General features: G+C 40.3%; 7 protein-coding genes, 1 long non-coding RNA gene and 1 other non-coding gene across 12 annotated transcripts in view; 4 read left to right on the plus strand and 5 right to left on the minus strand.

Moving 5' to 3' along the window:
* Window positions 1-5,509, minus strand: part of LOC142994621 (uncharacterized) — a 45,576-nt gene extending 40,067 nt beyond the window's left edge. For all 3 annotated transcript variants that reach the window (XM_076145380.1, XM_076145381.1, XM_076145379.1), the window contains exon 1: window positions 5,259-5,509. The gene's annotated coding sequence lies outside the window, so the exon portion shown is untranslated. The remainder of the gene's footprint in view (window positions 1-5,258) is intronic.
* Window positions 5,510-11,284: 5,775 nt separating this feature from the next.
* On the plus strand, window positions 11,285-23,259 carry LOC142994616 (phosphatidylinositol-3-phosphate phosphatase MTMR7-like). The gene is made up of 14 exons (XM_076145374.1): window positions 11,285-11,539; window positions 12,626-12,751; window positions 13,391-13,553; window positions 14,035-14,192; window positions 14,791-14,919; window positions 15,074-15,208; window positions 15,309-15,441; window positions 15,569-15,678; window positions 16,364-16,489; window positions 16,788-16,837; window positions 17,887-18,087; window positions 18,338-18,472; window positions 18,797-18,923; window positions 19,584-23,259. Exons 1-14 carry the CDS (start codon window positions 11,507-11,509, stop codon window positions 19,956-19,958), a joined length of 2,001 nt encoding a protein of 666 aa, XP_076001489.1. The 5' UTR covers window positions 11,285-11,506; the 3' UTR covers window positions 19,959-23,259.
* A 297-nt stretch (window positions 23,260-23,556) lies between these two features.
* pmm2 (phosphomannomutase 2) lies at window positions 23,557-30,347 on the minus strand. Its single transcript, XM_076145375.1, has 8 exons — window positions 30,075-30,347; window positions 28,269-28,380; window positions 27,389-27,465; window positions 26,861-26,952; window positions 26,605-26,704; window positions 26,171-26,246; window positions 25,420-25,535; window positions 23,557-25,108 (listed from the first exon to the last, which is right to left on the minus strand). The coding sequence occupies exons 1-8, from the start codon at window positions 30,147-30,149 to the stop codon at window positions 25,007-25,009; spliced, it is 750 nt and encodes a 249-aa protein (XP_076001490.1). The 5' UTR covers window positions 30,150-30,347; the 3' UTR covers window positions 23,557-25,006.
* On the plus strand, window positions 29,116-32,456 carry LOC142994618 (uncharacterized). The gene is made up of 3 exons (XR_012961418.1): window positions 29,116-29,170; window positions 29,251-29,437; window positions 31,204-32,456. It is a non-coding gene; the product is annotated as an uncharacterized LOC142994618 (long non-coding RNA).
* Window positions 29,314-29,405, minus strand: trnar-ucu (transfer RNA arginine (anticodon UCU)). Its single transcript is given in 2 exon segments — window positions 29,314-29,349; window positions 29,369-29,405. It is a non-coding gene; the product is annotated as a tRNA-Arg (tRNA).
* Window positions 32,457-33,029: 573 nt separating the features above from the next.
* Window positions 33,030-35,482, plus strand: hmgb2a (high mobility group box 2a). The gene is made up of 5 exons (XM_076145538.1): window positions 33,030-33,163; window positions 33,951-34,110; window positions 34,259-34,407; window positions 34,495-34,669; window positions 34,785-35,482. The coding sequence occupies exons 2-5, from the start codon at window positions 33,964-33,966 to the stop codon at window positions 34,947-34,949; spliced, it is 636 nt and encodes a 211-aa protein (XP_076001653.1). The 5' UTR covers window positions 33,030-33,163; window positions 33,951-33,963; the 3' UTR covers window positions 34,950-35,482.
* Window positions 35,483-38,242: 2,760 nt separating this feature from the next.
* wdr17 (WD repeat domain 17) lies at window positions 38,243-54,300 on the plus strand. The gene is made up of 31 exons (XM_076145301.1): window positions 38,243-38,365; window positions 39,335-39,518; window positions 39,698-39,928; window positions 40,037-40,147; window positions 40,238-40,378; window positions 40,722-40,844; window positions 40,926-41,113; window positions 41,525-41,693; window positions 41,853-41,944; window positions 42,244-42,326; window positions 42,431-42,517; window positions 42,788-42,952; window positions 43,352-43,467; window positions 43,802-43,888; window positions 44,431-44,580; window positions 44,742-44,872; window positions 45,165-45,290; window positions 45,481-45,636; window positions 45,908-45,972; window positions 46,454-46,586; window positions 46,758-46,846; window positions 47,434-47,533; window positions 48,094-48,233; window positions 48,600-48,711; window positions 48,857-48,998; window positions 49,367-49,469; window positions 49,595-49,696; window positions 50,094-50,192; window positions 52,099-52,166; window positions 52,322-52,419; window positions 53,305-54,300. Exons 1-31 carry the CDS (start codon window positions 38,243-38,245, stop codon window positions 53,422-53,424), a joined length of 3,834 nt encoding a protein of 1,277 aa, XP_076001416.1. The 3' UTR covers window positions 53,425-54,300.
* A 1,132-nt stretch (window positions 54,301-55,432) lies between these two features.
* Window positions 55,433-66,215, minus strand: hpgd (15-hydroxyprostaglandin dehydrogenase). The gene is made up of 7 exons (XM_076145302.1): window positions 65,891-66,215; window positions 64,394-64,517; window positions 63,141-63,247; window positions 62,781-62,877; window positions 58,243-58,319; window positions 57,870-58,033; window positions 55,433-56,282 (listed from the first exon to the last, which is right to left on the minus strand). Exons 1-7 carry the CDS (start codon window positions 65,981-65,983, stop codon window positions 56,159-56,161), a joined length of 786 nt encoding a protein of 261 aa, XP_076001417.1. The 5' UTR covers window positions 65,984-66,215; the 3' UTR covers window positions 55,433-56,158.
* A 2,545-nt stretch (window positions 66,216-68,760) lies between these two features.
* glra3 (glycine receptor, alpha 3) overlaps window positions 68,761-70,467 on the minus strand; it is a 23,277-nt gene continuing 21,570 nt past the window's right edge. For both annotated transcript variants that reach the window (XM_076145617.1, XM_076145616.1), the window contains exon 10: window positions 68,761-70,467. This exon is cut by the window's right edge. The gene's annotated coding sequence lies outside the window, so the exon portion shown is untranslated.

Here is a 70,467-nt window from a genome sequence, read left to right on the forward strand (position 1 = left end):
GCTATGCATTAAGGCACACTTGTCAAGCAGGTTCTGCCCACAGCAAGATGGAATGAAGGAGTAAAAAAGAGAGAGAGAGAAAGAGTGACACAAGTGAACACAGGATTAAGGAGACCCTATCAAAGGTTACTATGAGATAACAAATCACCAGCAAGTGTATCAGGATATTTACATGCACATTAAAACGTACTACAACTAGTGTGGAAGAACACATTTAAATATTCTATAAGACAAAATAAGAAATACATTAGGGGAATTTGCTATTATGGTTTGGTTTTGAGGGACAAGAGGCAGGTATAAATTAAAGGACATGTAAAACCAACATTAAGACCAAAGGAAATGACCCATGCGTGCACACTGTTTCAGTATATTAAGTACAATACACCAAATGTATGTGTGTGATGATTAAACCACCATTACATATCTACATGAGCTCAAAACTTATTTTTCCATCTATAGAGTGTTATGTAGCCACTCCCCCCATAGAGCCAAAATGACTTCATGTGGCTGTGAATGTTTTGTTCAGACAGGAGGAACAGCTCTTGGCATGGCTTTGAGAATGGATGATGATGTAATGATATTTTAAAAGGCTCTAATCAGACTGGACACAGGCCATTTTAACAGCACAATCACAGGATAAACAAAGTGAAACCACAGCCAAAGGCAGATCTGGCTTTGAACTTGACTGGCCGCCTCTTGGCCGCTGCAGTGCTGAGGTTTTGGTTAACTCATCATTTATTGCATAAGTTACATAAGAACACACACGCAGATGAGGGAATGGAAAACAATTTGAGAGCCTGCAGAGGCCAATATCACAATAAATATTTGAAGATGTGAATGCAAACCTCCTTCATCATTTCCTGACTTCTTCACAATTTGTATTCTTCTCTTATCTATGCAGGAACAGTCCACTGGTTCTTACAAAGAGAGGGCAGTTAGTTACTTAATATAGCTCATTGGTTCCATCATATTTTGTAAAGAAGTGACTCTCAAATTCAAGCTACTCCTTTTCTTTTCTCTTTAGCCATCTCTCTTCCTTCTGTCGCACTTCATTTATGTCGGGCTATTTCCTGACCTCTTCAAACCTTCCATTGTTTTCCTCTCATGTTTCAACTGTTTCATGGTTCATGTCAATATACCATCCTATTAGTAATAAACTAAACAAAAAAGAGAGAGACAGTCTGACAGTTATGTTAGACAATACAACTAGTCCACGTGCTTCAGGTTAGCCTTCACCAACAAACGTGGACCCTAAAACTAAACCAATGTTGTGCATTGTGGTGCGGTGTGTGTGTGGTTGATAATCAGCTTCACATTGGTCCGTGCCAGCCGCAGCTGACTGCACTACAAGCTATTTGAGGGGACCAACAGTCAACACCATTGTTTTCACCTAATCATTATGGGGTTTATGACAAGGCTGGGAGTTAGGTTGTACCTACAAAAATGTGTATCATGTGACTTACTGAAAATACAAATCTATACTAATCTTTAAAAACTAAGCCAACAGGATTACATATTCCGTGCCAGTTAGTCAACCAAATACCCGACAATGGCCTCTTTGCTTTATACACATTATACAAAAAAAACTCACACAGAATTGTTTTATGTGGCCCTAAAAACATTTCATTATCGTTTTATATAGAAACCAGACACCAGTTCTGTTTGATAAATTACAGCTGTTTGAAAGCAATTACTACTACTACTGCTTACTATAAAAAGTAAGTATTTCAGAAGGACAGAAGCTTCACCGTCTATTAAATCATTCTATGAAATGGGATGGAGAGGCCCCACCCTTTTCTCCGGAACAGACTAGATTAATCTGTACAGGTGTTATAATTAAAACTAATATAATACAATAGAACCTGGTCATTTTATGAGGTAGTGTGGAAGTGGCAGTTCATTCCCATTTTCCATTCACATGTTTCTATGGTAAAGAATGTAGGCTCTGCACTAATGGCGAGTTTGTTTCAGGCAAGCAGAGAGATATCAAGGGAGCTTGTTAACAAGCAGAAGACAGCAGGCTCACCTTTCCCTCATATGGAAACACTTGGCAAGCTTTATCACTGCTGCATCACATTACAGCAGTGCATGCGAGCAGGCTCGTGCACACACACACACACACACACACACACACACACACACACACACACACACACACACACACACACACACACACACACACACACACACACACACACACACACACACACACACACACACACACACACACACACACACACACACACACACACACACACACACACTTACGCAGTGCTGATGCACAAATGAGCTGGCTGCACATTTCTCTGCAGTTCCACAAAGCATTGAAAGACATGAAAAAAATGTCCTACCTAATAACGACAGCATGGGCAATTGTAATGGAGTGTAAGATAGGACATAGAAGTTAGACTCTGTCCTTCTCTCAAAGCACAGCCACGATGCAGCAAAATAGTTGCCATAGAAATAAAGAGATTGCTGACTCATTCTGAGGGAAGGTGTGTGAGCAAATAACCGGCTTGTGGCATTTTTCTTTTTCCACCATACCTCAGAGGTGCAGTATATGTGTGCACTAGAATGTTTATATGCATCCGCTATTTCAATTAATGTATGTAACACAAACACTGCATGTGAGGTCATAGCTGGAAATGTGACAGTCATGCTGACAATGTGTGTGTTAAGGTGACATAAATCATACACAAGTGGTTCTCCCTTTCCACAGAGAGGACAGCTGATGAAATGAGATGGTGACAGACTACCAGAGGGACTCCTCATAACAATGAAGTAATGCTTTTGCAGCATAAATGCTTAAAAACAGCACTACAGAGATACAATATTAAGTCTTGTTTCTGTCAGGGAAACCAATACTAGACACGGGGTGAGCTATTAAGCAGAAAGTGGCTGCATTAGAGTAATGAGAGCGTTCATCACTCTCTGCACTGCACTCCCTGTATGTTATGAAGATGAGAGCTGACCAGCTAGCTGCCAGTCCCATCAGGACCGCTCCAGAGGTTATACTGTACAGTTTGTGTAGAATTACATAACCTACTGGACGTCACTCTGGGGAATCTTAATAGATCAATGCAATACAGTGAATGATTCATTTAGACTATAGCCTTATTAGCTGGGATGTAGTGGTGAATAACAACACAAGCAGACCATATGACCAGCATCATTATCGAAACCCCCCCTCCATTGGAGACATGAGAAATAAGAACCTGTATAGATGTCTTGATGGAAGCTACTCATAATGCATGAGGTTACACCTTTTTGGAGGCCAAACAGAATCAACTTGTGCATCAAAATATACTAAAATGGTCATAGATTTGCGGGGTGTTACAGCTGCCCAGAGCTTTGGAACAGGCCTGTGACTACAGATACAGAGAAAGTGGACTGAAGTAATGTTAGAAGCAGTTATCTTGTATTATCTAATGTCAATATGTGAAAGGAGGTTGCTTTAAAAAGGAAAGAATGTTTTGTGGGTTTTTTTATTGCTCTTTGGCTTGATTGACTGTTTGTTTTGTGTGTGTGTGTGTGTGTGTGTGTGTGTGTGTGTGTGTGTGTGTGTGTGTGTGTGTGTGTGTGTGTGTGTGTGTGTGTGTGTGTGTGTGTGTGTGTGTGTGTGTGTGTGTGTGTGTGTGTGTGTGTGTGTGTGTGTGTGTGTGTGTGTGTGTGTGTGTGTGTGTGTGTGTGTGTGTGTGTGTGTGTGTGTAACTCCAGACATGGCAGAATATCTGCAGAAAATTAAATGAAAAACGAAAGAAGAACTGACTCTATAAACTCTACATTCTTCACTCCCAAATACTTAACACAACACTAGAATAATGCCCAAGGAACTGTTTCCCAAAACTGAGATGCAGGACCAGAACATGTGATCCATTTCTTCATGGTCAGAAGTGTTTACACAGTCTGAGCCATACTGTAGTTTCACCGCATGAACAAAATTCCTCAAACCAGCAGCAATGCATTGGAGACAGTTGGAATTCATTCACCCATATCCCAATGATGGCTTTGTTCATTTTGGTTTTATTGGCACAGTTTTTTACAGGGAATAATTCAAATAACCCACAAAATATTTCCTTTTCAAATCACCATAAATCTAAAAAGAAAAGAAAAACCTTGGGGGAAGTCTCTCTACCTATTCCCGACCAATTTGATATAGTGCTGTTCTCTAACCGCTGTTTGATCCTGTTTACACAGACTGGGACTCCTCTGGGAACACGGATGCCACAGCTCTGCCTGTTGAACTTCATCGCTAGCGGGTTATGTCATCTTCGTCTGGTATTAGTTCCTTACTTGTTAGAGAGCTTCAGTTGATGCAGAAATGCATGATTTAACTCGCGTAAACACCCAAAACATAAATGCAGGGCCCGAACTTATTAGATGATGAACTCTAAAAGCAATGTGCTTCTGACAGAAACTACTTCTTTAAAACCACATACAGGGAGTGACTGTTAAATGACTTACTTGTTGACTTATCTATAGATCAATACAATGTGTATGTGTTCATCAGGCAAATATAATGTAAATATAGGATTGCACCGAGCTTAACGTTAAACCACATCCACACAATGACAACTGCAACAACACCTCACAGTCAGCTCAGTGAAACAAAGCTTGGACTGTATGTACATTGTGAGGGGATTTTGTTACATGGACAATCATTCGAACAGAACATCTGGAAACCATCTACCAACCACCTCCAGTACTGCACAGACAGCAGGGACCAGCGACGGTCTTCACTTTTGGTGCAGCGCCATTATACTTCTATTCTGTTCATCTGAGTCCCAATCACTCTTTTATTTTTGCCAATAAAGGTATGTGTTCTATTCTGATTTGTCACAATCTCAGTACCATGACAGATTTCAGTAGAATTAGGCAAACCTTTAGGATACATACGTATCTCACAAGACATCACAGAACAACACAGAAACACAAAGAAACAACAGCAACAGACAAACAGAGGAAAAAAAAAACACAATTTGACATGAAGTCATATTCTACAATTAAATCTCTATATTCACTGTCAAATAAATTAGCTGATCATTCCTAGCCAGTTGGCTCCAATGATTGACTATGGCCCAAGTTAACGTTAGATGATTGACTTTTGCCTGCACAAGCCGAGAACTCAAAGTTCATGAAATATGTGCTTTCTAACAGACCTATGCCCCGCCATGCATACACACACTTTAAAGGTAGAGACCACCACCTACACACATGGACTTACTGCAAACAGAACTCTTTTCACAGCCATTACTTACTCTAATGTGTCCTCCTTCTTTCTTAAGCTGCAATGCCAAAAAAAATGAATCCAGAAAAATAATGGAAGCTCCTTTTGCTACCTCACACTCACCACTTTGGATATACCATGTGCCTGTCCCTCTTCATTCACACACAGTTTTCTACACACTTACACACACATCCACATACAACCCTCACTCTGCAGCATTGGGATGTTTGTGTGTGTCGTATCCCATCAGTGCTGGGTGTAAACATGTGCGCAGGCAGGGAAGACTACGCAGGCTGTGACGGTGGGCAAGAGAATGAGGGAGGGAGAGAGTGAGAGAGAAAGGGAGGGCGGGAGGGATACATCCCCCTTTTGGCTCTGAAACACAAGCATGCTGCTCAGTGCTGCAGTAACAAGAACCAGTGTGTGTGTGTGTGTGTGTGTGTGTGTGTGTGTGTGTGTGTGTGTGTGTGTGTGTGTGTGTGTGTGTGTGTGTGTGTGTGTGTGTGTGTGTGTGTGTGTGTGTGTGTGTGTGTGACCCAGACTGACTCAATGCAAACTACCGTTTCTGGCACAGGAGTATGGTAAAAGTGAAAATGCATTCCTTTGCTAAGACACACACACACAAAAACACACCTTCCTGAATGTCTAGTGTGGGAGGGGAAACTTCAGCCTCATGCCTGTGTTTACAGAGAGCTGCTGTGTGTCTGTGTGTGCGTGTGTGTGTGTGTGTGCATGACAGGTAACCTTACCCTGTTCAGGCTACATCTCCCACCAATCCACCCCCAATAAGGAGGAGGGCCCAGTCGTGACAGGTTTGAAACTGCGATTGGTTGTTGCTAAGCAGCACTGGGCCCCACCGTTACTGGTTGCAGTACTCTGAGGGAGAACGTGAGAAAAGAGTCTTCGAAAAGAGCGACATAATCTAATAAAGAGGAAGGTAGGAGGAGAGGGGCAGAGAGAAAAGTGTAAAAGGCCTCAGTGAGCCAATAACAATAAGATTCCAGATTGGTCATGTACTGTATGTTCTGCCAATACACTGAATAATTATCCTGCAAGTTCAAGAATCAAATCTCAGCACAGGTTTCTTGGCCAAGAGGCTCGCTTTAAGTTTTAGTGGTCAGTCAGTACACATCCACCCAGTGTGAGTGTTACTGTGCTTAAAGGGGAAAATAGGAGAGTAAAAAATTGATTTTGGTTGGTGGAGTACTTTGATGAGGAGAGGAAAATATACTGTTAAATCCAAAGTAATAAATGTGTATATTATTCAACAGCTTTAGTGTGTGGAAGCAATGAGTGATGTGGCAACAGCTGAACACGTGGACATGTTGGACTGGAAATCAATTCAAATGGAATTCAAACATATGGATATCATTAGAATATGTATCAACTTGCACACTCATACACTCCTGCAACTCTGTAGCACACATTCACCCTCTGAGAAGCTTTCAGAAGTATCAGGCTCATGCTGAAGCTTAGTGAAGAAAACGCTCGACACGTTTCTAGCACTTTACAAAAGACCTTGGGTTAATTACACTACATACACTCCACAAAACATGTACTAGGGTTTGTCTAATGTTGCATGAGATTTCTTGCAAGTCTCATGCTGAAACACCTCAACTGTCTCCATCTCTCTCTCTGTCTGTCTCGCCCTGTCTCTTTGGAAGATAAGGCTACAAAAGGAAAACACTCAAGTGGATGATATCCTATAGCAGTGGTCTGCTATTTTTCACAATGACAGATGGAGGACATTAATAGAATGTGTATTCTCACTGTGTGTGTGTGTGTGTGTGTGTGTGTGTGTGTGTGTGTGTGTGTGTGTGTGTGTGTGTGTGTGTGTGTGTGTGTGTGTGTGTGTGTGTGTGTGTGTGTGTGTGAGAGACTAGTGCAATAAAGACTGCATGTGTGCATTTCTCAAGACCTGGGTAATACAATAATGTCTCTCAAATTGATTAAATTAAGATGTATGAAGATAGGCTTGTGAACACAATATCATTTTGAATCGATAGCTACCACAGTCAACTGCACAAATCTTGAGGTGTGTTTAGAATTTTATGTGGAAAAAACAATGGATTTTCTTCTAATTTCTGTATCCATGGTTTGATAGAGGAAACCCCACTATTCTACGTATTTTTGCCCAATATTGGGTAATAACAAAGCCATTTATGGTTTGTATCCAAATTATTTTAATGCTAGGAGTTATGTGAGAGTTATGAGACTTATGTGGACTGACTTTTTGCAAAAACAACCCTACAAGAACATACAGTATCCTTCACTGACTATATGTACATGCTTTACAATTGTGACTGGTTGAGATTTTAAAATTCAAAGAAGAAGAAAAAAAGCACCATTCCTGCTCTTTTTCATCTCAAGCCAATTACTGAAATAATCTGCTATGGTGTTCGGTTTGAAAGAAAAGCTGTTGACCCTGTGTGGCACTGACTGAAGACAGCTGTGACTACACATAGTGAATTAAATGTACAGGCACTTGTATTTGTCCCTTTTCATTGTTGTAATCATATTTTCAGTCAAACAATGGAAGACAACTACAATGTAATGTAGTGATGTAATGCAATGTACTAATGTGGCAATAGGAGATAATGCAATCTCTTCGACAGAGTTCCTTGAGGAAAACTCCACTGACTAAAATAGTTGTTCTTATCAACTCCTGCTTGTCTGACGGAACACAAAGGAAGTGTGAAGGAAGTGAGTGTGCATGTTTGTGAGGACAGAGCTAGAGAGGATGAAAAACTAAATATTACGGCACTGCCTCCACTGGATGCTTTCATAACACAGTGTTTGTTTTCTCAGGTGGCTCAGGAGTCAGAACATTTGTTAGACTGCTGCACTTTTTGCTTAACACTGAAATCTGATGAGGGAATCCACAGAAACATGAATTCAAGGGGTTGCCAACAAAATGAGCTCTTGGTGTTTTGGTCACTCTACTAAAATACACACAGTGATTCATTCATTCTCATGCAGGTCCATCCACCAACCTCCATCAACTGCCCACGAGGGGCACAAGTGCAACGGGATGACTCAGGAAGGTAGAGCAGTAGTTTAGTGAGTGGAAGGTTCCTGGTTAGATTCTAGGGTCTTTCTAGGGAGCATGCCAAAGTGCTGCTGAGCAAGACACTGAAACTCTTAACTGTTCCTGATGTGTATGAATGGATGAATGTGAGTCATTTTAAAGCACAGTCCATGCAGTTCCACATATTGACTGCAGGTGGTAGTAACGCTCAATAACACAGAGTACCAAGAAATAAGGAGAGAAGAGGATGCAGGTCTGAAAATTCTCCCAAAAAATATTTCATTGGGTACAAAAGGCTTTGAATATCTTTGTTGGACCTTACACACAATGTCTATTGGAATGAATCACTGGCCTTAAGATTACAGTTTGTATCTGTAACTGTGCCAAGTTGATCAAAGGAGTCCCACAGAGTTGGTTCTCTACTTTTTCTTCAATTCTCTACAGCTCTAACTGCTTGGACTATCCAGCTACAACTTGACTCTTAGTGGTAATTGCGGTAAAATTACAACCTGCAGAGGTTTAGGGTTGGTTTAGAGACTAAATAGCGACACAAAGAGAGACATGTTTTGTTAATCTGTTCTTGTGGATAATAGAACCATCAATCACCAACAGTAACTGTAATTTTAACGACAAGTCTGGGCAGCGGAGAGCCTGAACAACCTCATACACAAACAAACATTCTAATCACAACACACACACATACAAAGAAGAACATGCACAACCTTGTTTGAGCACACAATCACACTTTAACAGGGAGCCACTTGACTGGACTGGCAGTAACATTTAATGTAGCATTTAATGTAGCATCTCAGGCACCACATTTGAAACATTTGATGTTTTATAGTTATAGGCCTTGCACTAGCACTTGATGAAGTAATAGTTTAATCATTTAGCAGCATTTGCTTTGCTGGAGATAAAATCTTTAAAGACAGTGTTTGGTGAATTGCTGTGAGAAAGGGATAGTGGGCTTCTATCACATACACACATGAACCATCAAAGCACTGTAGCAGTCCCATAACCTGTCCCATTATGTAACACTGGAGATGCTGCTGCTGCAGAAATGTCCATTAATCACACAAACACGTGGGCACACACAATATCATAAGGATGGAGGCTTCCACATAGTATTGTCATTCATAGAGGTGAGGAATTTGTGCTATAGTCTTAACCACACACACACACACACACACACACACACACACACACACACACACAATATGCATTCTACCTACCTTTGTAGACTCAATCGGTTTTAACAAACTAGGTTTAACTCTCGGCTTCCTGGGACTTGAAAGCGGCAGTTTTAAGCTTTTGTAACTTTTTTAAACTCCTCTGCAAGATCAAAAATATTTTTTAAAAATGCCTAAGGTTTGTTGAGAGGAGGCCGACGTTACATAGTTAGCATTTTAGTAGAGTTTGGTAAACAAACGTTACACTTCATGTTACTCGCCCACACGATCTGCTGTTGGTATGAAACACCGAAAGCTCCTGTCAGTTTACGACCAGGCCACACTGATGACAGGAGAAGTTAACTAGCCAGTAATTCGTACTTACCTTGGTCCAGTAGTCACTTTGGGGGTTTGGTTTTAGCAAGCTGCTCTCCGTAGTTGAACACCTGGATACAAAATTATCCTCCTCCCCCTCCTACATTTCTTATGCAGCATATTTCCAATTTTTTAGCGGTGAAGTGCTTTGAAGTCAAAGATACAACGGTGGATAATTCAGATTTTGGAATGCTTATGCTAACGGGTTAAGTCTGTCACGTGAGCCAGGGCAGAGCCCGGATGACACACCTGTGGCCTCATAACAGGTCCTAATTAAAGAAATCACGCCGCTGCTTAGTCATTCGCTTGAGGACTATATTGTTTGGCGGAGGAGGATGATATGGGGAAACGTTTTCTTGGAGGAATTTTTATGTAAACGCTGCTAAATATGAGCAATACGGCACTCAGTGTCATCATTAATTGAACCAATTAATTACTCTACAGTTGTTTTTAATATTATGTCCTATAATGTTTGACGATATATTATCAACGTATTTACTTCTTTATTTCTAGTTTTTTGTACTTGAAGAATGAAAAACTTAGATGTTATACCAAACACTGTACAATGTCGATGTGGTGCAGGGCACCTACTTTCGCCAGTTCTTTCCTTACTCTGCCATCTAGCGACAAAAAAAATCGTAGTCTCATTAATCATAGTCTCATAAATCATAGTCTCATTTTATAAAATCAAAATGTAGACAGACAGGCAGAATGGCAGCATGATGTTTACACAGCGCAATTCAATTCAATCCATATATCAATCCAGTGACAAATCAATACAGAGTTCCTGTATTGCTTCAGTAACATGTTGAGACATGGCATGAGTGTGTGTCACGCTGCAATGTGAGCAATAATAGTCCCATGGGAGTCTCATGCAAATTTATAACTTTTCTTGAATCTCCAGTCAGACAACTAAGTTGGTGTGATTGATTCTATTATGAAGTTTGATTAACATCTTGCTCATATATGTGTACCATCCAATATTGTTTATCTCCACAGCATATATTTCACACATCCATACATTACTTGCTGACACCAATCATTTTCACACTCTCCTGTAATGTCACAATTAAAAATTTTAATAAATTACTTTGTTTGATTATATCTTAATATAATTAAACAATAATAATAATTGTTATTGAGACAGACATGACATGACTGTGTCATTTTTAATATTGATCACTGTATATACATGCTGCAATGTGAACTACAATATATGTCTTGTTTTATAAAAGACAAAGAAAGAAGTTATGAGAAAATGGAATTGGGCTTTACATTGAAAATGTAATTTGAAAATGACTTTTATTTTGAAACTATGGACCGGATAACACAGTGAAGTTTAGTAGAGAGAGAGAGAGAGAGAGAGAGAGAGAGAGAGAGAGAGAGAGAGAGAGAGAGAGAGAGAGAGAGAGAGAGAGAGAGAGAGAGAGAGAGAGAGAGAGAGAGAGAGAGAGAGAGAGAGAGAGAGAGAGAGAGACCACAGAGTACCACATCGGGCAATAAGGACGAAGGACCGCTTCTCTGCCGGTTAAACCCAGGTTGACACTCGCAGAGGGAAAATGGAAAATATTCTCGCACATCGAGTGAACTGCCACGGAGAACACAGCTCGTATATCGACGTGCTAACGAGACGGGAATTATAACCGGTACCGACCAAGATATACACAAACCTGTCGGGCTGTTCTTTCCCCATCTCCACCATTTTGGATGTCAGTGATGGAGCACATCCGGACGCCCAAGGTAATATTCGGCATTTCACCACTTTGTAATCGCCTTAATGTGTTTTTAAACGACCAGAGTGGACGTCCTATTTCCGGTTCATCACTGTTATTCAACCCGACCTGTTCCCTGTCCACCCAAACTCTGTATGCTTTTACAAGTGTGAGGCGTTCATGACCGACCTCTATTATCGGACTGCCTGCAGGGAAGCGTCCATCCAGGCTAGCAGCGCACTCTGTGGCTCTGCTTAGTTTTCACACTTTCACTTGCTGTACAGCCTCCATTCTGTGTTGCAGTTTTGTTATCGGTTATCGTCTGATTAGTGGTTAGTCAGCGTTCTCGTAGCAATACCAGCACCATGTCCGATAATGGACACTGATACTCTGTATTGACCCACCGTTGATGTGATGGTGCTCCTGTGATGCTGCTGTCATATGTAGATTTTGTTATGCACATCTACTCTGTTGTCATACATTTTACTCTTGATTTGCTCCTATATTGCTCCTCTCTTATGTCCAAACTCCAGATTGTACAGCTTACTAGGAATGGTCTATATCAGTAAGACATATTTTCAAATTAGAATTGAACCATGACGTTGCACAGTGCTGTCAACCACCATTTTCTTCCCGTCTACAGTTCTGGCAAAGGCACACATGCTAGAGCTGGAGCCATCCTTCCTATTGTCACACCATCACAGTCTAGCAGAGTTTACATGGCTCATGTGGCACAGAGAGCACACAAAGGCCTATACTAATGATATGTGTACAGCACACCTATACCTACTACACCTTTAAGCAGGGATTTGCTTAAACTTGATAGATGTCTTGTGTAATATGTTGAGTAATTGCAGAGATACTAGAGAGTATATTGTTTAAATGTGTTGTTTTCATAAATGTGCCTTGGCAATTGGCCGATATTATGCTTATTTTTAACTTTGTAATGTCAAATCAGAATCTATTTTCTAAAATTGAGGATTATTTGAGCTCTTTAGAATAAATGGTCATCAATCGGCACTGTCTCTCTTGAACTCTTTCCTGTTTGATTAGAGTGCTTTTCGGAATGTGTTTAATTTTTACTGTTTGCTGTGTGTGTCACTACTTCAATTAGGTGGAGAACGTACGCCTCCTGGACCGGTCATCCGGCCAGAAAAAGCCCAGTGTTGGAACTCTGTACCTCTCCGCTACGCACACAATTTTTGTAGAGAACAACCCTGAGACACGCAGAGAGACATGGGTAAGTTGGACGAAGGGTACAGCACGATCTACCTGTTTGCAGTGAGCACACATATTTAGGTCTAGGTTCTGATAAACAGCTCTTGTTCCATTATTTCTCACTTTTAATTGTAGTTGTTGGCTCCTACCCATGTTTTTGTCTTTGAATCTCTTTGCATCATTGGCAGAAGTGTAACAAGTGAGGTGATTACGTGTGGATGCTGAGTAGTGTTAGGTTTGTGCATGGGTGCGGAGTTTTTAGTTAAAGGGTAAGAGGACACCACCCTTCCCCCACCAAACAGGCCTCATCATCCATCTCCTGTGGATGTTGAGGCTGTTGATCCCTGTGGAAATGACTAGATAAAAAAAAAGGGCATTTAGGGGTTTCAAATTTCACCAAACAGACTGTGACTGTTTACAAAATCAGCAGCAACCAGAAACCCAGACAGATTTCGCCCCCACAGCTTGGGAAATATATTGCTAAAGCAGGTCACACACTTCCTGCAACAAAAGCCACAAAACTGATTTTGCCATTCCTTCCTGAATATTGTACCTCACAAGATGCAGAGTGTTACACAAGAATGATACTTGTGATGAGCATATCGGTAGGATATGAAGTAAGAACTAACGCGTTGTGTGTCTGTGCATGTGTGTTTGTCAGGTGTTGCACAGCATGGTGAGCAGTGTGGATCGGCTACCCACCACGCCGACAGGAAGTCAGCTGATCTTGCGTTGTAAGGATTTCCAGGTCTTCCAGCTTCTCATCCCACAAGAGCGAGACTGTTTCGACGTCCACGCCTCCTTGGTCAGAATGTCACGACCAGGTGTGTGTGTACATGTGGTGGTAGTGGTTAAACTTGTTTTTGAGTGATAACATGGGCACACACACTTTCCTAACAACAGTGTGATGAACAGGTGTGTTCTTTGTCACGTTAGCAACATGGTTGAGGGGATCCTGGAGCTTTTCTCTCTGAGCATGTTTTTTGGGGGCATACATGAACACAACAATGGCACTTCAGCCCTGAACAGAGCTTGGGTTATTTTTTAATTTGTGGTGTGTGAACATAACCCAATCTAGTCCTGAACTCAAGTACTTGATGATCTATTGTTCCAGAATGATTGACCTAAAACCAGAGAGGGCTTGGTGTGTGTGGTTAACATTAAGTAAACGACACCTTTGATTCCACATAGCAAATCCAACATGAGCTGATCTATCAAAACAAAACCATAGTTACTTACGCACATAATGTGAAACAATATGTTGTTTTCAACACGTTCTCCTCTCCTCTCCTCTCCTCTCCTCAGAGAGGTACAGTGAGCTGTACTGCATGTCCTTTAATCCCAATGCGAATAAAGCAGAGAGAGAAGAGTCATGGAAATTCATAGATCTGATGGCTGACTACAAGCGGATGGGAGTTCCAAATAACCTATGGGTCACTACAGCTGCCAACAGTGAATACAGGGTCAGTCTGACTAAACATTTACTCATAGTGCATGTTTCTTGACTTTAGGCTGATAGGAGTCAATATATAACAAAATGTTTGTATTTGTATTATTTTTAGTAGTAGTAGTATCATTTTGTTAAGTTTAAGTAAAAAAGCTTGTGAAACCAGCTTTGTGTTGTTGGCTCACACCATCTCAGTCAGGTTGTACTATGACATTATTATTTCTAAAGGCCGTATACTATGTAGTCTGCAACCATGTACTTCCTGTAGTTCTGCACCATAAAGTGCAGTGAATATGGTTTGTGATCAGCACATTTACAAGGTCACAGATAAGATTGTGAAACTGCTTAGCAGCAACTAGTATATCTGAAATGTAGCAGAAATCAACACCCCTGAAGCTCGACACTAGAGAGACCGTTTGATGTAGTACGTCCTCCTACATATTGTTTTTGTCCGGTAATAAAATGTTCTGTATTACCAGACATCTTCAACAGTTAACCTTATGAACAATGCATACACACAACTACAGTTAGTACTGAATGAGTACTGACGCAGTGAACTTTGGTAAGACTACTGAGAAAGTCTTGTAAAGTGTCATGTCTGTCATCTTTTACAGGTGTGTGATTCATACCCCTCAGAGCTCTTTGTCCCAAAGTCTGCTACGCCTGCCGTTATTGTGGGAAGCTCCAGGTTCCGGAGTCGAGGACGCTTCCCTGCTCTGTCCTACTTTCACCAGGACACACTTGTCAGTGACACACACACACACACACACACACACAAAAGCAGCCCTGCTAATAGTGCAGGGACACAGAGAATACAAAATCTAAACTGATTCAATTTTATCATGCAATTTACGATGAGGAAGATGAGAGTGAGGATGGTGTGTTCTCCTCATACAGGCAGCAGTGTGCAGGTGCAGTCAGCCTCTTTCAGGGTTTAGTGGACGCTGCCAGGAGGATGAGTTGATGTTGCAGGCAGTGATGAAGTCAAACCCTGGAAGTGAATTCATCTATGTGGTGGATACAAGGCCCAAGGTAACACACATACACACATATACCAGCTGGATAAGAATGAGCTACAATCATCTCATATTCTACTGTGTGTTGGTGTGATACTATGTTTGTATGTGTTCAGCTGAATGCAATGGCCAACCGAGCTGCAGGTAAAGGCTATGAGAGCGAAGACCACTACACCAACATCAAGCTGCAGTTCATAGGCATTGAAAACATTCACGTCATGAGGAACAGCCAGCAAAAGATCATAGATGGTGAGAAAATGATAGAATGTGTTTATTGAGTTAATGAGAGTAAACTGGAGAGGAGAGCAGGTTGACACAGATCAGCATTCACCAAACAAATACACATCCTTTCCTTTGTTTGTGTTTCTCTGTTTAGTGGGTGAGATGCGATGTCCATCCATGACTGACTTCCTGTGGGGTTTGGAGAACTCTGGTTGGCTCAAACACATTAAAGCTGTGCTGGATGCTGGAGTCTTCATAGCCAAGGTGTGTATGACATCAAACACACACAGTCACACACAGGCACGCCAATTGACATCCACTGCATGTGCTCATATTTTGAAGGAGACATGCTACTCAGTTCAACACAACATATTCAACCACCTAAATCTTCCTTTGTTTTGATGGATATAAAACAAACTCTAGGGAAGAGGGGGAGCTTTTTACATGAATAAACCTGAATGTCCTGCCTGATCTTTAGCAATTTCCCTGCGGATAATTTAAGATAATTTTGATAAGTTCTATCTTATCTTATCCTATCTTTTTACATTGGCCAATAATCAACTTCCTGTTTTGGAGGCTGAGCTGAAAATAGATATCCAAAATCTCTTCTCCTTAACTTAACCAAAGGAATCCCCGATCACTACATTGTTCTCTGTTTTAATTTCTAAGGTCACTCAACTCCACTCTACAGTCCACTCATGCTCACTCATGCATGAAAGTGAGTGAGGGCTGCTGGTTAAAATCCATGTCCCACCTCTAATTACATCAATATGCTAACAGCCCTCTATCCTCTGTACTTTGGTCACTGCCCTAAGTTGGTTCCAAAGTTTGTTTATTCACAATTTGTATAAATTGTGTTTGGCTATATTTATAACAGTGTCTGTCTGTCTGTCTGTCTGTCTGTCTGTCTGTCTGTCTGTCTGTCTGTCTGTCTGTCTGTCTGTCTTAGGCGGTGGCTGATGAAGGAGTCAGTGTGCTGGTTCACTGTTCAGATGGTTGGGACAGGACAGCTCAGGCCTGCTCTGTAGCCAGTGTTCTACTGGACCCATATTACAGAACCATCAATGGACTCATGGTAACACACACACACACAAACACACAAACACAGATTCTTCCTCAGCCTTGCCAGTTTCCATTCAATTCTTTTTTTCTTACTATATACTACTTAGTACACTTGCTTAAAGATAAACAAGTATCAAAAGCAATAATCAATCAATAATTGATTAAATAATGCTTTAATAATGGTAATTGGACGAGTTTCACACTTAAGTTAAAAGAGATAAAAGGAGAGGAAGCCAAAAAGGAAAGAAGAAGAAAGGACACCACCCTGCCTTTTTCTGAGTTTGCCTCTCTTCCCCACTCATGTCTTCCAGGTGCTGATAGAGAGAGACTGGGTTTCCTTTGGGCACAAGTTCTCCCATAGGTCAGTAAATACATACTCAGATGAACCATTGTTCCACCAAATGGATCAAATGTAATAACATCTCACTAACTAACTTGATACCAACTTCACTTAATTCAAAAGATCCCAACAGGGCAGCAGTACAAGCAGTCGGTCACACAGGTTGTAAACAAACTCTTATTTACCACAATTAGATACCAAACCCTGCAAGTCTAGACTTTCTAAGCCCTGAGCAATTGTCCTGATCTGTAGCTTAAGTGTTAGTCAATGAATTCAGTACTCGATTGACTGAAAGTTGATGGATGACTATTTTGTTAAAATGGTCTCGTAAAAATATATTTACTGGTTGTGAAGTTTCTCCACTGTAAATGTAAAGAGACTTTAACAAAATGAGCTTGTGAGAGTTTTTATATAAGTGACAGACAGAAAAAGGGTTACAAAATGACTGAATGTTTATGCTTACAACCAGTCATCCTATTATGTAATTCCTAAAGTCTCCAGCTGTGTACACATTATCATATAAAATCAGACTCCTAGTGGCTCTATTATGGCAATCGTCAATTGTTTAGTCGATGAAATATCAAAGAATAATGGCAAATCCCAAACCCAACCCAACTCTTTATACCCTCTTATCCTGTGCAGGGTTGTGTGGGGCTGGAGCCTATCGCTGCATTGGACCAGAGGCAGCTTACAACAATAGCAACACAAAAAAAGTGCATGACTTGCTGCTTTCATTTTTGAAAGGAGGAAATCCTGTCGGCCATGGGGTCTTGCATAATTTTCTGTGTCACTTGACCAAGTGCCACAAACACCAAGCCCAGATAGACTTGTCATGTTTTCTTCCTGGTTAAAGATCGTGTGACTCCCTGTAGGAGATCAGTCACGTGTTAAGCAAACCCAAACAACTTCAACATACCTAAATATAAGGCATAAAGTAACTTGTTGTGAACAGTACAGCGATGTTGACTTTTAATGTAATGTCTTATGGTGATGTCTTTGTCATTTGATGAAGAGATCAAAGGGGTGGAACTGCAGATTAAAGACATGGGTTTGTGCCCTCTGCTACACAGGTACTCTCACCTGGACGGGGACCCGAAAGAGGTATCTCCAGTCATCGACCAGTTCCTGGAGTGTGTGTGGCAGCTGTCTGAGCAGTTCCCATGTGCCTTTGAGTTCAACGAGCGCTTCCTCATTGCCATTCACACACACGTCTACTCTTGCCAGTATGGCTCCTTTCTGGGCAACTGTCAGAAGGAACGCAAGCATATTAGGTAAGACGGGTAAACACACACGCTCACACACAGAAATGGTATGAGGAAAGCTGCACTACTGGCAAAATCTAACTCCAGTGGGGCCCATAACCTTTGAATCTTCTTTCAAGTGCCTCAAGTCAAACTATCCATTCTGTCTCAGAGACACACAGCAACATGGACTGTGTTATCCAGCATTACACAACATGCATTACATTTCTAAGATGATTTCCTGTCTTGACTTTACACTGATTTTTTCACACTGGCACAGGCTTCATGAGCGGAGTCACTCTGCGTGGCCTCAGCTGTGGAAGGCCAGGGCTGAGTACACCAACCCCCTGTACAAGGCTGAGCTGACCCAGAGCCAGGGCCTGCTGAGACCCAACACCTCCCCCTTCTGCTTCAAGTGAGTCACTACAGCAACTGCAAATGCATGGACAACTTTTTTTTTTTTGCCTCATTCTGTGACAGAATGTGCCTGATTTTTGCAATGTTACATCGTGAAAAAATGCAATCATTGAAAGCTGTTTTATTTGGGAGCTAAATTACATGAATATTAAATATGGAGTCATGCTGTCGGGTGTAAAATTGAAGCTGAACTCAAAACCAAATGCCTGAGGTGTGAATGTTAAAAGGCAATATATGAAAATATTGTCCTAGAATATATTATGTGAAGCAATGTAATAAACTTACAGCCTGCATTTTCTTTATGTTTCCCGTCCTTGTCTAGAATGTGGAAAGGTCTCTATAACCACATGGAGAAGACCGCACGTCCCCGGCAGTCACCAGCCGATTTGCTGTCCGCCGTGAAGGAGGAGTCACAGCAGCTGGAGGAGGAACTGACCAATCATCAGGAGGTACCTCCAGGAGGAACCGCCCACCACCACCCGGGCTCCAGACAAGGCATACAACTCACAAATACACACCCCCACGCCTTAACCACACCCCTACAACCCAAATTTTAACAGCCCATCCCTGGATAACTGTTGGAAGTGGGACAATCCGAGGACACAAAGAAACAACAGCTCCCTCCTCCATGCCGCCCCCCGTGTGTGTGTGTGTGTGTGTGTGTGTGTGTGTGTGTGTGTGTGTGTGTGTGTGTGTGTGTGTGTGTGTGTGTGTGTGTGTGTGTGTGTGTGTGTGTGTGTGTGTGTGTGTGTGTGTGTGTGTGTGTGTGTGTGTGTGTGTGTGTGTGTGTGTGTGTGTGCGTGCGTGTGGGTGTGTGACGTCCTACTACCATCATTGGCTTAACTGTGGAACTGACATGATGTCTGAATAATGCAGGCATAATAAATTGGCCGACAGTGTAGGGCTTATTTGCAATACACAGTAGGAACCGGTCCATGTACCCAGAGGTGCAGAGACAAAGTGTCAACAGGCCGCAAGCGAGTACTGGAGTAACACTGCATGAAAAGCAACGGTGGACGCATGAACCAGGCCTAATGACACGGTGTACTGATGACTGAAGCTTATTTAGCTTTAATTTTTTTAATTTTTCTTCTTTTCTGTCTCTACAGAGGATTGCGGCTCTGACAGGGAAGCCAATCATATTGGAGAAGATCCAGGTTCCGAGGAGGAGGACTAGCCAAATGCGGCAGAGATACTGCGGGCCGGACCCGCCCTCAACTTATACATATCCAATCACCAGCCCTGTACAAGTCAACAATCATACACTCTCCTCTAAACCCGCCAATCAGAAGGCTCTGATGAAGGATCATAGGCTTACACGGCCTTCAGGACCGTCTGTCCAGGTAAGGAGTCATGACCCCGATGACCTCTCCGGCTGCAGCGATCTGGAGTCGGGTGTGGCTGACCTCAGCAGCCGTTCATCCAGCGGCGGAGATGACAGCAAGGACCGTGACTCTGATGAGGCTGTCTTCAACACTGCCTGACTAGAAAAGAAGCCCTACTATGGGGCTGGAAGCTGAAAGAGGAAACAGACATTGATTCAGAGGAAAGAGAAGAGAAGCAGAATCAGGACAGGTTAAAGTGGTCATTTTTATGACTGAATTGTTTCAGTTTGATTTTATCTCTTTTTCCAGACTCTGTACATACATGTAGAAAGACAACTGCAGTTTGTCGCTCATTGCTTTCTCAGTCTAAAGGGAGTTACACTTTAAGGGAGAAACCAGTCTGGCTGCACATCAGTTTGCCTTTTTTAAGGAATGCACTGAAAGGATCTATAAAACTCACACTTTTATAGATCACAGTTTTACACCTATTCTACCTGGATGACTGAAAGGAACCTTCGTGGACACTGATAGGATCAATTCCTGTGTTTTAATTTTATAGTCTATATGTAGTTTTTTGTTGCACAGTGGCATTTTGGCTGCATTTTGTTTGTGGGTGCTATTTGAAGTTGGCTCAATTACTGTCTTTTGCACTACAGAACTCCAAACTGGCAAAGATTGAACAAAAATGTATTTGGAATTGTGAAATTCATAAACACACATAAATGCAGATACATATGAATGAATTGTGAAATGATTAAGTAACATAACTAGTTCACTGCTTAAAGGTTTATCCTCCACATTGTCACACTAACATGACCCTGTCACATGGACGTAGGTGATTTGGCAAAAATGTAAAGGGATTCCTGGAATATCCAATGAAAGGTGACTCGGGTAATCCCAAGTTATACATATTATTGGTAATAATAAATGTTACTGTGAATGTAAGGATTATTAAATTAATTTTTTGTACAATAAGGAATATATTTTAACAATTTGCTGTAGGCTGAACGGAAGCAGACGAGTGTACTGCCTGTTCAGAGTTACATGCATGGGGTACTCCTACTCCTTTTGTCTACTTTACATTAAGGGAAATAAACATGACGCAGCTGAATCAGAGCGTGAGGAGAGTCTGCCATCTGAGGAAAGGTATAGTGAAGATGGCACTCTGATTAAACTGTGTACATGCCTGAGTAACTCCATTTACAATTGCATAATCTAGATCTGTTCAGTTGGAGTGAAGCATACATTGATTTTAAATGCTGGTTTCAAAATGCATGTAAATGTAAATTTGGAGGGCGATTACTAACCCAACTCTAAACCCAATTAATATGATCAAGAAGAGAAGAAAATAACGTAATTTTATTGACATAGCTGTAAGCAAGTTGATGGTCCCAGTGAGTATTGTATTGTCAAAACCTTTACCACTTAGAGTTCCTGCTCTGGAAAATGTAAAATGCTGTATTATGTAGACTTAACACTCGGAGGAAAAACAGGAAAACCTTTCCTACTATAGCTGGACTCTAAAGGGGAATGAGATGTTGCCGATCTGACTGATTTCAGGTTTTCAAACTCTTGACTGCATCATATCTTAGATCCTTAAAGCAAAAATCTACCACTTCAGCTACGTTTACACAACAGGCCTTGATGCCTAATACAGATTTTTATTTATTTCTTGCCTGTAGCATATTCTTTTTTTAGTGGCCCCTAATGCACACACTTAAAACTGTAATCGTGCAAACAATAGCATAGTTTCCAAGACACTCTAAATACTGCAATGGATGTAAATTACACTAAATCATTTTACAAACTACTGCTTCCTGGAGCATCTTTAAAGGGCTGCTACAATTTAATCAAGGTGGAAAAAGACGTTTGCTGCTACATAATTCATGCTACATCAGTAGAAAGGTGTTGCATTCTATGAGGGCAAGAAAATTCCAATTTGTGTATTTAGATGCTAGTCACATTGCAGGGTTTCCAAAACCTCATCCAAAACCTGTTACCAAGCATAAGTGTGAAGTCATAGGGTCATGTAAGGTCGACATACATCCAGCACGTCCTGTGTCTTTAACCTTTTTTGCTATAAAGATATATTGTTTAGCAGATAACCACTGTAGGCTTGCATTGATGATAAATGTGGCCCAAACTAGATCTGGGAATGTCTCATGTGCTTTTTCATTGCTTACATGTTCGCAACACCTACAACTGGTTTACTTAGACCTGTTGGTGTAGATGTATGCATCAGACATTTCAGAACTTTGTAGTCCTCTTGATTACTTTTCAAGAACTGATATTGGATAGAACAAACATTTAGATCTAACACGACACATTTAGACTTTTCGTAGTTGCAGATTGATATACTTGAAACTAAATGTAAACTGAAACATAGGGCTGTTACAGTTCCAAATATTCACCCTTGACACTTTCAAATGCAAATGTTGTCTGTTTGGTGTGTGGCAGGTGAAGAAAAGTGTTAAAATATGGGAACAAGAATCAACCAGAACAAGATGTGAACAAATATAATTTATGGTTACAAGAGAGGTCAAGATGTTTTATATTATTTTTGTGTGCAATATATGATTTTCAAAGCCATTTCTGTTTGTTTGTATTTGTAACAATAGGTTTGATCTTGACACTAACTGAATCCATCTGATGAAAGTTGAAGCCTTTAGATAAGTGATGTTTCAAATGTCATTACAGAGTGTCTGAGTGATGTGTGATTTTATATCTTGTGTCCTTTCGGGTGATCTTTAACTTTCACATTCCCACTTCGAGTCGTTTCCAAAGAGTTATGTAATCTGGATACGTCACTTGGTTTCATGGTTGGGTCAGCCAGTCGCACTGCACAGAAAGGTTTACCGTGTTAAACATCTGTTTACAATGTTTGGTAGTGTGATATGTAAGATGTCACTGCTATGTAATGCACTTAGATATCATTACTCAACACTGTAATCAGAAATATGATATCCAGTCAGATGGAACCTTGTGACGCACCATGTTCCTTTATTTATTTATTTTGCATTTTCAGGTTAGTTCCATCTTCACTTAAGTATGGAAAATACACCAAAACATAGCTTAAACCAAGCTATGCAAGTTGATTGATAAATGATTGGTATTTAATAAGTCCTGCATTCGTGTTAGACGGCATTCAAGGTTTATGTGTGACGCTAAGATGCACATAACATGGATTCTAAAGCAATTGTTTGGCCATTTGTTAAACGTTACAGCCTAAAATGTGCGATGGATTCTCACCTTCTCCCCCCCTCCTCCTACCTAACTACAAATCAACTGTGATGATGGCAACCTTGACCGATTCTATGGAGCTACAGTATGAATCCCTAAACCTTCTCTGATCACTTGTACATTTCACTGTAGCTTGTGGTGTGTATGTTTGTGAGTACGTGAGTGTGTTCAGTACCTACTGATGTAAATGAGCTATCAATAAATTCACCGTTAAAGGAAATAGGATTTGGGTTTTGTTCGCTTTTACCTAGTCTGATCTTGTGCTTTAACACGGCAGCTATATGCAAAAAGGTTAATTGTGTTACTATAAGTGTCTATGGTTCAGGTTGTGTGACACTGTGGCACCGCTTTCCAACCTGGATTGAAATTCAGTGTCTTGATTTGCACTTTATTCACACTTGGCCTGTATCAGATGCTTTGACGGCCTCTTTCTTTTGAAGACACTGTAAAATATGATCTGACCAGTAGGGGGCGCACATTCCTTTCTCAAATGGACAAGATGAATCTACACAGTGACTCAGTGAATCTCATTCCCATTTATTTCCCACAGTGCACATATTTTACAGAAACCTTCATTCAAGTTTGTTATTGCTACATGTAGCAATAACAAACTATTATCGTACATGACAATGTAATAATAGTAAGCATTGCCAAAGAGAAAAAGAAAAGAAAAAAGGATTTGACCAGATAGATCCCAATGTTATGTTAAATGTGGTCGATTGATTAGTTCTGAGCCTATCAGAACATGCTATGGAGTTTGTCCAACAGCACTAAAGGGGATTTTATCCATGTTTCACAGACAGCCACGGCTGTCAGTGATGTCCATCTGATGCTAAAACAAATGCAAATGTGAATAGGGTGTTGCTGAGCTCATTCAAATCTAATCGCTGCATGCTGACCCAGTTTGACCATCTTATCACAGAGCTTCGGTATGTATCCTTTGTATGTAGCAATTCATAAATGCTGACTGGTCAAAGAAATACAGTCAAGTTCAAAAACACTTCATGTACTGAATTACTTCCACAAAGAATAATGCAGTCTTTGTTCACTCACTCAGAATCATCAATCAATCCTTGTGTTTGTTGATCTCACACTCGGGTTTTACTTCAATACTTTGTCAGCCTGAACTTAGCAGTAACTGCTGACACAATTATGATGCTATATATACACATCTGCCAGCAGGAAACACAGTCATGATGATTCAGTCCATGAAAGCTTTTACACTGACTATAGTGGTAAACTGATCAGGGTTCCCGTTTGTCTGGAATCGACAGGAAAAACAACGGACAAAGGCAAAGAGAGTTTGCTTAGTACATTTAGTACCTTTACTATTCCTAAACTTCAACCAGGGTGGTTTATTGAGGTAAAAATTATTAGAATTAAGATAAGGATCACATGATTTTGCTGTATTGCACATGGAGATGGCTCATAGAAACTTTTGATTTACAGTTGTTAGTTATTTTCCCAAAGAATAATGAACACAATTATCTCTGCAAAGACATGAAAAGCCAAGCAGCCCCATCCACGCAAAACTCCTCTGCCATAACCCCAGCATGTTGGCGGTATGGCCCTCCCATATTTATTATATCATTGTTATTGGGCAACCAACACATGTTCTGGGTAAAAATGTCTGGAGACCTGGGATCACTTTATCAACTACTTCCATAACCTCCAATTTCCAAATTACGGTGTGTTTTCTTGATGAAATCATTAAAAACATACAATGAGACACTGTATGTGATATCCGCCTGTACAAATAAAATTGACTTGACTTGATTTGTTTCATTGTCAAAATGCTATGAACCAAACTGGACCATAGTTGAAGAATTACCCTTAAATGTGCAGATTTGCTCCTGACAGATGATCACAGCTTTAAAAACAGGGCTTTTCCCCAGCTCTTTCAGTAACTCAAACAGTACAACCTTCATTACTGTTGGCATCTTCCCTGCATCTTCCTCTGCTTTTCATCAAAAGAAAAGCTGCTGGCAAAGTCGATGTGTTTCCTCTGGACAAGTGACTTCATGGCCGATGGTGCGTGGGTCGCTGTAGATCTCGTAGTCGTTTCCTCCCTAACCCACAAAAACACAAACATCAGTGTAAAGCTTCTGTGATGCTACAGATCACAGTTTATTGGGGGTTGTGCTGATGGAAATAGAGTTTGTGTTTGTCTGAAATTTCTCATAAATTTGTGTTTTCAATTTAAACGTTGTGTCCCAATTCCAAGTGTGTGAGAGTTACTGATATGTTTTGCACCCTTACAATTGTTGCTCTTATAATTTTTTCACCGTAAACTGGACACGCTTTCATTCTTTCAATATTCATATGGAGAATTATCTCCATTTACTTTGAGTATCTTTCAGCCTTGTTGTGGTTCACTCACAGGTTTAGTCTTATCTCCAAAGAAGTGAATGGTGGAGTAGTTGTCTTTCTCAACAATCCCCAGACAGTATCTCTTATCCCACCCATCTGGAAACACATCAAAGCTAATCTGACCTCCTGCGGAGAGAGAGGGAGGGGAAAAAAAGACAAAAGGCTCATTAACATTGTAATTACTATACGTCTTGTTCCACTGCCTTCAGGCCAAAACACAAACATGCATTTGCTTCAACCAGAAACTACTGCTATCTGTTGTATGGGGCTGGTAATCACATTCGCATACAAATTCAAGAGAGACTCCCAAAGCCATTTGATTGTTCCCCACTATGATTTGAATGAGGACCATGCGGTTCAGAGGTCTGTTATCTAAATGACACCCCCCTTCCGTGAAAACCTGCTTTTGATTGGACAGACCTGCTTCAACTGCAGTATACAGAATGATTTGACAAATAACCAATGCGTTCAGTGTAAATCTGAGCAATCACATACACTTAAATATTAAATGGTGGTGGTCTGATCTGTAGAAAGTCCAGTCAGAATGTGGTCATGTATGGATATTTACGGGTTATTATCACATTATACATAGCTTAATTTTTCTGAAATCTCTGTTCCTGTGTCCTTTTGCATCTTAAGTCTAGTGGGAGGAAATAAGACTGAAATGTGGAAACCTAAACAGCTTTGCGATGCAGGGAGAGTGTTCTGTTAGCCTGAAGGTGTCAGTTTATGGCATCATTTCATTTTTAATGTGGACTCACCGATTGAAAATGACAGTCCTTTTCCTTTAAATTCTTCCTGTAATACCGACACAAACTTCTCTCGGATTTTCTCTTTCTGTTGGGACCAAAAAGATCAGGAAACTCAGACCTGAAATAACGATGATCTCATGAGTATTTCTGAGTTTGTGTTTTTATTATTTGAGTGCTACATCAGCTTAGTGTCAGCCAAAGAGACCACATTCACCTATAGGTGGCAATTAAATCACACAATCCAATTGGAGACTTCCTTGACCATTGATGCTGACGTTCTTTAACAATTCTCAGTACGTATTAAATACCAACATCTACAGTAATAAGAATTCAGTGATGCATTTGGTAAAATTCCAATGACCAACTTTCCTGCATCCATTCTGCTTCTGTGTGAACGATACTCAAATCAAAGAAATCAAACTTAGTGTGTGTGTGTGTGTTACCTGGTCCAGCAAATAGAACTCATTCCTCTCTTCCTGTGTGCAGCTGCGTCCTATAGGTGAGACGTTGAGCATGCCATTACGAAATTCTACGAATGTCCCCCTGTAAGATTTAAAAAATTACAGCTCAGTCACTGCAAGGTTCAACAATACTTTATTTGGTCCATTTCCTCATATTCTAAATTCTTACATGTGTGGTAGATGTGAAATGTGTGGTAAAAACAAAATGGTGGCCAGATAAATGTTTTCATGTGTGTACCTCTTTTTTGGCAGTTTGATCTTGGCCATGTAGTTGAGGCAGAAATTAATGAAATCTTGCAGTAGCTCCTCTCCCATGTGGGCTTGGATGGACTGATGAGAACAACAACAGATGAGAAACAAGAACCTGTCAAATTATATTATCTGATGATATTATCCTATAATCAGAATCTAAATCAGAATATCATCTTTTAGCCAACTATGTTCACACATATAAGAACTTTGAATCTTAGTGTGAGTTTTCCTTATTCACAACGATACAAAAAACATATTAACAGAAATGTAGTATTAACAATATACTGAACAGTAGGTACTTATACAACATTTCTGAATATGTACATACTGTACGTATACATTTTCCTGTTTCAGTGTGTATGCAGGTGTTTATACAAAGAGGTCAGAAGTAGCGGGTACTTCTGTGGTTGTTGTACTGTCAGCTGTTCCTGAGAGTGACGGACTGTGGAAGGACGCTGTTTTTGTGTCTTATGTGAAGAAACAGGATTGTCGGGACAAAATGTGTAGATCTTACCTGGATAGAGAGTAGTTGTCCATTCTTATAGGCCACCAGACCATTTTCAGCAAAGACATAGTCGACTTTGTGAATCACTGTGTACAGATAAAAGTCAAGCTTGATTCTCATTACTTTTCAAATAACAATGTTAACTGGTATAACAATATACTGCTATGCATGCTAATACCTGTTCAGAAAAACAGAATACTTAGAATATTCAAATGGTACTGAAATGTAGATGTAGACAAAAAAAAAGAGTGCAATAGGAGGAAAACATTCCTCCCTGTACAGAGAAGGACTGGGAGGGATATCAAATAGATATCAAATTGAGCAAAATCTTTATCATTGTGATGACTTTTATCAGGCCACTTTAGTTTTGAAAGGACATTGTGTAGGTGATCTCTAAGCTGCTCTGCATTGTCTCATTGCTGCTGCTGCTCCGTCCAGACCTGCTCTAACATCTCTGCTCTGTGTGTGGCCTATAACGCCGTGGAGCTCATCGCAACCCGCCGCACACAGCAGCTGTGATTATAAAGCATTTTGTCTTTTCATGCTACATAAAGCAAGATTAAACGTCAAGCTAGAGATGAAAAACAGAAGGTTAGGAGAACAACAGCCACACCTGCGCACCCGCCTGTACTCGTTTTCCAAGTCAAGATGTGGAGGAATGAACTAACAACATTAGCAATAGACTCTGATCAAGCTTCTGAAAAGAAAGCTCTCCTATTGAATTACAACGTTTATCACTTTATCAAAGATCTACATGTGCAGATCAAAAACTGATATAGTGGAGTTTTTTGGACCTGGCTGCATCTACGTCCCCATTATTACTCAAGTGGAAAGTGAAGTGTATTCCTGTATCACAGACAGCACAGACATCCTTGACCGCCTGCCTCACCGTCGTCTCCCAGCTGCTCCTTGATCTTGCAGAGGTCTGAACCCCCCACCACTCCGACCCGAACACGTGTCTTCAGAGTCTGCAGAAATTCTGCCATGTCTGGAGTTACACACTGAAAACACACACACACACACACACACACACACACACACACACACACACACACACACAAATAACTCATTTATACAGCGTGTGTATAATATATAAGATCTAAGGCTGAGTGATATAGATAGTCAAGGTATTCATCACGATATGTTTGCAACCTCTGGCATTGTTGGATATATACATCCTTAGTAAATGAGGATCACCCACACAGTTTACATTCTTTGTACTGCATGGATGCTGTGTGACGAGTTGGAGTAGATTGCCTCTCCTTCTAGATTAGGTAGCTTCTTTCTTTGTGGAAACTTTACACAACACCATTGATGCCGTCTGTCACACAAACAAACGGATGCGCGTGTTGAGCAGTTCTCTTTACTTTATTTCAATCGCTTGTTTGGCGTTTAACGGAGCTTTAAGTAACAACCAAGCAGAAAAGAGGAAATGTTTTGCAATCACAGATGCAGTGCTTTAGATCGAAACGAGCTCCGTGGCGCTATCAGGCACGTAAAGCGTGGCACTGGTGGACGGACCGGTGTGCACGGGCATTAGGGAAACGACAAGGGTGTGGACGGTCTGTTTAATAACAATGATGATGATACAGTGAGAAACAACGGACGTGGGCAGAGATCATTTTCACACCTAAGCAGGTTTTTCTACAGCATTGTCTTGCAGTCGCTATCATGCTAGCACGTAGTGTGACGCGACAGGGCGTCAGCTCGTGATCTCGCGAGACTATGCAGAGCAGCTTCAAGATCACGAGCAACACAGTCAAACAGCGGCCTAGCGCTGTCTTAACGAAGGTTAACTGGACTGAAATCATCGACAAGCCATTTCAAAAGCATTAATGGAGCACTTAATCTGAATATCTATGTGTTTACAGGTTGTCAAAACTGGTGTGGAATTTGTTGGAGTGAGTACAATGATCCCATGTGCTGCGAAAAAGCGACTCCGGTGGGACTCGAACCCACAACCTTTGAATCTCTGCTTGGGTACTTAACTAGAAGTCCAATGCGCTATCCATTGCGCCACGGAGCCTGTGCGTACATCGCATCCACCAACGCAACTACGTACGTACACGCACGTACGTACACGCTTCACTCATACACTTTACTATGGCACACATTGAATAATACATTACATATAAAACAAAAGGGCTTGATTCACTTTGTTCACTGAGGGTCGAAAGATGGACCTGTGCTATCCTACTAACCATTACTGACAACGGTATGTTCTTTGAGAAAAACACCACGCTCTACGTTGTAATTTTGAAAGTGACAAAATCGTATATTGGCAAAATACATAACCAAAGGTAAATTTATTACAGCTAGCTTAAACAATCTGAAAAGACTAAAAACAAGTGCTCCTCGTTTTACGTTCCGTCAGACACTTCCGGTATGCAAAACATATGACGTTTTTGGGTCAATATAGTATTATATACATTATACATTTATTATCTAGCAGCCTGTGTATGTGTATACATAATGTTTACATACGTTATATATACACGTTAGCTTTTCCACTCTTCAAAGCTGTAAGCGATCAGGCGCTCGGAACTTCATTGGCGGACGTGTTGTTACCGAGCAGTATCGCTAGGACGAACTAGCGTCGTATAGAACGTGGAGCCGGATGTCCCACTTATATTATTGGACAAAGTCTGATTTTATTTACATTGAAAAAATTCACAAGCTATCGCACACCCGGTACCTGTCTCGCAGCGGTCAGTGTGCCGTCTACATCAAAGAGACAGAGCGTGCTGGAGTCCAATGTCCCGTCACTCATCTTCAGTCCTTTTGGGTTGCACTCGAATATATTATCAGTCCCCCCCTCCCTGAGTCTGCACACGCTCTCCGCTCTGCTCCCCCTCTCTCTTTAGTGTTTCTCTTTATCTGTCTTGGCTCTCTTCACCAGAAGCAGACTGTCGGCAACTACAGCTGAAATCTAAGCTACTACTACTGCTTCTTCTTTGTTTTGAATGGCAGATTGCAAACGTAGAAAGCTGTTTATCGCCACCTGCTGTAATAAGTGGCTACAATACCTGAAAAAAAGAATGTCAGGGAGCTATTAAAACAATTACTTTGACAAAGTAACCATGTGACATCGCATGGCGTCAACATCACCGATGCCATCCTGGACTCTTCATCCACACTACTGTACTGTGCCATGTTCTCATAACCTCCAGCGGCTGTGGCTTCCTGCTGATTCAATTTCAATCTACTTGTACCTCATATTACCTATTTTACCCCAGGGCCTGCGTAAACAGTTTAACAACAACACTTATATTAATAACAATGATAATAATAATTAAGAACCTTCTTTCTTTCTCTCTATCTTTCTCTCCGTTCCCCCTTCTTTCTGTATAAAAAATGATCGCCAAAATATCCTATAACTGTGTGCGCACTGTCATGTAAAATGTTTGCTTCAATAAAAGCAATTTCATAATGGAAATACAATTCAATACAACTCTGGAAGTCAAAATGCTTCATTCCAGTGTTTATGCAAGTAAGAGCAGGAAAAACGCTACATGATACTGTCTAGAGCACATTACTGCCATGCCATGAAAAGGTATGCACAACTTCCTCATTTCCATCCATGTCAAAAGGTCATTGTGCAAACTTAACTTAATAAGTGGCATTTAGCAGCAGCAACTGCAACCAAATGTCTCTGATCACTGAAGAGGAAGATCACTGAAGGCCCCTTGACTTTAAAAAGAGGGCCATGCAACATTTACTGTTTTTCTGTGTTACTTTGTTTAGTTTGAACAATGGTTAAAAGCCAAATATGGTAAGGTGACAGTGATAATAAAGAACGGCTCAATCTATTTATTTATGTTTAGATCCTAGACTCCAGTGGTGAAATTCTTTCTATGGATTTGTAGAAGGCTTCTACCCAAACTGCTTTTGAAGAAGTCACAGCCACATTACAGGTACAGCCATTGTGCCCTGGACAAAGGTCAAACAGCAGGAGATATGCGCTGGGCTGTGTGGGGATGAAGGGATTGCTTTCTACCTTCCCATGCTATTACCATGCTGACCAATCATCACACGATTGTAGACACAAGAATTGTATTTAATTTTCCCAGGTACACATGAAAACTGTTCTTGTACACTTATCTTATCCAAGACATGCTGTAAGTTGAGGGCTTTGTCTCAGGCCTTTTCAAACAAAGTTCCTGGTAAATTTACTTGGATGACCTTAAAAGCAATTGTAGTGATCTCCAGTATTCATGTCTTCATTCAAGTTAAAAAGGTAAAATGCTAAACAAACGTTTTTCCTTTGTCATGTATTTGCCACAAACCCCCAATACATCCATATGAATGCCTGACCTAAGGACAATAGCTGTCAGGTGTGAAACCCCAGCAGCTTGGTGTGAATCCAACAACTTGAGTTGTGAGACCATCCCTGCCACCTCCATGTCTACATCCATTATTATCCCCCCACATTCTGTGACCCCACACATCTAACTTATCTGATCTAGGATTGTTGATTTATATGGTTGTTGATTTATTCAGTGGACACAATTAATGTCACACAGAATTTTGTTTCAAAAAGATCTGATGCTCTGATAAAATTTCCTGTAAATCTCAATGTAGCATAGACAGATTTATCTTAATTAATGATAATTTAAAGTGTTTGTCTGTACACTGTTGTTTAACTACAATGTTATTGGTTTGCACAGGCAGAAATTAGAACATTGTGTAACAGCCTAATGTGGACAGTGATAGGACAGAAGAGAAGGCAAATGTAAAGATATAACAAAACTGAACTTGACATGAGACATGAACCAAAATCTTTTTTGAAATGTATACAATAATAAGAAACAACTTGCCACATTTCAGTCCAATCCACCAAATGTCTCTCTCCAAAATAACTCCAAAAGGGTTAGTTTTACTGCAGTGGATTGCATTGCATTCGACTTAATTTGATAGACTTCATTCGCAGTGCATTGGACTAAGATGGTAATTTGTGTCATTTGAATCCCTCAGGTAGTAAAGTGATACTATATGTGATGTTTTGCTAAAACATATATTTATTTATTCTGTTTTCATATATTCTTGAATATACAGATGTGTGCTGTATGTAGTTGAAGCTGAGGTGATTTTACTTTTCAGAAAAGTTATTGCATAATTAAAACTGCTGTTTAAAACTGCAATGTTTATCTATGTTGTATCTACGTTTATTATATAATCTTAGAGTTCCAAATCATTCAATTTGAGCACATATAAACAGCAGATTTGAGGCTATTTAAAAGCTTTGGGATGACTATCTGTCTTGCACTGAGAAATTGCACAGGAAGTCTTATACCCATGGACACCACTCCCCCTTGAAAATTAAACAAAGACGTTGGTCTTGTGAGTAGGCGGAGTTAGAGCCGTTCGCCTTTTAATTTGTTTTCTTTAATCGATTGGCAAAAACAAGCATATGATAATATAGAAAACAGCCTGTGGAAACGTACACAGAGACTGAGAGTACATTGCCCAAAAAAGAACGTCTTCTACTCCAAACAAATAACTTTTTCGCGCCGTGTCTTTAAAAGCCACAAATAGACCAATCACGTTACAGGCAGCACATATAAGCCTGATGTCACGCTCTGACGATCTGCAACCAATCACAGCCGCCTAATGCTGCCTTGGACCGCGTTCAAATTTCCAAAGCTAAGAGCGGACCAATCAGCTTCGGGGCAGGGGGACTTCTGGATTGACTTCTAGTCAAGTTAGGTTGCCCCTTAGACGGTGACAAAACAGTTGGTCCGTCTTCCCTGTTCAGTCGTTTACAAGTGGAGTTACTGCGAACAGGTAATGCGTTGTGCTTTTTAAATATTTTTTCTCCTCATTCTTAACAGGGTTTTCTTACCACATAAGTGCGTTGTTCTCTTTATGTATTATTAGCTCGATTTCCGCATTAGTCTGTATGATAAACTGGATTTAATATAGAAATGTTCGTTTTTTGTTAAAAATTATAAATGCGTATAATATTTGTGGCTATCACAGCGATTAAAATGGTAATTCCTGATTATTTCGCTGTGTCTGAGCGTGGTCGTGTCACTTCGTTAGGTCATGCAGTCTCAGGCGGCGAAGCTCACAGCTAGTGCGCACCATGCAGTTAAAACGCCATTTGGTTTCTGTAGCTTAGCCTGCTAGCAGGCGGCAGCTCCCATTTTGAAGCCTCGAGTCCAAACGCCTTCCGGTTAAAACTTGACCAACTCTGCTTCTGTGTTAAGTCAAATTTAATCCTTCGCCCAATATAACGTAAAGACCACATATATGTTACTTAAAATAACTTTTTGTCGCAGTATGGTTTAGGCGGGAAGGTACAAAATGGAGTCCCGTCTTTATGTCCCACACAGGCAGAAAGCCGATTAGAGCCCCAAATCGGCCATTGGCGCCTGTTTGGTTTATTTTTGCTACAGTAGTAACATTGCGTTTGTGTTAATATGGTCAGATCCTCTTTGCATTATGTGTCGGTGAAGGTATTTAACTGAATACAAGCAGGAAGGTGATAGTAGGAGCAGCAGCAGGATGTTTGCATAACTATTGCTATATACGCCTAATAACCCACGTTTCCACCTCCTTTTGTTTGCAGACACATTGCAGCAATGAGGAAGGACCCGAAGAAGCCCAGAGGAAAGACTAGCTCTTATGCATACTTTGTCCAGAGTGCTCGTGAAGAGCACAAGAAGAAGTACCCAGGCACTTCAGTGAACTTTTCTGATTTTTCCAAGAAATGCTCAGAAAGATGGAGGGTAAGGGAACACACGTATAAGTACAATTTTTTTTCAATTAAATTAAAAAAATGTATGTGGGGGAGGGTGCTGTCCAGACTTAATGATGTTTTTACATAACTTGTTCTTATGATAGTCATTAAAACGAGTTCTCTTCTTTTGTATGAAGGCCATGGTACCCAAGGAGAAGGTCAAATTTGAGGATATGGCAAAGACTGATAAGGTCCGCTATGATGAGGAGATGAAGTCATATGACCCTCCTAAAGGTGCCAAGGGAGGCAAGAAGAAGAAGGACCCAAATGCGCCCAAAAGACCACCGTAAGTCAATGCAGCCTTGAGTTTACAATACAACTTGTAGTCAAGGGTGCCTTTCCGGTGGTAACTCTGAATTTTTTTCCTCTGCAGCTCTGCTTTCTTTGTGTTCTGCTCTGAACATCGTCCCGCAATCAAGGAGGAATATCCTGGTATCTCCATTGGTGACATTGCGAAGAGGCTTGGTGAGAAATGGTCTACACAGACAAGTAAAGACAAGGTGCCATTTGAGGCCAAAGCTGCCAAACTGAAGGAGAAATACGAAAAGGTACACATCATAGCAAATTTGTTATTTTTAAAGCAACCCCAAAAGCATATTGAGCTTCTTGTTATATTTGAAGTTGTGTTTTGCCATGCTTAATGTGTTTTCTGTGTCACTTAAGGATGTCGCTGCCTACCGTGCCAAGATTGGAACCGGCAGGAGTGATACTGGTAAGAAGGGCGGTCCAGGCAGGCCCAAGAAAGAGCAAGTGGATGAGGATGATGACGACGATGATGACGAGGAGGATGATGATGACGACGACGATGATGATGACGACGACGATTAAGCAGTTTATTTGATGGAGCAGTTTATTTACAACGTAAAGATGTGAAATCTGCAATGCATTGTTCATCTTAACTTCTGTTTATTTGTGTGGATGATTGCAACAGTATAGCTTGCTGTCCCTGTTGGTCTGCTTCCGTAGGACGTCAGACCTGTTTGGTTCTCGTTCAGGGATTTAGTTTTTCTTCAGCCATTTAGCACCCCCTGTGATTGCTTTGTTTAAAACTTTCCGCTGAAGTCGGGTTATTCTGTGACATTTCAGCTGGCAGACAGATAAGAATTGCGTACATCTAACAGTGACGTTAACAGTCTGAACCCCTGTACTGGCGGTGGACAGCAGCAAATCGAAGTTTTAAAATTTTTATTTCTGCTTAGCACTGCTTAAGTTTCTGCCTCGTGGTGTTTTCTTCACTGTCATACTACCGGGGATATCTGTAGTTTAACAAAAAATATTCTCATCCATTTTTAATGTGGAACTTTAAAAACTTTCATGTAGACAATTTTCTTTTGTAATAAAATTTTGTATATTGATTCAAACTGGTCTCTTGGATGTGATATGGTGTTTCATTTCAATATCCTGGGGCCTCCTTACTCTGCATGCAGAGTGAAAGACAGAAGACGTGCCATGGTGTTGAGCAGATTTGCACTTTTTGGAAAGTACTGCAGAAATTATTTGGGATAGCCATCATCTGTTTTCAAATCTTATCAGGCAATGCCACTGAGTGAAAGAATACTATTGTAGTGAAAACATGGGGTAAAGATAAGTACTGGTCTGAACTTTGTCACCATGCAGAACAGTAACGAATGTTTTAATGGTTTCTAACTGAACATACTAGTTTAAATCCACTTCAATTTGTGTATCTGCTCCTTCCATCATGCAATTTTTGTCAATGCAGCTGTGCCACAGCTCACATGAGCTAATAAGTAAGACTTATTTTCACATGTGAATAAATATATTGGGGTAAAGATGGATTCATCAAACTATACATTTATTGGCCTGATTTCAGTCTACTCTAGCAAATGGAAATACTCTTTATATTTTTATTGTGCCCTGAGCTCATGCCACAGAATCAGTCATTCATTCAAGCATGTTGTTTTTTCTGACTAATTAAATCAGAAACATAAGAAATAAAAATAAATGTCATCTTCACAAGGCAATGTTTGTTACGATTTCAACAGCACAGATGAACGCATTGTCAATGAAAACATGAGAATGACTTTAGAGTAGGAGGCTGAGGGTTTTTGTGACAGTGGAGAAACCACTGAGCAAATGATCGCTGATGTCAACACAAATGTAAAAGATTCTTGACAATGGCAAAACTAGGACATGAGGCTTAAGTCACTGAGTTTCTGACAACATGTTCATTTTCTTGATTTTTTCCCTTTTATCTACCAACTAGTAGGGTCCATGTCACTGATCGATCCCCCACTCTCCGCTGAGGGGATGTGCCCCTTCTGTGTCACGTGATGTCACCACCTGCTTCTTGTCCTGCAGGCTTAAGGCTTCCCCAGGGGTATGGGCCTCCTTATATGCAAGCACCCTCTATGATCAGTAGCACATCCACATCCACACATATTCAATCCCACAACTTCTAAGAGTAGCTTTAAGGTCCTCAGCATACTTCATATGAAATAGAGCAGATTAAACATCTAAACTCTGCACTGGCTCAAGCTAAAGGGACATATACCTCTGCCAAGGCCCAATTGTCTTCTAAATATGGCTTCATCTCTTAATGGTTAAATTTAACAGCTAGTTGTCAAGAACAATGCACATGATAATCATGTTAAGTAATCATGCTAACAAACAGACAGGCGGCTGTTCTGCCCCACAACAGCAACACTTCTTGTGCAAAAGCAGCAGCTGTCTTGCAGCAGCAGGACAGCTTCAGCCCCGCTTATGTTGCCAGTGTGAAACAGGTGGAACATAACATCTACTAGTACTATACTGTGGCCTTTGGTAGCTTCTGCACCAACAGCCGCTTACCCTTGTCAGCACTTCTACAGCTACTATACCATTTGTGCAGTCCTCTTGACCATTAAACCCAATTTTAAGTATACAATTGCTGGATCCCCCCTAAGATCAGTACAGCCTTTCTCAAATATGATGCTCTTAATGCACAGGAATTGCCTCATTGACACTCTGAACAGCCAATAGTAGCTCAGAATGGTCATGGACATTGACCAATCAGTGGTTTCGTTAGGGCCCGCCCCGCGCGGAGGACGGAGAGCAGAGCACATTTCAGCACCGGGGAACTGTCCGTTTTACACGAGCCAGTCGTCAACTGACGGTAAGAACAAAAACACGCAGACACACGCACATACACGCGGGCAGCACCTATACCACCAGCGTTGTGACACACACTTCGAGAAAAACGCCACAGTCCTGCTGCTCCCCGTGTCCACCATGAGCCGAGCCGTGGATTTCTCACGGACCATATCTGCGACACTCCAGCGCCTTAATCACAGTTGCCCCTCGGATTAGTTCGTACCACTGAAACCTGTTGATGCTATTTAATCCTCATACAAAGGGGAGCTGGCTCGTGCCTGCAGCAAAAATTGTGAAAACAACAGCTATGTATTTGTTTTTGAGGCAGATATTAATAGCCTATTGATTAATCGTTTTTCGGGGACATGACCGGTGTTGTTGTTATATTCCTCTTTTATCGATAATAAGGGGAGGACCATCTGCAGTTTGCAGGTGTAAAAGACGTCTTGGTATCTGGGTTACTAACTAAAATCATGCTCAATGTTTGATCATTTTCAAAACAGACACTGGGCTTTTCATTGACTGTGTTTCAACATGTGAGTCTATATTTACAAACTGCTACACCTTAAATTAAATGTTTGATTTATACCCCCGCAACCGCTGCCTTTCCCCTCACACGAGGTCACTGTGGAAAGAAAATATGACATGACTTAATAAAAAAGAAGCTTCTGAACCTGTCTCTCTCTGACTGCCTATCCACTGTTTCAGTCTGTTCTTAATTGATCCCATGAGAACATATTTAGTTGTAATGTGAGGAAACAAACATGTTAAGGCTGCTGACACTGAGCTCATCATACAGTATGTCTAGACTGTTTAGATTCCATAACAGTATTAACAGCAGCACAAATAGAGAGTTTTTAATAATATTATTTAATCCTGCTTATACTTATTGGCTTTAGCTGAACCCATGTTACAACACCACGAATAAGGTGTAGTTATTGTGCTCTTGGCTTGTGTTTTTATGAATTACTGCAATCAAATGTAAAAATATCAGCTACTTTTTTTCTTTGTGTGTGTATGTCCAGGTGAGGATGGCCAAGGTGAAGCAGGTGGGCTTGCTGGCAGCAGGCTGTCAGCCCTGGAATAAAGATGTGTGTGCTGCTAGTGGAGACCGCTTTGCCTACTGTGCTACTTTAGCAATATACATTTACCAGGTAAACTATTTATGTTTTTTGTATAAACATGAGTATGATTCTACAGTTTACAGTTAGTTTCAATGTTAGAGAGAATTGTATGTGATTGCTGTGAAGGGCATGCAAAATGACTAGAATAAAGTACCTTAAATCTTAAATCTTAGAGCATAAAGAATAGTTAAAGGTTCTCCATTTTAAGAGGTGTACAAATATTCTACCTTGATATTTTGTCCACTATATTTTTCTCTGAAGAAATAAAACTGATATGCAATGTCACTCACTACAAATTAATACTTGGTGTAAGTGTGAGGAATGAAGACTAGACGAAGAACAGAGGCATTACTGTTTCTCACCCTAGGACAACATTTTTGCACTCTGGTGTTATCAGCACAATATAACAATGGACACAAATACACTGTGGATGTGACACTATTGACTGATCATATAACCTTCTGGGGAGGAATTGAGGTAGAAAAAATCTGCTAATGACAATTATCTCAACCATTTTGTACCTTTTTGGCAAACCTATCGGTGAACATTTTGATGCACTATACATCCTTGTGTCGTTCACCAATCTATATCCATACAGAGTAAGAGATACTTAAGATATTTTAATAATCGTCATTTAGGGAGTAGGGATAGTCCTGATTATTTTGCAATGAAAATGTTACATCCTTAACCAATAATTCAATACATGCAGGTCGGAATATCTTAACATCCATACACCAATTGCACAAAGGAACTACATATGTTGTGTTTGTGATTACTGTACATGCTTGCTAATATGCTAACATTTGTTATCCAAGAATTTTATTGCACCAACCAGTTCATGCCAGGTCATCATCCAGCACTGTGGAGGATAAGAATATAGTGTTTTGCTGTCACTTCGATAGTATACAAAAATCAGAGGGTTTTATATTATCTACCAACTAAGCTAACTTTATTTTTAAAATCCTCTCTTGTTTCCTTGTCACACACGCTCTCTCCTAGTTGGACCAGCAGTACAATGAATTTAACTTAAGGTCCATCATGTCAGAACATAAGAAGACCATAACAGCCATCAGCTGGTGTCCTGACAACCCTGATCTGTTTGCATCAGCCTCTGCTGATAATCTGCTCATCATTTGGAATGTGGCTGAACAAAAGGCTATTGCAAGACTGGACAATACTAAAGGTGAATGGATGATTCAGTATATACTTGATAAACGAATCATAGGGAGAGAGATAAGAGAGAGTTTGTTTGGTCTGTGAAGGTTCAAATGAAGTTTGATGCATGGTTTGTAATGGATTTGATTTAAAGACTTTATTTAAAGAAGGGATTGTAAAAAGTGTCTCTTATCATTTTCTCTTTAGGTATCCCTGCTTCAGTCAGTTGGTGCTGGAACTCCACTGATGGAGTAGCCTTTGTCTCCCAGCGGGGTCCCTTGTATATCTGGGTCTTTGGAGGCCCTGAACCGGGTGTCACCATGCACAAAGAAGCCCACTCCTTCCTCTCTGATATATGTCTTTTCAGATGGCACCCCACCAAGAAGGGCAAGCTAGTGTTTGGTCACACTGATGGGAGTTTGTCCATATTTCAGCCAGGTATGGGTTGGTACATCAAAGAGTATAGCACTACTTGTTAAGTTATTACAATCATCATTTCGGGTTGTGTGAAATATCCATATATTCACAAACTTCTCTGTCTTTTAGGGTGTAAGAACCAAAAACATGTGTTGCGTCCAGAGTCTTTAGAGGGTACTGATGAAGAGGACCCAGTCAGTGCTTTGGAGTGGGATCCCTTGTCAAATGATTATTTACTAGGTAGGAACCAATATTGAAATTTACTGTCATGTGGGCAGACACTCACAAACATACTGTATTAACTCAAAATCAATTATTGTGTCTCATCAGTTTCGAACCTGCACAATGGTGTCAGGCTTGTGGACAGCGAGGCCTTGGCTTGTATTACATCCTTCTGCTTCCCCTCAGCTGCTGCTTCAGTTCAGTGTTTAGCCTGGGTGCCGTCTGCACCAGGCATGTTTATCACTGGAGGTAAGGCGTGTAAAGTGTTAAAGGGTTCCCTTCTGGCTGGATGTGTTGACTTGATGTTCCAATCGGGAGTGTTCAATTAAATTCAATTGAACTGTATTTATATTTATAAATGCTATTAATACTAATAGCAGGACAGGGTCTTCATCTCTACAGGACAGGCTTCCACAACACCCTGTGAGACGAGAGAGCGCAGAACATTCCGGGGAATTATAATCTTTGTCTAGTTTCTCCTTGTTATGGCAATGATATGGAAGTCTCCCACCACCATGCTGGAAAATGTTAACTGCAAAACAGTCCCTATGAACTGATTTTTAATTGTTATCTAATATATGGTCTCTCTTAGACTCGCAGGTTGGAGTATTGAGGGTATGGAATGTGTCGCGCTCCACTCCTTTGGACAGCTTTAAATTGAAAAAGACTGGATTCCATGCATTGCATGTCCTCAGCTCCCCACTTGCCAAGAAAGGTACCAAGAAAAACATTTGATACAGTACAAAATCAAGATCATGATCATTACTTCCTTTGACTTTCTCATCTGTATCGATAGCTACCAGTTCCTGTTCACCCAGCAAGAGTCAGCATACCAGTTCCACCAGTGAGGCCGTACCCCCTCCGACCTTGTCCCAGAACTGCTCATTCTCTCTGCCTCCGGGCCACGCTGTCTGCTGCTTCATGGATGGAGGTGTTGGACTATATGACATGGGTGCCAAGAAGTGGGATTTCCTCAGAGACTTGGTATATTTATGTTATAGGCAGTTCATATGTTTCCATTGTCAATTGTTTTGGCTGCTTTTCTATGTTTCTCAGTGTATATCAGCATTAGTTTGGATTTTTCTCGCAAACTTTTGTTCCTGCACAGTAATTCCATCCATTTGTTCCCTGCCCTGGCTTACGGTCTATCATGAGAAAAATGTACCAGATTTCAGTATTGTTATTTTTGCCTTGCAATGTTAAGGGAAAAGGTGAGTTTTAAAAGAAAAACTAAATAGATTTTAATTTGGATAACTAGATTATTTTGAATGCCATTTACAAATGATTTTATTGATTTGTTTTCCTTTGTGGTTTTACAACATTAGAGCCGATAAACAGAGGTGCATTTTCTGTATAATAGAAAATTGTGTGTAAATGTATTTGTATTGTTTTCAGGGTCATGTAGAGACCATCTTTGACTGTAAATTTAAGCCAGATGATCCCAACCTTTTGGCCACAGCGAGTTTTGACGGGACCATCAAAATCTGGGACACAAACACACTAACAGCTGTTAACACCTCCCCCGGCAACGAGGGAGTGGTCTATTCCCTATCCTGGGCTCCTGGTAGGACCCCTAAGCGTGCACACACACACACACACACACACACACACACACACACACACCCACACACACACACACAGAGCTAACGTGAAAATGTATGACCCTTTGTGTGTGTGTGTGTCTGTGTGTGTGTGTGTGTGTGTGTGTGTGTCTGTTTTGAAGGAGATCTGAACTGCATTGCAGGGGCGACATCTCGTAATGGAGCCTTCATCTGGGATGTTAGGAAAGGAAAGATCATCACTCGCTTCAATGAGGTGGTTTTATGATGTGTGCTGCATTACCATTTACAAGCCCCTAGTGTCCTGTGTTTCTGACCAAGAGCCTATAACAACATTTTCTGGTTTCTGGTAATCCTTATACAGCTTACATACAACAGAGAAAAGAAAGATACTTAAGTAGAGCATTAATATCTTGGTGGAATTAATATAATCTGTTGGGTGGCATGCACATCAGCTGCAGTCATTTGAGCGCAGTGATTAAAACTCAAAATATGGTACTATATCTGTAGTTATGACCCTATTTCATCTCTCTCTCTCTCTCTCTCTTTCTGTAGCATGGCAAGAATGGTATCTTCTGCATATCATGGAGTCATAAGGACTCTAAGAGGATTGCTACCTGTAGTGGAGATGGATTCTGGTCAGTAATCACATTTCTCTTCACAGTGACCAGTTGTTTTATCAATAGACAGTCATTCAATTTTTTTCTAAATAAGGTCTGTATGCTTTATATTGTGTCTTTAGTATTATCCGGACCATTGATGGTAAAATCCTTCACAAGTACAAACACCCTGCAGCTGTTTTTGGTTGTGACTGGAGCCAGAACAATAAGTAAGATCTCAATCTATCAAGCTATCTTTCTCTCATCTCCTTAGTGTACGAGGTTATATATAGTACATGTAACTGTGTAGGTATGTTAGTAATAATATTGGCAAGTCTTTGATTTTTAAGCCCTTAAGTGTCTTAAAAAACTAAAATGTTATCATCACTGTCTGAGGAAATATCACACTAATATACATTAGAACAGCAAAAAACAATTTTTTTACATCCATTTACATGTAATATATGTACATGCAAATGCCTGTGATTCTGTCTCTCCAGGGACATGATAGCTACCGGCTGTGAGGATAAAAATGTCCGGGTGTATTATCTTGCCACCAGCTCTGACCAGCCGCTGAAAGTTTTCACTGGTCACTTAGCTAAAGTATTCCATGTTCGCTGGTCTCCTCTCAGAGAGGGAATACTGTGTTCTGGATCAGATGATGGGTGAGTATGAATGAATAAATGCAGTGATTCAATATCTGTTTAAGTTTTTCGTCAGTGAGATGGGTTCATTGCTGCAGGCAGTCTTAATCAATGTTATACATAAAGGGTTTGTAAACACCATGACACCATGATAAGAATATGTATTGTAAAGGGACCCCTGAGGGTTTGACTGAGGGTTTGAATTATAATTATACCAATTTTGCCCCTTCTTCTCTCCATTTTCATATGGATGGAGATGCACAGATCATTTATATAGATCATATAAATTTTAAAGACATATCTCACATGTGAGCACAATCAGAATTGGGCCACTTGCTGCCTGTTGGTGTAAATGAAGATTTATTTTTTTTGCTGTGATATTAGCAAATATAAAACCCCTTTGTTTTTCTTTATGCCCAGCACTGTTCGAATATGGGACTACACCCAGGATGCATGTATTAATGTGCTGAGTGGTCATACAGCACCAGTCAGAGGACTGATGTGGAACACAGAGGTTCCTTACCTCCTAATTTCAGGTAATTTGTTTTTACAAAATTTAATTGATGATACGAAATGAATGGAATATCAACGGTCTAAAATACTTGGGTAGACTAGATACTGTATTGAACAAAACATTAAAATTGCACTTCTCTTGTAGGTTTTCATTTTGAAAAACAAGAAATCATAGCAAAACGAGGAATTAAGAAAATGCTTTCAACATGTGAACCATTATAAGCATATTACAATTATTACAGCATATATGATGTTTATGATGTACAGTACACTGGAACATATAAGTAATTAAATGGACTATATTGCCAACATGTGTCTTAATGTGTATCACTTGTGGGATTCTGTGATATTATTCAGGTTCTTGGGATTATACGATCAGAGTTTGGGATACACGAGATGGAACATGTCTAGATACAGTCTATGACCATGGAGCTGATGTCTATGGTGAGAGAGTATGATTGACCTGACCTTGTTTTATAACCTGTGGCCTTCCTGCCAGATGGACACAGTTTCCTTGGAGAGTTGTATGTATTGTATATATTGTTGTATGTATTATTTTATGTATTATTAGTGCAAATAGTGGATTTGTAACAGAGTTACATTGTCTGGAATGTTTAAAAGCAATTTTTTGGACTCATAGCAGTGGTCAGCATTGGCATTCCAAGTTTGTACTCGTCATCACTCCATCAGTACTAATCCTAAATATTAAGAGTCTTAACCAGCTGTTTGGGGCCCCACAGCTACTATGGGGCTCTTCCCCAAGGATCCCAAAGTGATTGGTTTGAAATAATCAAGTTTCTTAGTCTTTGTTTCTGAATGTACAGGGTTCAAATTTCATTCTGTTGCTAAGAATTCTGAATGTATTAGGATACTATATTGTATTCTACAATAGTCATGTTTTGTCTGTACTTTCTTTGCACCTGTAACACCTTTTCCCCTGAGTGGGATTAGTCAAGTTTATCTTATTTGTTTCTCTATGTTTATAGGTTTGACGTGTCATCAGAGCCGTCCGTTCACCATGGCCAGCTGCAGCAGAGACAGCACAGTTCGGCTTTGGTCTCTGACGCCCCTCATTTCTACCCTGCTGCTCAACATTCTCACCGACCAACCGTGGGACAAGATCATAGGAAACACTGGTAAAGATCTATTCTATTCTACTCTATTCTATTCTATTCTGTTGTCTAATCACAGTATATAACAAATATTCAGACCTCTTATCCCCTCAAGAGGTCTTTGTCTACAATATACTCTGGAGAAGAGTGTTGTATTTAAGCAGAGTGGTTGCGTGTTTCTGCAGACACAGCTATGGTTCCTGGCTCGCCCCTCCTGCTCTGTGGTAAAGTCTCCAGAGACATCAAACAGGAGCTGGATAAACTCAGCTTAGACATCAGGGACAAGAAGCTTCGCTGGTTCGCAGAATGTTTTTCGGTAACAAAAATCTAATGCTTATTTATCATGACATATTTGACATACAGTGCATATGACACGACGGCTGGGAATCAATGGGTAACTAAAATGCTGTCGCCATAAAATGGAGAACAGGCATATCAGAGGTATTGCATGTAGATATTTTCCTTATGAAATAATTAGTCGCCATAATTATCAGTAAAATGTAGTAAAGAGTGAAGTAAAAAATAATTGTAAAATAGATAAATGCATTATAACTAAAATCCTTTCAGATATCAAGCAAACAAATCAATGTTTATATTTCCTCTTACAGCCACCAGGCGGCAGTAGTAACCTGTGGGACTTGGTGTCAGTCATCAACGGCCAGGACGACTCACTTCTGCCGCCTAGCTACAGTAAAGGAGTCATGCACATGAAACACCTACTGAAATTTAAAACAGTAAGTCTTCTTTTCAACAAGAATTGATACTTTTATAAAAAAAAATGTTAGCGCCAAGACTGACATGATATGGAATGAGGAATTGTCCAATTGCAACTAATTGAATAACGTGCATTTCTGTTAGAAAGACAGATAAAATGTAAATAGGACAGACATAGCCATAGTCATTTTCTATTCTGTCATGTTTCAGTCTGAGGCTCAGGAGCTGACGATAGTGAAAATGTCCAAGTTTGGAGGAGGCATCGGAGCTCCCAGCAAAGAGGAAAGACTGAAGGAAGCTGCAGACATCCATCTGAGACTGGGACAGATCCAAAGATACTGTGAATTAATGGTGGAGCTGGGACAGGTAGTGTGTGTGCATGTGTGTGCTGAACAATTTCCAGAAAACAAAACTTTTCTGTGCGATATTTTAGCAGTGATCCAAACTATATTTATTTTGTTTAAATGAACTACTATTGACTGCAGAAACACAGACAAGCAAGCTGCAGAATCTCCACAGGAGTACATAAGAATCATTCAGTGATGAACATATAATTATGTTTTTAACATGTAAATTGAAACAAAAAAATTTATAACACACTTTGATAATAACAGAAGATTTGATATCTGTCTTTCAGTGGGACAAGGCACTATCTGTGGCACCAGGAGTCTCCATGACGTACTGGAAAAAACTTATGCAGAGGTAAGCAGTCATTCACTTCTATGCTTGTCGTTTTTCTTTTTTTTTTAGCTTTTCTAATAATAACAATAGTGCTCATTGTCTTTAATGTAAAACACACCATGATTGAACACATTTTTTTACCCTTACAAATGGAACTAGGATACTCAATTAGCATGACTGTCTCAGTGTCTGTTTCTTTGGACTATCTGGAATAAATCTTTTCTGTGCACCACTTCCTGTTACTTTACCTTTCTGTTCGTTTTTTTTCTTTGTAGTACTGTTTTGCGGGATACATGTTTTTTCATGTAAGTGCAATAGTTCAAAGAGAGCAAATGTCCAGGAATACCATATCACAACATGTGAAACACCTCCTGACACATCAGAAAACAAAACGTTTAGATAGAGTTTCACAAATTAGACAGATAATTGAACTTAATAGCTTTGGAGATAACAAATAGGCCAATTGATAAGAGTCTGACCTGTTAAATTCTAAAATGCACAGGAGAGCAGACCAGCTGATGGCTGAGGATAATGATGATGCTATCCCATACTGCATTGCCACAGGAGACATAAAAAAACTTGTGACCTTCTTCACCGACAGAGGACAACTGTTGGAGGCTTTGTTAATAGCACAGGTATGAGGGAAGAGGAGAACTGGAGTGAAAAGATACCAAGTCAAAGCAGCATTGTACGTTATGGATAAATGGTTATGAATGGATACATGTGGCAGAGGGATGACATTTAAGCAGAGAAGAGCTTATTGAAATTCATTAAAATTCATTTAAAGATGATAAACTTATCCCCAGGGAGCATGTGAAGGGAACATCCGTGCACCACAGAGCTCTCCGGTCAACCACACGACTAATGATCTGGATAACAGACAACAATATCAGAGGTACAGTACACACACACACACACACACACACACACAACACACACACACACGCAATCCCAAATGTTTTGGAAAAATGCGTGGAAATATTTACAAACATTTGTAATATTGCTTCTACTCAAGCTAGAAACTGAGTCGGGAAAACAAATGGTCTTCTTTTTTCCAGCTCAACAGTCTGCTGTAATATCATTTTAGGAAACCTGCCAGAGATGGTTGCTAGGAGACCACGTGTCCCTTTTCTCATGCAATTATTGATTTTAAGATGGCTGGCAACTCTTCACTCAAACGTTGCTATCTGACACAGGAAGTGCTGTGTGTATGTTGATTTGTCACGTTTGTGATTCTTAAAGCTGCAGACCACACTTGCACATGATGGAAAAGCTTTTTAATAAAGCTTTTAATTGGCAAATAAGTGTTGAATGCTGTTGACGTGCCTCTCTTGCACGTTCAGAAAGACTTAAAAACCGACCAAGAACACAGAGATCAGTTATACAATAGAGGAGATCAGCATGGAAAACCATACCACACCAAAGTAAAGCATTACATAAGATAGCAAAATTGAAATAACACTTTGCTCCTTCTCTGCCCAGTCTCCTTCACAGAGTTTGTAAAGAACTGGCTGAGTGGTACTTCCAGAACAGCTGCTCAGTCCTGGCAGCATGCTGTCACCTAGCTGTGGACAACATCAAGGTACACACATGACAACACATCACACAGATTTGAAGCACATTTAAAAAATTTTATGACATTCTGTCTTCACTTCTTCTGAGCACTTCTACAGCAACTGAGAATAATAAGTGAGGGTTAAAGCAGCTTTGAAAAGTAAGGAAGATTATATATAAGAGGATTTATATTTGTGATGGCAAATCAAGGCTTATTAATTCACATTTGAATTTGCACTTGTACATAAGATGATGTAGTAAGGACTTATCAAGCAACTGCTAAAATACAAAGATGGTATCCATTTGTTGGCTTCTATTTTCAATTGGAACTCTAGGCACGATTTTTGTTTGACATACTCCTTCTTCCTCCCCTAACATTTAACAGACTTCGCTCTGAATTAAGGGAGGAAACTAAGATTTGTGTAGTGGTTGGCCTGATGGTGGTGCTAGAACATTTGAAACCTAAGTCATACGATTACAATGATCCGATATAGGCCACACCCAATTGTACCTCAACCAAATTTTGAATTATTATTTATTATTAACACTTATGAACCGAAATGCGTATGTCTGTCTGTGTGACTTTAGTTAGCCATGTCAAGTTTGATCCGTGGTAATGAGCTGGAGTTGGCTGCCTGTGTGGGTATTGTCCTTGGAGAGCCAGCCAATCCATGCACAGCTAACTGTCTTGAACTCCTGGCGAGAAAGTACATGACCACACCTACCTGGTGAGTCCCCATCTGTGCAAGTGTATATTCTGTAAATATTGTGATAACTCAGCGAAAAATAAGTAACCTAATGGGAATTGTGTTTTTTTTCGATTTACTAGCACTAGTCTACAGTGAGTTACTAGGGAAATGTTTTCATGCTGTACTGTAACTGTTGCACAGTAATTTCCCTTGGGATAATAAACTTTCATTTTATCTTATCTTGTCTTATCTTAAATGGTTGGACCTCTTCCTCATCCTCATGTAGAACTGTACATACAGTACATCTATACTGTCTCACAGAGGAGAGGTCATCCCACAAAGCCTGTTAGTGCAGTTTGCCTTTGTAGTATATTTATGTGTTATTATGATTGTGTTTACTTTCAGGGAACTTTCAGCTGACCTACTGTGCATGATTCCTGACAACCAGAATTTACTGGCCAAGCTGTGTGCATATTACCCAGGAAGTGCAGATGAAATCAACCAGATGCATGAACGGGTAAGTGAGCGCTCATTAAGTGAAATATGAACTGTATTTTTTGATAGAAATGGTGTGTTTGTTCTGCATGTTTATGCTTGATAATGCTGATGATATTTGTGATGTGAGTTAATTGACAATGAATTTGTTTTGTTTGTCATTCAAGTGCGGTCTCCCTCTATTAGATGAGTGTAAGACCCTGGCAGAGGAAGCCATGTGTGAAGGAGATTTGTTTTCTGCAGTTAAATTCCACCTGCTGAGCTCTGAACCGGAGAATGCCCTGCACATTGGAATAGATCATGTTAAAGGTAGTGGCAGCTCAGCTTCAGTGCAAGCAGTTCTGTGTTTCTGTCTTGTAACACAGAGTTCAGAAATTCTAATTGCACGATTATACTTTCATGGACGATTTAGACAATGAGGTTTCTCTTGCAAACCTTTTGTAGATTTGTGTATGTGTATGTTGTGTTTGTGGACAAAGTAGCATTCATTTAACTTATAATATTTATAACATGAAAGCTGGAATGTCAAGGAAATTCTGATCTGTGTTTAGATGAAACACGTCTCATGAGTAGACAGCAACACTTCACTGCTTACATGCTCAGAACAATAATCTGATATGTGCCCCTTTTGATCTGTCTCTATCAAAAATACAAACTCTAACTTGCCTCCTTATCAGAGCAGCTGACTGGATCTGATTGGGCGGTGGATAGTGTCCATCCAATCCTGGACCTGCTGACTTACATCCGAACTGATCGCCTCATCCTGGCCAAGTTGACCGAGTAAAAACTTTCATCACACTATTCTCAGTTCTCTCAAAAATATTACCTTTTGTTATTCATTCTGAATCTGTGTGTGTGTGTGTGTGTGTGTGTGTGTGTGTGTGTGTGTGTGTGTGTGTGTGTAGAGCCCGCAGTGAACTGCTGATCCTGTGTGGCTATGTTGGTGCTCTGCTGGCGATTAGAAGACAGTATTCCAGCATTGTACCTGCACTTTATGAATACACCAGGTATACAAACAGCATCACAAAACACACAAAATGTATGTGCTTAATCCTTTCTCAGTGTGGCTCAGACAAAGACTTCAGATTACCAATCAGGAAAACACGACTTAGTGTTGCTGTGACGTAAAGCTGAGACAGAGTTGTGAAACCAGTCTGAAGTGCTGTGCCTTACTGTTTTCATTTTCAGTAATGCTTAAGTTCTCTTCAGTTTTTCTGTAATAATTCATCACCTATGCTACATGCTATAATCACACTTTTTGATCATTCCTTAGTGTTAAATTTGTATTTCTCTCTACTGTTGGCATACAGAACAGTGTTACTAAGCCAGATGTTTTTTAAGGATATTTTTTATGTAATTACTTTTACATATAAGTGTGCCTATATTGTTCTGTTGATTTCACAGTCAGTTGTTGAAAAGGAGGGAAGTGTGTGTTCCTCTGAAGATTGAGCAGCTGTCTGTGGAGCTGGATGCCTGGAGGGCCTGTACACAAAGTAACAACAAGTAGGTCACGAGCATTCACGCATGTGCACACTCACACATGCACACGCCCGCGTGGACACAACACACACACACACACACACACACACACACACACACACACACACACACACACACACACACACACACAGGTATTGTGAGAGGTATCCTCACTTTCATTTGTTACATAAATAGTTGGAAAACAGTGAGATGATGAAAATGAAGACCTGGCTGGCCTTCTTCATTATCAATCGGTTGGAAACAAGGGACAAGATTTGCCCAAAAGTCTCTACCCATCCTTCCTCGCTCTCCAGCTTCTGCTGGTCGATACCAAGATGTTCTCAAGCTAGATTGGTTATATAATCCCTCCAGCGTATCCTCATAAGGAGATGTCTCAGAGGCATCCTGATTAGATGCCTGGACCACCTCAGCTTGCTCCTTTCAATGCAAAGGATCATGGAAACTACTCCACTCTGAGCTGCCTCATGATGTCCAATCTCTTGTCTACTGAGAAAACTCATTTCAGATGCTTCCGTGATCTCACTCAATCTCAATCGGAATGGTTATTGATGGCCCCATCCTCCCTCACTTGTGAACAAACCCCCAAAATACTTGAACTCCACTTGTGGTTTCACTCCCCACCCTGAGAGGACTATCCATCATTTTATGGCAGTGCACATTGGAGCTTGCAGCTTGATGAAGCCAACAGAACTACAGTGATTTCAAAAAGTCCTTGGTTCCATCTGGAGATTTGATCCAATAATGATTTTGGTTACGAGGGACAGCATGTCTAATGAAGTAGTGGAGAGCGAGAGGAACATCTTTTTTGTACTGCAATTAAGGCAACATGTGAGGCCTATACATGGACAGAGTTAATACAATTCAACAGTTCACTGAAAATATACATGACTAATTGCTTAATTGTGTTATAAGAGGAAGTACACCACATGATGAAAAGCATACATAGAATGGTTACGTTGATGATCAGATGATGGGGCATTTACATGCTTGAGTAAATCTAAATAAGATCTCATAATCTGGGTCTCTTATTCAACGTACACCAACATCATTTATCATAGCATATTTCACCTCTTGTATCTTTTGTTTTGCCTCTATTAGGGTGCATGGGCGTTTATATGAATGATCCAGAAACTAGCTGCATCTTATCCTGCATTTATCTGATTTACAGTCTAAAATGTCCAGGGTTTTGCAAGGACATTCTGGAATCAGAAAGAAGAACAACTAGTACATGGCTACCGTCATCATGTTCTTTTCTGAGTGGAAACATGTCCTATTCACATCAAATATGAAATATCTACAAGGATAAGTTGGAATGTTCTGAGCCAGACAGATCTTACTCATTCAGAACTCCAATACAGTCTCTTTCCAACTTCCCTCATTGACTTTATCTCACTTTCATTGAAGTTTGATCCTCTGATTTGACATGTTTTGACTCTGGCTGATGCGTTCAGGTCTCCTCCATGGTTTTGAACCCCTATGAGATCTTAATTGAGCCAGCTTCAGAAATACCAAGGATTCCATGGGCGGTATTGTGCCTGGAGTGCTTTTAATCAGGAGACCGAAACATTGGTACACAAATTCGAAGGTCACGTGATGAACCCTCTCTTGAGAGACACTTCGTGCACTGGCTACACGTCAATCAGCTCAGTTAGTCGTTAGAGTTGCAGTTAGAGCGCTGATTCTTTTTGGTGATATGCATTTTTATGGATATTGTCTGACAAGTGCACAATTCCTGCATGTTTATCCATCAGGACCTGTTGTTTGTCCATCTTACGTTACCTTAGGTAACTATGCCACTTGTAACTTGTAATGACTGAGCTCAAGTGAATACAGTAAATATATAAAAACACACACAACAATGTTACACAAATATTACATAAACTTGTCTATTTCTGTCTGGTTTCCACAGTCCTCCATCAGAAAGTCAAAAAGAAGAGTTCAGCTGCCTGGAGAGAAGAATCCAACCAGCAGACTCTGGTAAAAATAAAATATTCATAAATAAATACTATAATATGATAAAGTATATTCTGATTTAAAGAATCCCCTGGAGACAATGTTTCATTCTGCAGTGCAACAAACAGAATTATATATAATATGATGTATAATTCTAGATCATATTTCTTTACTTCTAGCGGCATTGATCTTGTGTGGTGCTGATTATGTAACCGGATCCAATCTGCCCAGCCACTCAGATGTTCAACTTTCCTGTTTCACTGGACACAGAATACAGGTGTGTGTTAGTATATTTACTATGCAGCTGTAATTCAATCTATGATATGTTTTTCACAAAAACATTTATCACCCCTTCACCAAGGTTGCTATGATGTTTTCTGGTTTGTCTATGATTTAGTAGGTAAGTAGCTAAGGAACCAGTGACTAGTTAGAGGAACATCACCATGTGGTCATACATTAAAGATGTTTTGTGCTCTGGTTTCCGAACTGTGAAGTGTAGAATATAAATTCTTCAAGGAGATAAATTATTCATCCATGAGCGTAGGCCATGATAATTTAAAATGTGTTCGCAAAATCATTTGCAAAAACACTTGTGCAGCCTAACGGTGCTGTGCACTGATTGTGCAGTCGGAACCTGATCTGACCTGGCAGACTTTAATAGCACTTGGTATATAGTTGGTGACAGCATACATTTAACTGTCGATCCCTCATGTCTCTGTTTACCTTTAATTTATGCACAATTCACCCATTTACAACACTATAATATTCCAAAACTGGGAAGGTTTTCTGCCAGCTGCCATCAGCCAGTTAGCATGATTATCTGTATGCATGTATATGTACAGTATATGCATGTTGATGCATATCCACAGTCTAAAAATGTTCTGTTAATAACATTTCTACTTTAGAAGATTGAAGGCCAGCTCAAGTCAAGTCAAGTCTAGTTGTACAGCCAAGAAAGAGCTTTACAGGCCCACTTATCATTATCACACAGCATCGCCCAGCACAAAACTCTCTTGGAAGGCAAGGAAAGATTCTCTAAAAACGGAGGGAACCTTGGGAGATGCAATTAAGAGAGAAATTCCATCTTGCATGACCTTTGGTGGAAAAAGAATTAGTATTCTGTGAGTTTTCCCGTGACATTTTTATATTCTTTCATGAACAGGGCCCAGTGTTTCTGCTGGAGGACGGGAAATCAGCAATCTCACTTAATGATGCTCTGATGTGGGCTAAAGTCAACCCCTTCTCTCCCCTGGGTACAGGATTCCGGATCAACCCCTTCTAAGACACACATGCACAAACACACACACACGCACACACACGCAGACACAAGCAAGACACAGACACAAGTGCTGTCCATAGTTTGGATTGATTAGAGAGACAGGAGAGCAGTAAGAAGACAGATGACCACATTACCAAAGTTGAATTTAAAAAAAGAAGTGTTTCAGCTGATGTGCTAATTGTATTTTATATTTTATTTATGAGGCAAATGTGGCAACATCAACAATTAATGCATTTTCATTAGTGATTGTAAAGTTTCAAACCACTGTGATGTTGATAGATTGTAATGGTCAGTGTAATTGTTCTGTGATGAGAACATGCCCTCAAATTACACATGCCATCATTTGTGACGGGAGCTTCTTGGTGACTGAACAGAGCTTTGTGTCCTGACAGTCTGACATTTTGCCTTTCATAAACTTGCCATTCAGTTCCACGGAGCACATTGAAGTAAGCCAGCTAGCTAACATGAAAACATCATTTACTGTGAAACACAAACATTTCATCTGCTGGGATTCTTTCTGTACTTTAGAAACCATTTCCTTAAAGTACAGGCATGTATATACAGGGTACAACAACAGTTACGTTCTTCTATCATCAAAGATACTGGAATAAAATAACCCCTGCATCAATTTCAGACTCTGCTTTGTAATTGTGTTGTGTATGTTTACGTTTGTTTATAATGTCAGCCTATTATGTGCTAACCGGAAATAGATTTTCTTGCCCACTTAATTCCAGATTAATTACAATTTCAAAGCGACTACTACTTGAAAATGCTGATTCAAAGTTATCTAGCTGTTACAGCAGTACACCAGTGTCTTCATTATCTTCTAATTGAAACTTTTAGATAATGTTATAAATTTTATAAATGTGTGGCTAGTCAGATTTGTTTTGAGGAGTTTTTTCTTTTATTAATAAGTAAATCCAGTTGTTGCTTTGTTGATTAACTCAGCGTTGACAGGATACAGATCACATCTGCTAGTGAGGACAGCTGACTGGCAGCTTCCAGAAACCCAGGGAGGAGAGAAAACACTTTCAGTCATTACATTCTAAAGAAAAGAATGAAAAACAAACTGAACACAATGAGCATGTTTTCATTGACGCCCTAGTACAGCCACTTACAGTATAGAAGGAAGAGATTAAAAATACAGAAGTATGACAACAAAAAGCTTTTAGTGCTTTGGTCCAGCATCCTACTCGGCCCACGTGGTGAATTTGATAAGACTAAGTGAGAGCTTAGAGAGTTTCCATAAAGTGTCTGTTATTCTTCTGTTAAACTCTGTTACTGGGAGGAATTGTTGGAAGTGTAATGTTTGTACAAAGTCCAGGCAGCATGTACTGTTTACCAGTGCAATGACCCAAACAGGAAGAGGAGGACGGGGTGTGTGTGTGCGTGTGTGCGTATGTGTGCGTGTGTGTAAGAGTGTGTGTTTCTGTGCTTGTGAAAAGCAGTTTGACTTTCTAGCGATGACATGATTAGGACTACTACTATTAATTTAGTTGAATCATTAAAACAAAAGTAAATGTAGTAAAATGGAAAAAACTTAGACATTTGTTTTGAGGAAGACAAGTCAATTATATATAATGCTGCAAAATCAATGAATATCAATGAAAATCTCAAACTGAAACAGAAAAACAAGCAGAACAGAGCAGCTTCGGTATAACGTCTTTACAATACTAATTTAAATGTCTATAAAACGTGTTAATAAGTTCAGTAGTAACTAAAAAAGAGCACCACACTCATGCGTTAGGATTTGTTTGTTTTTTAATGACTGCATAATTCCAGTTGGGGAAACTGTCAGAGTAGAAGCACGAGTCAGCATCGTCACTAAACACTGAGGTGGAGGAGCCCACTCACACGTCAGACGTTAAGTAATTAAACCTTAGATGACATGACAACAAAATAGAGTGTTGTTTTAATAAATATTTCTTAAAGAATTAAATATGTATTAAAGAAAGCATCTGTATTTGGCTGCTTCATTACAAAGAAGGAATGAAAAGGGAGTAAACTCATCTTACATATACATTCATTTTTAATTTCACAAAATTCCTTTTTATTTGTACATCTATTGCATCACAATGCATCATCACCACACACTACGCTCAACACTTTGGTCCAGACCACATAATGTATTGCAACAACCACCAGACAGAAAGCCATGACATATGATGTGAATGTGCATGATCCCAGAGGATTTCTGATTATTGTGACCCTCTTGTATTTATGGCATTTGATCAATTATTCTACATTTACACTGCAAATAGCAAAGTCTAGGGCACGTTTTCGTTTAGTCTCATGTGTTATATGTATGATGTAATGAAAATTGTATCATGTACATAAAAGACCACAATCAGCCCCATGTCTCAGCAATCTCATTTAGCATTAGTCCCAATTTACTGGGAAATCATATTCCTGCACATAGCACCCAGCTGGTAAAGATAAAAAGTTACGATTCTTATTACTACAAAGATCAATCAAAGAAACTGCATAATTAATCATGTCTGTGGTTGCGGATACAGAATTTCTTCAATTAGCTGACATAAATATGCATCTCAATTACATCTGTTACATTACCATTACATTATTAACATTTACATTTTGTTTTATCTCTATTGTTATTGTGGTGCATTCCTTATGTTGACTCCATCAGCACCCAGATCTTATCATAACTCACTTCCTGTTGGATGAGATAAAACATTGCATTGTTCTCCTGTCTGTATGCAATCTAGCTTGTTGAAGTTCACGCAGACTGAGGTCCGTAGGTATGAAAGTGGATTCCCTTAGAGCAGGTTATCTTCATTACTGCTCCGTGCAGACTGGTGTCTGTTATCAGTCTCATCATCCCCTCTGCTATCAGTTCTGGTCTGAAGAAAAAAGAGAGAGAAGTTAGGTATTCGTGTGTCTGTGTGTGTGTGTGTGTGTGTGTGTGCGTGCGTGCGCGCGCGTGTGCGTGTGCGTGTGTGTGTGTGTGTGTGAGAGAGAGAGAGAGAGAGAGAGAGAGAGAGAGAGAGAGAGAGAGAGAGAGAGAGAGAGAGAGTGTGTGTGTGGCCATGACTTAAAATGAAAAATAGAACTATTCCAAATGAACATTTTGCAAGATAACTACAAAATAAAGTTGAATTATGCTGCCAAACTTGGAAAACTTCCTTTAAGCAAGAATGTAATCAAAGTAACAGCAGAAAAGGGACATAGACTTACACATGAAGGTAAGGTGAGTGTGTCTGGATGTTTTTACAACCAAGTGTTTTTACAAACTGTAAGAATGTGTGGTTCAAATAGCCAACTGGCAAATCTCATCAAAAGTATAAACAAATGAAGACAGCAAATGTGACAACCAAAAAGAAACAGCGATCTGTTAGCGCAATGTCATGACTCAACAGGGTCACATATGAGCTTTTGCAAGTGGAACCTTTGGTTTTGGCTTCACAATCACTTGAGTCACAACTATGTACTTCTGAAAAAGTATTCATATTCAACACAGTCAACACACAAGCACCACAACAAACAGGCAATGTATTTAGAAGTAGTGTCTGATCAGGTTTCCAGGTGAAAATTTCATCAGTTCCATCCAGGGTTACACAAAAGATACTTCTGCGCAACATAAACATGCAGATGCATACTAAGAAGCTGCAATGGAGAGAGAGAGAGAGATGTCTTGGGTACAACGTATTTCCCTACCACTGTCTTTCTCTCACCATCTTTGTCTCACTTCCTCCTCTCTCTCTCTCTCTCTCTCTCTCTCTCTCCTTCTCTCTCTCTCTTTCTGTCTCTCTCTTCTCTGTCTCTCCCCCAAAAAGTGCAGAACAGCATGAATGTACTGCAATGTGGCATACAAATGAACGATTAAGTTCAGGAGCTAGCAATTACCACTTTGCAATTTTCGGTAGCGAAACTTGGATCTATGCCGACTTATTCTCGGCCAGCTCCCACATTTTTCATTTATTTGCAGCTCAGATCGGCTCAGAGGCCATATGGTGTCTTGTTCCAACAACCTTTGCCCACTAACCCACTACTGTTCCATTTTTTACTGGAGGCCTCCTATAATAGCCTACAACTAGACAGACTATGCCGCTTGACTGCTCAGGTCTGGATCTGGATTTTGACTGAAAGCTTGTTTGGGCAAACATTAAGGAGGTCTTCATTTGAACTATGTAGCTCATTTTAGGGAGCATTGTTCTAGCAGGTCAGACTACCGCTAAAAAGAGGATTGTGATGTGATACAAGACCAGACACTAGATCCTTACATTTTTGGATGTTATTTATCTGGAGATGTCAATGGCCAGTATAAATGTTTAAACAAATGGCGTGCTGCGGCTGATTTACCAAAAGATCTCTTCCCTTGCCAAGCATTTTCTGAAGAGCTTTTGTATAACCTCTGCATTTCCCTCTGTGTGTGTATATATATTTCGTGTGTATTTTATTTGTGTGTGTGTGTCTATGCGTGGACTCACTTTAAAACTCCATACGTGCTCATGCTGCGTTTGAATTCGTCTTTGAACTTGACAAACTTGCCCATGTTATCTTCATGTTCCACAGAGTGCAGCAGAGGAGTGTCGACGAAGGCCGGACAGAGAGCGTTGATCCGAACACCATAGTCACCCAGGGCGGAGGCATCCTGGAAGAAGAACACACATACGGACAGAAACGGGCCATAAAATTTATCAAATGCAGTTAAATGTGATGTATTTGAAGTAAAATTTAGTGAAGTAAAATGTACTGCGTGAACATAATACATAATATATTACACAATAAGGGGAAATACCAAAAATCTGAATGTCTCTTTTTGGATGAGGTTTAGGCTAACGTTTAGAATGAGGGTCTTACCGCCATTGCTCTGGTGAAGCCAAGCACTCCATGTTTAGTAGCTGTGTAGACAGGCTGATGTGGAGAGTGTATGAAGGCTGAAAACACAAAATAGAAGAGACAAATATTAGCAGCAACAGCTGAAAGTGCAGCCAAAATAACTCTTATTTATATACAAAACCCTCCACTCAGTGTCATACAATGTTTACAGTGTATATACTGTATGTACCTACTATCGTGCATTTCCTCTACCTTTACAGGTTATCACAGGAAGGAAGGAACTCTATGTGACTCTCCAAACTGGCATAAAAACATGAGTAAATATAGAACATGACGCAAAAACATCAACCGCAACAAAAGCTGAGGGGCAAAGTGCCTGTGGGTGTGGCTTCTTTCTTATTACAACTTCAAAGAGAGTGTTTGCGTTTTGCTTTTTTTTTCCTTGACTGAAACCTTTGACCTTCCTCAAGAGATAATCATTTTAATCTAACACAGGAGCCAGCAGGCAAAGTCACAAACATATTGACAAATCCTAAATTGTGCCTCTCATGTCATTTCTTCTTTCCTGTCTACCAAAAAAACTCATGTATCAAGCTGGAAACTCAAATATTCACTCCACTGTATTATCTTAACCTGTTTAACAAGGCCAGCCTGGTAAACCTGTTACTTAGGTGCAGGGAACAAACAGTTTCTCAACCCAGCTTAATAAAAGAGACATTTTAAATTCTTGTCACCATGGCACCATGACTTCTGGTGACTATTGGCCTGCTAAAAGACACAAGGAGTGGGAAGGAGGTTAACAACCAGCAAAGGCTCTAGTTGGATTCAAATGGATATCACAACACTGTATGCATCTGTAGAGCAACATGAGTCCCTGATAGAAGAGATGTTGACTGCATTATTTGACAATAACAATTTCTGGTCAATGTTGAGCTGAGTTACTGAGCCAAAGACAAAAGGAAGAATAATACTAGGAGTTATATATACTGTAGGTATCATATGTTATTTTGGAGCCTAATTTCCAGCACCCTAGGATAAGCTTTCTCTGGGAGTCTGGGCAATGATGTGTGATGATGCCGGGGCGTGTGGCTGCCTGCTCCTAAGAGGATAAATTGCTTTGCTTCAGGAGTTCCTCAAGCTGACAATATTCTAAGTTGAGGTTAGCAGTTTTCCTCTCCTGCCCTCCTCCCCTTCCAGTGTGGGACATTCACCAATGGAGGCTTTGAATATGGACCACTCGGATTCCACATCCCGAGCTTACACTGGCATGCTGGAGTAATTCCTCCAGATGTGGGAGTTGAACATTTCAAACAGGGGCCTCTGCCAGATGTCCCCAGTTCACCCTAACTTATCGTTAAGGTTTACCAGGTCTAATGACCCAATGACCCAATCCAACTCACTAACAGGTGATAAGTTGACAGCTCTGCTCCTTTCCTCACCCAATCTGTTGATAAAACCACAAAGTTCATCATAGCGAGGCATTTAGTCAGCTTGTGAATACCCCACCCCTGCCTGCTGCCTCTCACCCTGGGCTGCTCCAGAATGGGAGGGGGTCCAACCCATATCAAGGATTGTGGTTCAAGAGCTGCTAATGTGTGAAGAACTGTGTGAACTTGAGTTGGTATTGCTGACGCTCCTACACAAGTTCTAGCTCTTTCCCACCAGAGAGGTGACATGCTATGTCCTGAATGCCATTCTTCATAGCCAGAGATTGGTCCGACTAGGCACTCGCCTTTGCTTCCTGTCCAACTAGCAATTCACAGAATACCTATGCTTTCTCTTGCAGATGGTCCACATGTTTGCGGTCCCATGTTAATTTTCTTCTGGCTGAGCCCAACTTAGTCTCAAAGGTGCAGGATCGGTCACTGTGAGCAAAACTCCCAGGCCTACCTCCAGAGGGAGGTTTCCACATTTCTGGCAAGGTGGCTCTGTCCGGTTGAATCTGATTCAAGGGTATTTGTATGAAGCAGACTTGTGATCTGGCCCCTCAACCGGGACCAATCTTGGCTAATGCCCCATCAACACAGCTTGCAGAGTTGTGCAGACATACAAACCCCTACACCACATTAAGATGGCGATTAAGGGAGGGTCAGTCATTCATTTGAGATGAATCGTACAAAGACTAGAAGAGAATTTGGGTAAATTTACTTTGGTGAACTTTGACACACATATTAGCCAGCTGTTGGCAGTGCTGTGTCATTCTCTGGTGTGACTGACTGATGATGAGTAATGCTGGCTACAGCCTTGCTAGAAAACAGTTAGAGCTGTTATAGAACTGCAGAATACACCCCGGGGCTGATTTAAGAAATGAATTGTGCAAGATCCAGCTGAAACTGCATAGCCTGAAATTGGAGTATAAACCTAAATCAGGTCCGTAGCCTATAGCCTGAAATGACATCCAAATGGATCTGACAAGGGTTCTTATTAACAAAGACATCATTTCATCACACATTCAAATGTACTTTGAAGCGCATACATACACAAAAACGCAAATGCAGACACACATTCTTTCTTTCCCAAAACAATGCACTGAAAGTATGCTTGACAATGTTTGGACAAGTTTGTGTTCGGTATGGGAACACACACACACACACACACACACACACACACCAGTGAGATAATTATAGAATGATTCCCATATGTCTGCTGTTACTTGAGGGTGAAGTCAGCAGAAAACACGTTTTCCTAAAAGGGCACTTCCTAGAATACACAACTCAAAACAAAACTCCATGTCTGTGTGCAATAAAATGTGTTGTCACTTTGCTGTACGTGCATGAATGTGACTGGAGCCTCATTATAGTAACTGTTAACAATTAGACTTACTAAAGAAATGTCCATGAAACCCTTTCTGAACCACTCCTCTCCTTGTGCATCTGGATCATCACAATTAGTTCAAACTAAATAAATACATAAATACAGTGTTTCCTTCATATTGTTTTATGCTTTGTCAGTGACCATGAGCCCAAAAGAACTGATCCTTTGTAAATAACTGAAAGGGAAATTCCATGGCTAAAGAAGGGAGTGATATCTTAACACGCAGTACATTTCAGTGGTTTCAAACATTTCAAAATCCAGGCAGAGGTCCTTTGTTGGCCTGTGAGCCGATCTTGTTGTTGTTTGTCCAAGTAATGCAAATTTGCAATGCATTCATATTGGAAGACATTATAGACAGAAATGGGCATTGCACCTGCATCCGCAGATTTGAGACATGATAACCCCTATGCGATGTGATAACAAACTGTTTTGTAGTGAACTTACGTACACTCACATACAGGGAGGACGAAACAAATGCAGCAAAGAATTCACAGTGATATATAAATTTGCAGTAGATTGAGAAAGTCCAATCACGTCTGGTTTCCATTTAGTGATCCATTTATGATAATCTTTATATAACCTACATGCCGGTTACCAATTAAAGCTGCTGGCCTTCTGTCTGATTTTATTTGCAATGACTTTTAAATGAGAGTTTTTATCAGGCTTGATGTGTGTGTGTGTGTCTGCATGTGCCAATTTGTTTGAGAAAAGGAGGGGTGTTGTGCGCAAAGCAAGAGTGAAATTTTGGACGAGTTTTCGCTTTTCCGTGATGGAAAAAGAGATTCAGGTTGAAAATAATCCAGAAGTTTTAGTTGTAGTGAATGTCAGCCAGCCAGTCTTAGTTGAAGAGAAGTTGAAGTAAATCATACACCCAGAATCATTTCACCATCCGTGACAGTGTCACTGACAGGGTCTCTATCACCCTATCTTTGTTAAAATAACAAAGCAGTAACAAACAACACTGGACAGTTGATTGTCTATATTGTTATAGTTGAGAATGGAAGGGATTCAAGAGGATGCCCTCAAGTACTCAAGTATTACTTTCATGAAGAGGAAGTATCATAACATTAACGATGCAGGTGAGCGTTTGACACATATCCTCTGCTGATACAAAATCTTCTCACACTTATTTCAGAACATCCCCTCCCCTTTATGCTTAATAGTAATATATTAGTGGAAGTAGGTTTTCTTTGGTGTTACTTCTCTCATTAAACCTCTGTATGGCTTGAGAAAGAAGATTGTAGACAAGGTTTGTCCTGTGGGTTGCACCACAAAGGAAGATTAAAAGATTGTGTTTGCGTTACCTGGCTCGACAAAATCTAAAGCCCACAATCTGGCTTAATCGGTATCACCAACCTGGTAGTCAACACACTTTGTTGACACTGGCTTTGTTAATATGGGGACGTGTGTGCTGCCATAAAAGGGGGAGTGGCTACAAGCACAAGTCTATTGCGGAACAAGATAGGAAGGTCAGGTGCGGCATATTCCTGAACTACCAACTGAATCCCTTCTCCTTACCTTTTGTCGCAAACACAGGTTTGTGTGTGAGTGTGAGTATGTGTTGTCCTATTTTTTATGATTTTATGTAAATTATACTGAGACATTCATGTCAAATGCACTCTAAACAAATTGGTGCTGCTTTTTACAAGAACAGATTCTGTTATTGTACTGCCAATTAACATAAATGTACGCTTACAAGTATTATGTGCACATGTACAGTATGCATGTGTATTAAAGTGCATTACCTGCCATCGATGATACATTGATAATAATGCCTCCTTCCTTTCCATGCTCTTTACTCATGTGTTCCAGTGCCAAGTAGGTTCCCTTTATTAATGAGGTCTGTGGAAACAGATGCATTATGGGAACTGTGGTAACAGCTAACTTCACATGCAGGATAGAATTACACATTAAGTAAGCATTAAGCATAACAGTGAGACGACAGAAACTGTAAGTATATAATATACATACATGAAGGCAAAAGGCTCCTACATAGATAGCTAGATAAACTAAAGCTAGTCTGCCAGTGTGGTGGTAGAAGCAGATAGTATATTGTGACATCACATAGAAAAGCTTGACAGCCGGCTGTTTGCTTGTCACCCTACCAGGTTGACTTGAATGGTCTTCTCCCAGTTCTTTTCATTGTTGATGCCAGCGTTGTTGATGAGAATGTTGAGACGACCAAACCGGTCCACTGTGCTCTGGAAGGCCTCTAGATCACCGAACAACAAAAGCAATGAGTTCAGAGTCAGACTAGTCTAATACTAACAACATTAATTATAACAATCAAGCATAACACACAAATCACCTAACTGACCGTATAACAATAAATACATACATTGAATAACAGCTATAAAATGTGTTATTTACTTCGTTGGTGTGATTGACCTGTTAACTAAAGTAAAAACTAAACTGATGTCTGAACCAGATCTCCATGGTCTTAACAGGAAAGATCATTTAATGAAATGTAGATGATAAGTTTCCATGTGCAGGCAGCTGTCTGACATGTTGACTTAACATGCTGTCTGAAAACAAAGCTACTGGCAGGGTAAGACCCGGGTATGTGGTCTCTCACACTTTGCAGAGGCAGGAACAGTGTGCATCCATTTCTGTCTGCTGACACGCTTACATAAACACTAAAGCATCAGGTGGTTAAACCTGCATGTGTCCTCACCTGCAGCATTCCAGGCTAGGACACCCCACAATTACGCACACACACACACACACACACTCACGCACATCCATGTGCACGCGCTCTCTCTCTCTCACACACACACACTCCCATGCATTTGCACATACTTTTAACGATGACAACACAACGCTTATATCTCACAATCTCATTTTTGCATTGAAAAGCAGCTCGGGTTCAGTGTACATTTACTTCATGTAAACCATTTTTTCTTACTCCTTCTAAAACACACTCACACGCTGTATCACCAGCTTACTTCAGCATTATGCTCTGTCAACATCAACCACAATCCAATCACACAGTTAAGAGAAACCCCAAACAGCATTCCATCGTTGTTTGCCTGCGGGGGTTTACTTCCTCAGTGTCAGACAATGAAACCTTGTTCCTCTCTCCTTCTCCCTTACACACTTATTCACACACACGCACACACACACACCCACACACAAACACAAACACAAACACACACGCACCCCCACCTCTCTCTTTCTCATGTGCACGCCTCCACAACTACATAGACTCATTCAAGTACAGCCACATTCACAGATCAGCACTTCAATAGGTTATTCATGTCATAGTCATTTAGACTCCTTCATAGTATGAAATGAGTAGATGAAGGCATTCAATATGTTGTGGTTGTCTGCATTTGCTTGCATCCAATAGAAATATTACCTCTTAGCATGTCTCCATTGGACACATCACACTGAATAAAGTTGCAGTTTCCTTCTCCAAACTCAGAGTCCAGTTGTGCTTTGTACTCGTCACCCAGTGTCTGGTTCATATCCACAACTGACACCTGAAGGACAGGACAAAGCTCTGTTAATCTCTTGCTTTCTGGATAGTTTATAGTTGTACTCAGAGACAGACTGAAGCTCTGGGTAGACGATTGCTGGATGACGTGCAAGCCAAGCATACAAAGAGCTAAATCAGAGGTGTTGAATAATCGCCTCCCCTCTAAACATAACAAGGTTTAATTTCCCTGGCTTTCAAAGAAATCCTGACATGATGTCTTCATCTGACAATGATCAACATCCTTTAAAGCCTTTTTATGATTGAGAGGAGCCGGATCTGAAGGGAGCAAATCGGGTAAGTAGGAAAGGTGCGGAAGTATCTCCAGGTCCTAATCATGATCAGCAGCAATTATGACAGCATCTTGTACATCACAGCCCTGATTACCTGCCCCAGACTTAAGCCTTATCAATCAATCCACATAGAACATTTGTACAGGATAGAGGAATGAAGAGATGAGAAAAGATGGTCACAGACTTAAGTTATATTTGCAAAAGTACTTCCTCTTTTCTACATCTGTGGTGTGATAGAGCCTGAGTGTAAGTCTGTAGCGTTAGTGTGTAGACTAATGACACGTAAGGCCAAGTGCTGTGCCACAAGTCACAAGGTGTGAGAGAATTTCTCATATCCTCTTCCTGAAAGTAATTTATCAGTTTTACATGCATCTATGCTGTATTTTTGTTTTTTAAATGCATATTTCACAGAGCAACTAATTTAAATGGATCTTCACCTCTGCCAAATCATTAAAAGACAAATATAATACCATCATGCAGATCATTAAACCTGATCAGAATACTTTAAGTCAGAGTTAAGGTTACTCAGCAGCAGTAGAGCCTGTTTACAGTTTACTTGATCCACATAAGGCTTCTTGACAGTTTTGTTTAATCAGTAAAGTCAGACAGTAAAGGTTAATGTCGTTCATTTCTTCTACGCCCAACGTATAACAATGTACAACAAAACAGGATTTGTTTAGCTAGTGTCAATAAAGGCAAAGTCAATCAAACAAGTCATGATACAAAGATCAGGTATGAAAAGGCGTTAAATTCAAATTTACCCTCTTTATGAGAGGGTAAGGGTTTCTTAAATGAATTGCACACATTTTACATTTTTTACAATGAGATTTGCTGTAAGTGACACTATTTTCTCGAAAGGTCATGAAAGTAGGACTGTGTGGTAAACAACTGGCAATGGAAAGAAAATACAATTTTCACAATAGACAATAAAAGAGCAGTATGTGAACAATATGAGGTACATATATGCAGAATTAGTCCAATTCAAACTGTTGTAGGTGTTCTGTTTTATACAACAGTGATGAGCAGTACATCCACTACCATAGCAAATGGCATGTAAAGTGTAGAGTCAATGTTGAGTAATACTGACCTTTGCAGAGTTTTTCAGTAGTAAGTGGACCACGGCTCTCCCGATGCCCTGAGCACCCCCAGTCACTAGAGCCACCTTCCCATTCAGAGACATGACTGCCAAAGCTCCAGTCAGATATCCAGTTTCCTTTCTGTTTCTCGTTTTGTGACAATTGTATTATCTTTCCTCTCTCTGTCCGGCTCTCTGTATGAACACCTATATTCCTGCGAGTCTTTCTTTATGTCTGTCTTTCTTTCTTTCTTTCTTTCTTTCTCTCTGTCTCTCTCGCTCTCTCTCACTCTCTCTCCCTCCCTGAAACAGAATCACTGACTCTTTCTCACACTTCTGTATGTTTTGTCACTCTTTTCGCTGTATTTCCCTCCCCTCTTCCCTCCCCTCTTCCCTCCCTCTTTCTCTGTTTTGCTTTCCCTGTCTTTCTCTCTGCTTATCAGTCTATCTAAACATTGTTGGTGCAACACACACACACACACACAGTGGGAGAGTGAGAAATAGAGAGAAAGCCAGAGAGAGAGAGAGAGAGCGAGATAGAGCGAGAGAGAAAGAGAGAGAGAGAGAGAGAGAGAGAGAGAGAGAGAGAGAGAGAGAGAGAGAATAAGTAATCTCCGTATTGTAATTATTACAGGATTCATGCTGCTTGTTGTACCTGCCCTCCTGCTACACTCCTCCTTCTTCCTTGTAGGTGTCCTCCTTTTCTTTCACCTTTTCGCTGCTATCATGCTATCACTCTTTTGTGGTTTATACTGAAGGCATTTACTGTTTGCATTGTTAAATTCAGCACTCACCTCATTACTCCTGAACCAATGTCCCTTACTGCTTACACTGCCCCCCAAACTGCCACAGGTGCTAAAATACTCACTTTTTTACGTTACTACAGGAGTAGTTCTAAAATACACAAAGCATTATTGTTTGTGTGGAGAGTAGCTTGAACTAAAACTGACCTACAAGTACTGTATGTAGGAAGTAAGAAATGTTGCGCCAGTCACGGCATTCATGTTGTGGACAATGGTGGGCAGAAAACTAGTGGACATTAGGAAAAAGTCCAAGAAATTAATGGTGTGGCAGCACTTTACCAAGCAATGGCAGACGGTAGTGTGACCTACTGTGATCTCAGGGTTTATGTTTTTGATCTGATGAGTATTTGAAGGTGTATGTATTGTCAAAACAATATTGAGATACTGTTTACCTACTGATGCAACTTCCATTGTTTAAAGTGATAATTGGAGATTATTCTGAAGTATTTTTCTTAAAAATTTCTTGAAAGTAGTCTTGTCCAATAGAAATTGTTTTGACAACACAAGGGTCATTAATACTATATAATTATAATATATACAAAATCATCATCATCATCATCATCATCATGCCGCTCAATATCACAGTACTCAAAGGTGGAGCTGCTTATGTTTATCTATAGCTTAGCCTGGGTTTGATTTTCCCACAGCTTAGCCCCTGTATGAAGCATTGTCCAGTAGTTCACTCACATATCTCTCATTTCCAAATCTTGAGCTTATCAGCGCTTAAACTAAGCATATGTCCTCTCTACGACATTGACGAAGAGTAGGAAAATGAGATGGTCCCCAATAGTCCTTTTTTTCTTTTTAACAATGAAAATTCATAATTAAAGTACTGTTACCTCAATATACTGAAAATATGCTTACTGTGCGTAGTTACAGGCTAATTCTAAAAGATTGAGTTTTGATGAGTGCAGAAGAGTTCCTACACCATCATCTGAACTTTTACCTCAATTCATGGCTCAATAAAGACAACTTGGACCTACTGAGTTGTTGGGGGATGCACAGGTCTCAGTTTCCAGGCCTGAGGTCAGCAGGAGAAATCTGAGACTGGGTACGAACATGAAGGAACATGTTTTACTCTCTGTGGCTCCCATGTGGCCATTCACAGATAAATCAAAGCAGCTATGAGGCTGATCAATGCCTCATGCAGATCATGGCTCAATGCCAACTTTGTGCAAGGGAAGAATCCATGACTCTATATTACTCCCATATTTTCAAAAGGCTTACTGTTGGATTTTTGAATGTTGTGTTCCTGACAGAAATTTGTTTTGATTTCAACATAGACTGAAAACCAATTTGTATGGACATGAGACTTGCTTGAGGTTGGTAATTCATCAAAATTAAAATCATGTCTGTTCAATCAAACACAGACCTGATGATGTTGAGTCATATCTGTTCAACTTATTGGTGTTTTATGTTTCCAATTGGGTGATGCTCAGTCCCCTGTGCTCTTGCAGTACTTGTTACTGTTAATCCGCTGTTGTCCTGGTGATGGGACCGACAGCCCCATGATTTATGGTGTGTCTTCAGCTGCTTGTTTTCCCCTGCCACGCTTCACCTGGAGAGTGGAATTCACAGGAAGGTATTCCTGATCATGCATCCATCTGTGCAGGCACAACCAGTAGTGCAGAGATGAAGAAGAGACAGCTTCCTCCCTGTAAACATGGTCACTTATATTCTTTGAACAAGCTGGAGATGCCACAAAATGACTGGCATGGAACAAAATGCTGCTGCTGTTGTTTTGTAAAACATGCAGAAACACACTTTTGGTGGCATTTCCTGTTCCAGTGTAACTACAGGTCATGGACATATTATGAAATATTGAGACCTGTGTGGGAGGTTCAGCTGTGCACTTACATACTAAGACGCTCTCTAATGGTGAAATGTGTAACAAAATATCTAACATTACAGGCAAATGTCCCTGTGTGAAAAATATTTTAAACTTTGATATACTTCTTCACTGCTATCAGCTATTAATGGTTAACATCGCGGAGCAAAGCCATTTCCTTGCAACACGTCCAGTGAAGTGGTCTATTATTGAGTCTATACATCTGGGAAACCATACATGCAAAAAAAGAACAAAGTTGTAGTTACTTTATTAAATACAGTCATATCTACATTTATGTATTTAGACATTTAAGTTGACACATCAATATTTGTGAGTATTGCTGTACCTAAAACACCACCACTGTCCACACAACAATGCACACACCAAGTCATGTTGGCTGAAATTCAATGTGATTTAACAGAAAACTTTTTCAGCTGAAGTCAACACACACACATGCGTTTCAAACAGCATGTCATACACCTCAACATCACCAGCAAAAGAATCTCTCTCTCAGTAACACTTAGTTTGGTTGCAAATCTGGTACGTCACAGAATAAGCAGCAAGGGCAGAGAAAACTGCTGGCAGCCAGTTTCATCAAACAAATGGCGATGAGCTCAGAGCCGTTGGATTTCAACATTTATGCAACCGCCAATTGCAAAGCTTTGCTCTTCTTGCCAAGCTATCAAGACAGGTCTAACCAGCATGGCTGCAATCTGTGGTTTTAAATGGACTGGAAACCTCATCCTACAAGACTCACTCAGGCCTTTTGCACACTTCACTGTTTTAGCTCAACACATAGACTATTGGAATGTTACAAATAAAAGGTCTTGACATAAACTTGGTTATTAATATAAAATGATCCTGCAAAAACATTAGCATTGGCAAGTAGCAATATGCTCTGTGCAGCCTGTAACCACATTGCAGTGACTAAACACATACACACACACACACACACACACACACACACACACACACACACATTAGTTCATGCCCATATTTGGACAATAAACAAACTATTGGACTCAACAAATATTCATTGTAGTGTTCCCTCTGGTTAAATGTAGCTGTGGTTCAGAGTTCCTAGTTGAGTGAAGTCTGAGTCTTCAGTGGAGGATTTCTTGAATACTGGAATGCTGGAGGCCCACTTAAATCAAGTCCTCTCCAAATCCAACTATTCTCCAGTGCAACAAGTTGTCAAAATCTCCATAGGATTTCTTTATTGCGTGTGTCGCTGAAATATTAGTTATGACAACATTAGCCGGCAGTACTGCTAGCTAATGTACTGCTAGTTTACAAAGCACACATAAACCACACCACAGGGCTTCTACATTGCAATTGGCATTTTACAAAAGTAGTGTATAAAATGACATTACTGAAAACAATAGCTCCTCAGTTTTGGGCCCCATCATCACTGGTTGTCTTTGCAAAAGTATCAAAACTTTGAATGATTGATTTATTATTTATCGTAACTCGACGCCAGTAGTTTGCACATGGTAACCTATCCTTCGCCTTTGGTAAAGCTTTATCTCAACTCTGCCTCATGGTTCATACGGTGGTTTACTGTATACTGAGAGTATTTGCTGTTTGCATTGTTACATTCAGCATCTCACCATTATATCTTAAACAATGTACCTTACTGCTTACTCACTGTTTACCCTGTGTTGTATAAGGGGCTGCTCCCAACTGCACAAATGCCTTATCTCAAATCTGCGTCAGCTCAATGACACTAAGGCAATCAGTGTCTCAAGAGTGAATAAAGGTAGCATTGACACTTGAAGGTGTTTGTCCGGTTGAGTCAGACTCAAGCACTTCTCCCCCCTTGGTCAGATATATTTGGCCATGTCTGAACACAGAAAGGGTGTTTGCCAAGACATCCACATTGTGACCCTTTTGAGGAGGTGGTCTTGGTCTGGACACACACACAAACTGGAGCAGTGCATTTGAGATGAGCGCATGAA

Source organism: Genypterus blacodes, unplaced genomic scaffold, assembly GCF_046128005.1.
Source record: "Genypterus blacodes isolate CSIRO-AG114 ecotype Tasmania unplaced genomic scaffold, CSIRO-AGI_Gbla_v1 ptg000030l_1, whole genome shotgun sequence".
Taxonomy (NCBI): domain Eukaryota; kingdom Metazoa; phylum Chordata; class Actinopteri; order Ophidiiformes; family Ophidiidae; genus Genypterus; species Genypterus blacodes.

Bases quoted from the DNA above. Each gene is read 5' to 3' on its own strand.
- LOC142994616 (XM_076145374.1), top strand. From the start codon at position 11,507: ATGTCAGTGATGGAGCACATCCGGACGCCCAAG. The intron at 15,209-15,308 runs GTAACACACATA...GTATGTGTTCAG, and splicing joins TGGTGGATACAAGGCCCAAG to CTGAATGCAATGGCCAACCG. The intron at 18,473-18,796 runs GTGAGTCACTAC...GTCCTTGTCTAG, and splicing joins ACCTCCCCCTTCTGCTTCAA to AATGTGGAAAGGTCTCTATA.
- pmm2 (XM_076145375.1), bottom strand. From the start codon at position 30,149: ATGAGTGACGGGACATTGGACTCCAGCACGCTCTGTCTCTTTGATGTA. The intron at 28,381-30,074 runs GTACCGGGTGTG...GTGTGTTTTCAG, and splicing joins CACTGACCGCTGCGAGACAG to TGTGTAACTCCAGACATGGC. The intron at 26,705-26,860 runs GTACACACATGA...TAAATCTTACAG, and splicing joins ATCAAACTGCCAAAAAAGAG to GGGGACATTCGTAGAATTTC.
- hmgb2a (XM_076145538.1), top strand. From the start codon at position 33,964: ATGAGGAAGGACCCGAAGAAGCCCAGAGGAAAGACTAGCTCTTATGCA. The intron at 34,111-34,258 runs GTAAGGGAACAC...TTTTGTATGAAG, and splicing joins AATGCTCAGAAAGATGGAGG to GCCATGGTACCCAAGGAGAA. The intron at 34,670-34,784 runs GTACACATCATA...GTGTCACTTAAG, and splicing joins TGAAGGAGAAATACGAAAAG to GATGTCGCTGCCTACCGTGC.
- wdr17 (XM_076145301.1), top strand. From the start codon at position 38,243: ATGGCCAAGGTGAAGCAGGTGGGCTTGCTGGCAGCAGGCTGTCAGCCC. The intron at 49,470-49,594 runs GTAAAAACTTTC...GTGTGTGTGTAG, and splicing joins ATCCTGGCCAAGTTGACCGA to AGCCCGCAGTGAACTGCTGA. The intron at 52,167-52,321 runs GTAAAAATAAAA...CTTTACTTCTAG, and splicing joins AATCCAACCAGCAGACTCTG to CGGCATTGATCTTGTGTGGT.
- hpgd (XM_076145302.1), bottom strand. From the start codon at position 65,983: ATGTCTCTGAATGGGAAGGTGGCTCTAGTGACTGGGGGTGCTCAGGGC. The intron at 58,034-58,242 runs GTAAGACCCTCA...TTCTTCTTCCAG, and splicing joins GCTTCACCAGAGCAATGGCG to GATGCCTCCGCCCTGGGTGA. The intron at 56,283-57,869 runs GTGAGTCCACGC...TTTTTTCTTCAG, and splicing joins AGCACGTATGGAGTTTTAAA to ACCAGAACTGATAGCAGAGG.